General features: G+C 40.7%; 1 protein-coding gene across 2 annotated transcripts; it reads left to right on the top strand.

Annotated features, from left to right (window-relative positions):
• The first annotated feature begins 38,321 nt into the window (after positions 1-38,321).
• On the top strand, positions 38,322-60,206 carry REST (RE1 silencing transcription factor). Of its 2 annotated transcripts, XR_010024448.1 has the most exons (6): positions 38,456-38,537; positions 40,903-41,806; positions 48,050-48,133; positions 54,434-56,611; positions 57,056-57,119; positions 58,350-60,206. XR_010024448.1 is itself a non-coding variant. In XM_063108111.1 (5 exons), exons 2-4 carry the CDS (start codon positions 40,912-40,914, stop codon positions 56,593-56,595), a joined length of 3,141 nt encoding a protein of 1,046 aa, XP_062964181.1. In that variant the 5' UTR covers positions 38,322-38,537; positions 40,903-40,911; the 3' UTR covers positions 56,596-56,611; positions 57,056-57,209. The 2 variants fall into 2 exon arrangements, 1 of the variants encoding a protein (XP_062964181.1); XM_063108111.1 differs by lacking the exon at positions 58,350-60,206 and having other exon boundaries at positions 38,322-38,537; positions 57,056-57,209.
• Positions 60,207-61,010: the final 804 nt, after the last annotated feature.

A 61,010-nucleotide genomic window follows, 5' to 3' on the forward strand; every position in this document is an offset into this window, starting at 1 on the left:
AAGCAGTAGGACCTAGTGAATATATAATGAAGCATATAACTGTGATATTTTAAATTTTTGTCTGTCCATACTTTACTTATTTCTTCTGAATATTTTTATGTATTCTATATTACTTGAATTTTAGTCATGAGAAGATTTACCATGACTTCTTGAAAAGAGCATATTAGATATCAGGATGTTCTGGTTAACTTTTTAAAAACAGCTCATTTAAAAAACAACAGGAAAAGGGCTGGCCTGTCACTCACTTGGGAGAGCGTGGTGCTGACAACACCAAGTCAAGGGTAAAGATCCCCTTACCCGTCATCTTTATAAAAAAAAAAAAAAACCCAAAAGACACAAAAAAACAAAAAATAAAAAAATAAAAACAGCTTATTTAAAATAAAAATTTTGACTACCTGTGCCCAAAGTCCTCGGAAAGCATTTTATTGTCCCACATTCACTTCAATTTGTCTAAAACAGTTTTAAATAATATTTAAATATCTGGATTGCTTTTATTTTTATTTTATGTTAATTTTTTTTTTAAAGATGACCGGTAAGGGGATCTTAACCCTTGACTTGGTGTTGTCAGCACCACGCTCTCCCAAGTGAGCTAACCAGCCATCCCTATACAGGGATTAGAACCCGTGGCCTTGGTGTTATCAGCACCACACTCTCCCAAGTGAGCCACCAGCCAGCCCTAAAAAATCAAATTTTCTACTTTTCCAAATTTATAGTTGGAGGTAGTTTAGGTCTTTCTTTAAGCTATGCCCCCAAAATGTTAAAGGAATTTCCCCCCCAATTTTTATATTAGTACTTAAAGTTTTATATGTTTTTAAGAATGTATCTTCTATAGTTAATTTAATTTAATTATATATATATATCTTTTGGTGACTGGCAGGTATAGGTATACTTAATTTAATATGTAGTAAACCAAAAATTCAGAAGGGTCAAATAGTAAAAATTTAATAAAATAATAGCTGTATCTTAACATTTAAAATAAAATATTTTTTTAGGCCGGCCCGTGGCTCACTTGGTAGAGTGCGGTGCTGATAACACCAAGGCCACGGGTTCGGATCCCATATAGGGATGGCCGATTTGCTCACTGGCTGAGCGTGGTGCTGACAACACCAAGCCAAGGGTTGAGATCCCCTTACCGGTCATCTTTTAAAAAAAAAAATAAATAAATAAATAAAATATTTTTGTTACTTGATCATTCAATCATTCACTTAACAAATATCTATGAAGTTTTTACTATGTATCAGGCAGTATTCCAGACTTGGGGAACATGCTAAACAAGGTCTTTGCATTCCGGAGCTTGCATTATGCTGGGAAAACATGAGAATAAACAGAAGAGAGAGAGAATGGATAACTAATGTAATATAATGTTTAATTTCAACTAGTGATATGATAGAAAGAAAAAATACAAATTTGGAAATGTATTGATACAAAAAAGTCTTTAGAGTATGTTGTTAAGTGAAAATAGGACTTGCAGAAGAATATAAAGAATAGTGATCTTTTAGGGATATGTACGTGTATTATCAAAAAAAAAAAGCTAGAAAGTACATACTTATATTTATAAGGATATAAAATACCAAAAAAAGTTAAAAATGAGACCATTTGAATTTGTGATCTATATCCAAATATTAAGGAGGAGAAAAATAGGGAAAACTTAATTTTCTGGGACCATCAAAACATCAGATCTATCAGATTTTATGGCTAGCTGGAGAAGAATTTTTCCTGATGGCCTGGAGCCAATACTGACAAAAATAATTGGCTGAGTGATAATTAATGCAAGATCTCTGGTTTGCATTAATATGCTCTCCTGCCAGCCTCTGTGGTCAAATTTTCATATTACCTGAAGCAATGCTGGGCATATAGTAGGTGCTGCATAACTATTTGCTGTAAGCTGGCAGGAAGGAATGTGTGAAGTTACTGTGGAATGGAAAACAGATGTGACCACTTCGGAAATGTAATCAAACAGTGTTTGAGGTACTGGGGAGGAGTGTGTTTGCAAACCAGGAAATACCCAACCCCAGGAAGCAGATGCTGGTATGCTTTTGGTGAAAACATCTTTTTCATAGAAAGTCCTGGGGTTTCATTTTTACCTTGGTGACTATCAAAATTTTTAATCTGTCTAAGGAATGTATCTCCAAAATGACATTCTGAGTGACTGCTTCCATTCCAGCAAGCTGGGTTTTGCAATAATCGCCTTTGATGTCTGTTCTGTGGCCTTTCTCCCTCTCCTAACCCCTGTCGCTGTCAATTACCCTGGGAGGCTGTCCACAACAATGGAGACTATTGCCTCAGTAACAGCCATCCCAGCTTCGCAGTATCAGTGGCGCAAAAGGCTACGGACAGTGCTGAAGGCTATACTGGGAGCTAAGGGAACTTCCTAGGGTTGTTCATACTGAAATATGTTTTTCCTTTCTACTATGTATGCCCACTGTCACACTGTTTTAAGCGGCATTTTCATCTCAGATCTTAGCCAGATCCCCAAGCTACCTCTGCTGTGGGCAAAGTAATTCTTAATATTGCAAAGCTGCTGTGGAGGAATTCAGAGGACAGAGTAATGAAAAAAGGAAATCCTGTCTAAAATGATGGCACTGCCCTAGAGGCTGTCCTCCATAAACCATTTTCACCTAACACACCCAGCAACATTTCTGAAGGATTAAGATATTTCAGGCATGGGGTTCGCTGGTTAACTCAGTTGGTTAGAGTGCAGCCTTGTAACACCTTGTAAGAACCTTGCATCCCCATACTGACCAGCTCCAAAAAAAAAAAAAAAAAAAAAAGGATATGTCAGGCAGTTCAGTCCCAGAAAAAGAAACTAACATTTATTGAATAATGATTTTGGGTGAAGGGATATACAGATTCTTCTTAATCTTACAACATTCAAGAGGTACTATCAGTCCCACTACATAGATAAGAGGGCTTTTCTGGGGTCTAAACTCAGATCATTTGACTCTAAAATCATGTTCTTTCTGCTACAAGAGAGAGTGGGGGAATGGAATTCAAGATCACTGGCTTGTTTTGGTCAGCTCAGAAATAATGGCACCGGGGCAGCATTTCACAGGGACAAGAATAAAATAGTCTTGACCAACATATTCGTTTAATTAATTTGAAGCAAACCACTCACTTTTAATGCATCCTAATTTGAGGAAAATAACTGGATTTTTAAGACTGTTGAGGGACCCTCATTATGAACTTTGTTAACAGTTTGATAGATGTCCTGATTCCCAGCTCATCACAGCCAATTAGCCAAGGAAAGCATCCAGAAGGATGAGAGGCTCTTTTTCCGATGCTTGCAATCCAGATTTCCACTACTGGCCATCTCTCTGCAACGAAAACTAAAGATGCCAGCTACATTGGATATGTAGCTCTTTGTGTTCCCACTGTCTTCCCTAATTAATCAGACTTCAAACATGCCAGCATAGTTTAAGTTATGTTTATCATTACGAACTTCTTAATGTCTTTCTGAGCCAAGTTTAAAATAGGTAAATCGCTTCCTCTAAATGATATTAAAAAGGTTTGCAAACCTGACAAATAGAGTTACAGACAGAAGTGGTTACAAAAAATTCCATGAAGCCAAGAAGTTTACAGAAAGGAAAAGAGAGTCTCTCATAAAAAACAGACAAACAAACAAAAAACTTACAGGCAGTTGGTTAGAGCGCGGTGTTATAACACCAAAGTCAAAGGTTCAGATCCCCTTACCAACCAGTTCCCCCCCCCAAAAAAAAACTTACCAAATTCTTGTTTGTGTGATACGGTACAAGAACAAATTGTCAGAGAATGCTAGGTTTTCTACAAGTAACGTAATATGAGTTCTTTAGAAATAAAAGAAGATTTTAAAAAGTGACTATAGTTGATTCTTGAAGGGAAAAAAAGGATGTGGCAAGTTTAGCTCTTCTATTTTTTTTCCGGCTGCTGGCTGGTATGGGGATATGAATCCCTAGACTTTGGTGACACCAGCACCATGCTCTAACCAACTGAGCTAACCAGCCAGCCTCACCTCTTCTACTCAACCCATGTTCTTGAAGATGACTTTGTCCCAGAGCCGAGTCTTCAAATAAAAAGTGTGTCTTTCCCATTGTACACAGCAATATGAAATTCCAGTTCTCTCAAAAAAGTTGAAAACTTAAAAGGGAGCTTGAGCTTTGTAGCAACTTACTTGAATGAGTATATTAAACGTCACAAATTTTCTTTTGAACTTATGGCAGTTATAACCTTAAATCTGATTTTGGAATAATTTCCATGGTAGACTTAGTTTTAATTTGTTCTACTTCTGTGCAAAAATCTCTTGGATCCCTGAAGTTGTCCTAAGTTCCTTTTGCCTCTTTTATAACAGTGCTTTTTAAACCTTAATGTACAAGAACAGCTGGTCAAAGTGCAATTTCTAACTCAGGAGGTGTGGGTTGGGCCTCAGTTTTAACAAGCTCTCGGGAGATGAGAGTGTTGCTGGTCCTTGGAATATACTCTGTGTAGCAAGACTTTAGACCACAACATTCTTAAAGCTCAGTGGGACTAGGTCTCAGAAGCAGGGACTAAATGGGTTAATAGAGGATGACTTTTCATAAGGAGACATTTAAGAATGAGAAGAAAATGAATAAAAACTATCTTAAACCAGAACTTGTTCAGGGCTTTACAATGAAGAAATTTTGATGGATTTTATTTATTCTATTTTATCTTATTTTATTTTTAAACTTTTGATGGGTTTTAAACAAAGAGACTCAGTTGGTTAGAGCACAGTATTGGTAACCCCAAGGTCAAGGATTTGGATCCCTATACTGGGCAGCTGATCAATCATCAATCAATCAATCAATCAATAAAATAATTAAAAAACAACAACAGCAAAGATTGGTTTACTATCACTGCTGTTTTTTTGCTAAACACTAAATTTTAGTCCCAGAATCTATATTAACAGCACACAGTGCTGATCACTGGGGAAGTATCCAGGTAACATAGCAACAAAGCCCTAGCCAGTCTCTGTCTCCCTGTCTCCCTCCCTGTCTCATGGACATTAAGTGCAAGTTGAGAAATTCCAACAAGCATAGGACAGAAGATACAGTCTTTGCTTAATATAGCTATAAACTCCTAGGCCTTCACAGTTATGCACAATACAAGAAAAATTCTTTAAGGAAGTTTTCTGGATTCCATAACAAATTTGCCACATAATCTTCTCTGATTCTTTCTAAGCTCCAATTTCTTTGTAAGATGCAGTATATCCTCACAGAATCATCATGAGGAAAATCCAGATGGGCATCTTTCCTGGGCCCAACAACTCCTCTGGGCTCCCATAGCCCCAATATGCATGCTTCAATCATGACACTTGCTACCTTGTATTATAAGTCTCTTTAACTATTTTCTTTTTTTTTTTTTGTCTTTTTTTTTCGTGACTGGTACTCAGCCAGGGAGTGCACCGGCCATTCCTATATAGGATCCGAACCCGCGGCGGGAGCGTCGCTGCGCTCCCAGCGCCGCACTCTCCCGAGTGTGCCACGGGCTCGGCCCTCTTTAACTATTTTCTTACTTAAACTAGCTTCTTGGAAATGATAATAATAAAGCTAACCTTTATTGAACACTTACTACATGCCAGGCATATTCTAAGCACTTTTTATCTTCATAACAACCTTACGAGGTAGGTGCTACTATTTATCTTCATTTTACAGGTAAAGAAACTAAGACTTACAGTTGTTAAAAGAAAAACTTGAGGAGGCCAGCCCGTGGCTCACTTGGGAGAGTGTGGTGCTGATAACACCAAGGCCATGGGTTCGAATCCCTATATAGGGATGGCCGGTTTGCTCACTTGGGAGAGCGTGGTGCTGGCAACACTAAGTCAAGGGTTGAGATCCCTTTACTGGTCATCTTTAAAAAAGAAAAGAAAAGAAAAGAAAACTTGAGACAAATTAAACTTAACACAGTTCAATTGAGCAAAGAATGATTCACAAGCAGAGCAGCTGTTGGAACCAGAACAGGTTCAGAGCGACTCTAGGGTTACTGCGTAACCGGCTAAGATTCATAGACAGAAAAAGAAAAGTGATGTACAGAAAACGGAAGTGAGGTACAGAAACAGCTGGATTGTTATAGCTGGTATTTGCCTTATTCGAACACTGAACTGCCTGTGATTGGCTGAGACTCAGCTATTTGTTACAAGAGTAGGTTACAATCTGTTTACACCTCAAGTTAGGTTATAGTTCACTGTGTCTGAAGAAACTTTTAGGCCAAAGTTAAATTAAAATAGTGATTATTCCTCAAGGTCATAGAGCTCATTAGTGTAAGAGCTGGGATTTGAGCCCATGCAGTTTGGCTCTAGAATTTACACCACATTCCACTTGAGCAGAAGCTTCCTGAAGCATTCTTCCAAATAATTCTACGGTGTTGCACAGTATGGTGGCTAGTGGGTATCCGGTCTTGACAAGCTCCAAGACCTTGAAGAATAATTACTATAACTCCAAAGCTCAGTTTCTTCATCAGTAAAATGAGGATAAATAGTAGCACCTGTCTCCTAAGGCTGTTAGAAAGATTAGAAGTGTTTAGAATATGTCTTGACATTCATTGTTCCCAGACAAATGCGTGTGTATGTGTGTGTGTGTGTGTGTGTGTGTGTGTGAGTGTGTGTGTGTGAAAAATTAGTTTAACTTATCAGTGGGGCAACCAGCAAATGATAAAGATGGTTCGAAGAGCATTTGAGGAATAGAGATCTATAAAGGCTGCCAGGAAGGACATACTTAAATAAATTCGCTAGGTTAGAGACAAAACAAGTTAGTGTCCTACAAGGTAATATGATTGTGGCCATTTGGGGTATTTTTTTTTTTTTTTTTTTTAAAAAGATGACCGGTAAGGGGATCTTAACCCTTGACTTGGTGTTGTCAGCACCACACTCTACCGAGTGAGCCACGGGCCGGCCCAGGGGGTATTTTTCTATTGAAGAGATGTCATGTGCATCTCTACCAGACAAAAATCTACAAGTTAACATGGAACTTGACAGAGACTGGGTGGGCCTAGTTAATAGTAAATAGGGTGGCAAAAATGGTCATTTCCCCAGAGAATTAAATCATCCTTGGGTGGGCCTGTCATACAGAACTCAAATATGACATTGAAAAAACATGCAGCTCTTTTTTTTTTTTTTTTGCCTTATTTCCATGTTTTGGATAATTTCTAACAAGAGTCAGAATCTTTACACACTTTTTCCCTGACCACAGTTTATAATGAGCAAAGCTGGGATTTTGACTCCAAAGCTCATACCCCTTCCACCATACCCAACTGACACATAGTATCTTTTTTTTTTTTTTTTTTTTGTCGTTTTTTCGTGACCGGCACTCAGCCAGTGAGTGCACCGGTCAGTCCTATATAGGATCCGAACCCGCGGCGGGAGGATCGCCGCGCTCCCAGCGCAGCACCCTACCAAGTGCGCCACGGGCTCGGCCCACACATAGTATCTTTTATCTGAGAGGGGTGCTACAGAGATTTTCAGGTTCTAGGACTGACAACTGAATATCTCTTACCAGGACCAAGTTCTCTTAGAACTTGTAAGTTTGAACCTTGTTTCTAGATTTCCTCAAAGCTTATCCATTTAGTCCCATTGATTTTCCTACTATCAGTGCGTTTTCTGCTCCCAGAGACCTAACAAATGCCTTGCCTTCATATTGTTCACTTGCCAATGTCTAAGGACAAAATTACAACAAACTTAGTTTAAAGATCTCAGTTGGCTTTATTGCCAGATTCTAGTATCTGGTGACACTTCATTCCCTAAAATAGAATGTGTTCCAACGAGCCCAGCAAAAGAGATAAGTTACAGACAGAAAAAGTGCTGAAGAAAGGATACACAAAGAACAAAAAATGATTGGTCATTTCAAAGTTACTTTCCTTGTATGGTGGAGACAGGGAGACAGGTCAATAGAAAAATAACTGACTATTCAACATTAGGTTACATCACGCTGTCCCTTTTGTGTAAGAATTAAAGCAGAAGGAACTATATCATCATGCCGATTGAAGATTTAACTGGCCTATTTGGGAAATTGGTTGTTACCTCTCTTCTGACTTCTGGAAAGGTCAGACAACAATTTAGTTTGGGTTTGGGAATATGGAGCTTTAGTATGGGTGACTGCATTCTGAATTTTAGTCTGGTTTTTTGGGGCCTAGTGCAGGAACTTAATCCAAAACAATGGCCTCCTACAATTTTTATTTAATACCCTATGTTTTCTTCATGTTATTTATCTTTATACATATCTCCTGAAATACAATCTCCTGAAACAGACTTAAGGCTCTCAAAAGGAGGATTCCTTTTTTTTTTTTTTTTTTTTTAAAGATGACTGGTAAGGGGATCTTAACCCTTGACTTGGTGTTGTCAGCACCACACTCTCCAAAGTGAGCTAACTTGCCATCCCTATATGGGATCTGAACCCGTGGCCTCGGTGTTATCAGCACCACATTCTCCTGAGTGAGCCACGGGCCGGCCCAAAGGAGGTTTCCTTTGTTATTACATTGCTATAGTTACAGGCCTTGGATATGATCTACAATGCTCAGTAATGGGTACTGAGTAATAATGCCATATGTAGGTGTCAAACTGAAAGCTATAGTGAGCTGGCCAGTTAGCTCACTTGGTGAGAGTGTGGTATTGGTAACACCAAGGTCAAGGGTTTGTATTGTAAAGTGAAATAAGAAATAACTTAATGGGCAGAAGGAATGTGAAATTCAACTAGAAGAAGGAATAGGATTTGTACTGAAATACTGAGGCCATACTTAAGGAAATTCTTAACTTAAGAATTTCCAAGAGTGGGAAGTTCCAGTGCTGCCTGTTAAGAGAAGTGAGTTGTTTCATGAGTGAATCACTCATTTATTTATTCATTCGATAATTTATATTGAGTTCCTGCTATGTGTTAATCACTGGGGTATAGCTATGAGTAAGTCAAACATAGCACTAAGCTTTATGGAGCTTGTAGTGTACTGGAGTAATAGTAATTGCACAAAAAGAATTAAATTACTATTATAAAAGTATGTTTAAATAAAAGATTTACTTAAAAAAAAATCTTACAATATAACTAACCAGTACTACTCAAAACTGTTGAGGTCATCAAGAAAAATGAAAGTCTGAAAAATTGTCGCAGCTAAGGAGACATGATGGCTAAATGCAATGTGGTATGTAGGATGGATCCTGGAACAGAAAAAAAAGACATTAGATAAAAATTAAGAAAAATCTAATAATAATGTATTGTATTAGTCCTTTTTGTGTTGCTGTAACAAAATACTTGGAAGTGGGTAATTTATAAGAAAACAAAATTTATTGCTTACAGTTTCTGAGGCTGGGAAATCCAAAGTCCATCTGGTGGTGGTGACAGTGACCCAGGGGTCTCACATTGCAAGATGGTGGAAGCAGAGAGAGCAGAGAGACACACTGTCCTCTTTTTTTAAAGCCCTCAGAACCACGCCCTTGACCACCATTTTTAATCCATTCACTACTGTACAGTCCTACAATTCATCACCTCTTCAAGGCTCCACTTTTCAATTACCATAATGGGATTTCCCACCCTCTTAACAGTCATAGTGGGGGCTAAGTTTCTAATACATAAAACTCGCGGACACAATTCAAGCTTCAGGGAGTTTTGGGGGGACACAATTTAATCCACTCCCTGTATCAATATTGGTTCATGAATTTTAGTAAATGTACCACTGATGTTAATAATAGGGGAAACTATGGGGCCGCCCTCGTGGCTCACTTGGGAGAGTGCAGCGCTGGTAGCGCCGAGGCTGCAGGTTCAGATCCTGTGTAGGGATGGCCGGTGCGCTCACTGGCTGAGCGTGGTGCAGACCACACTGTGCCGAGGGTTGCGATCCCCTTACTGGTCAGAAAAAATAAACAAATAAATAAATAAATAAAATAATAATAATAGGGGAAAGTATGTGTGTGTTGCAGGGGGAGATATTTGGGAACACTCTGTGTTAGCTGCTCAATATTTCTATAAATCTAAAATTGTTCGGCTGGGGCCGGCCCGTGGCTCACTCGGGAGAGTGCGGTGCTGATAACACCAAGGCCCCGGGTTCGGATCCCATATACGGATGGCCGGTTCGCTCACTGGCTGAGTGTGGTGCTGCCAACACCAAGTCAAGGGTTAAGATCCCCTTACCGGTCATCTTTAAAAAAATAAATAAATAAAATAAAATTGTTCGGCTGGCCAGTTAGCTCAGTTGGTTAGAGTGCAGTGTTACCAGACTGTTCTGAAACTGTTCTAGGGCCAGCCGTGGCTCACTCGGGAGAGCGTGGTGCTGACAACACCAAGTCAAGGGTTAAGATCCCCTTACTGGTCATCTTTTAAAATAAATAAATAAAAACAAAACTGTTTTAAAAAATAAACTCTAGAAATATTTTAAAAAATGCTTTCACTGTAAATAAAAACAAAAATTAGGGCTGGCTAGTTAGCTCACTTGGGAGAGCATGGTGCTGGTAACACCAGGGTCATGGGTTCAAATCCCCATCCTGGCCAGTAACAACAACAACAAAAAATGTAATAAATACTAAAAAGGCAAAAATCTGAGTGTTTGTTGTTAAGAGTATATGAAGGTGGCAAGAAAAGGCTTTCCTGAAGAAATCATGTTAAAGCTGACAAATGAAGTTTGAAAAGGACTTGGCCAAGAAAAGAGGAAGTCAAGATCCTTTTAGGCTGAGATCACAGGGAATTCTAAGACCTGAGAAAATTAAAAGCAAGTTCAATGTGGCTACAGCAAAAGCCATCAAGAAAAAGGTGTGACTGCCCCTGGGAGATCTTAGACCGCAAGTTAAGAACTTTTGAATTTATTCTAAAGCCAAAGGAAAACCATTCACTCAATAACCAATATTTTCTGCACTATTATGTGAAGATTTGCTAAGCACTGGCCCTATAGCAATGAAAAAACAATAAAACCTCTGCTCTTATGAGGGGAGCAGAACAAGAAGGGCTGTTGGTTTTACTCTGAGAAGAAGGATTTTGAGCTGAGGAAGGATGTGACCTTTGTGTATTTTAAAACCTCACTTAGGCTCCCACACTTCCCTATAAGCCATTCCCTCCATCAACCAAAATATCTTTTACAGATGTAGTCACACCTGGTCCTTCCCCTGCTTAAAACCCTCCTATTGTTTCTTCTTGGACAGAGATGAAAACTCACACTCCTAAAACAAAGAAATTAACACCCAAGTATGAAAGAAATTTCAGCAAAATATGTCAACTTGAAAAGAAAATATGTCTGATTTTTTTCTTTTTTTCTTTTTTGTTTAAAGATGACCGGTAAGGGGATCTTAACCCTTGACTTGGTGTTGTCAGCACCACGCTCTCCCAAGTGAGCTAACCGGCCATCCCTATATAGGGATCTGAACCTGTGGCCTATGGTGTTATCAGCACCACACTCTCCCAAGTGAGCCACTCGCCCCTCTCTGATTTTTTCCAAACAGGTTTTTACCTATGGTGATTAAGGGGGGTTGGGGAATCCCTTTCTAGATTAAAATCAGATTCCAGAGGAATTTTAGAAGTCACTTTAAAGGGATCTGGGTATGGAGATCAGTGTTCTTTAGTTTATCTATTCAGCCCAAACCTTATCTCCACTTAAAGACCTCCCTCTCGTAAAGGAAAAAAAGTTTTCATCTTATTCCTGAAACTGCATATCACAAATGCACCATGTAAACAGAGGTTTGTGAAACAGCCTCTTGACGTGCTCTTCTGTTCTGGCTTCTTCTTACCTCTCTGCTTCTGTACTCCCAGAAGCCTGCTTTGGGGAGATCTCCTCTGAATAATTCAATTTGGTCTCTATAGATGTATATGTATATATGTGTATGTATTTATATATATTTGTACAAATGGTCCCTGACTTACGATGGTTTGATTTATGATTTTTCAGCTTTATAATGGTATGATACACATTCAGTAGAAACTGTACTTTGGGGCCGGCCCGTGGCTCACTTGGGAGAGTGTGGTGCTGATGACACCAAGTCAAGGGTTAAGATCCCCTTACCGGTCATCTTTAAAAAAAAAAAAAAATGTTTATTTTATGTGTATATTTGTATATGATTAGAAAAAAACCTTTGGTATGTAACTATTGATACTACCATTTGGGCCGGCCTGTGGCTCACTTGGGAGAGTGCGGTGCTGATAACACCAAGGCCCCAGTTTTGGATCCCATATAGGGATGGCCGGTTCGCTCACTGGCTGAGCGTGGTGCAGACAACACCAAGTCAAGGGTTAAGATCCCCTTACCGGTCATCTTTAAAAAAATAAAAAATACTACCATTCTTTTTTTTTTTTTTTTTTTTTTGGCAGCTGGGCGATATGTGGATTGAAACCTGGAACATGGTGTTGTCAGCACCACACTCTAGCCAACTGAGCTAACTTGCTAGCCCTACTCATTATTGAGTATGAGTGGTATAAAACATTTAAGTTTTCAGATCATGCATTTTTCAAATGTTTGATATTTTCCACAACCTAACTTCTGATTAGTTGTGTCACACACACAAATTTAGTTTACTGTTTACAAAGTATATAATACTTTACTATTTAAATTTATATTTATAGAAAGGAACAAACTAAAGTGAGTTTTAAGACTATCATAAAATAATGATAGTCAATTATTGTATTAAAATTTGTTTCTCTAGGTGTGAATGACCCATTTTATTTGGAATTTTACTTCAAGAAGAACTTATACTTGCTTGCACACACATTTTCAGTGATTGTTCTCTAATTAGATGACACCTGACCACAAACCAAATAAGTCAGAGGGAATACAAGTGGGAATCTCAGCACTACTTTTTGGTTTTTTGGTGCTGGCTGGTAAGAGGATCCAAACTCTTGACTCTGGTGTTATCAACACCACGCTCTAACCAACTGAGCTTGCTGGCCAGCCCCCCATCTTAGCACTTTTAACAATTCTTAAAAGGTCACTGGGACAGTTCCCTTCTCTCACCTCACCCCTTCCTTACAAATACAACTTTGTGTCTGAGGCATGTCCAACAGATGTCCTCCAACGAAGTCTGTCTCCTCCAGTAAGCCTGTCCTGGCCTAGGCTGGGTTAGGTGCCCCTTTAACAGGTCTCCTTGGCTGCCATGCATCTGATCCCCCATCTTAGCTGGCACTTCTAGAAATGCTTTGTCATCTTTCTATTGACTTCTCAGTCTTCACTCCCCACCAAATTATGAGCTGCTTTTTATCCCTAAGGCAAAGCAGGGAACTAGTCATTTGTCCACAAATATTTATTTGAATGTCTATTCTGTGCCAGGGACTGTGCTAGATTCTGGAATTGCAAAGGTGACCAAAACAGTAAAAACTGACATCATAAACTTATTGTCTGACGGGAGATCCAGTCCTTAAATAAATACACAAGTAACTAATTAATTGAAATGATGTTTTGGGCCACTAAACCCAAGTAACAGGTGCTAACAGAGCATATACAACTTTAGTAGAACTTGATCTAGTTAAAGTGAATGCTTCCTGGAGGATGTGACATTTAAGCTGAGTCCTGAAGACTGAGAACAGTTGCCTAAGCAGATCATGTCCATATGGGCAAGGGGATAGGTGGGGTGTTGAGGCCCTGAAGAAACCTCCAGGTAGTTGGGACAGCACACAGAAGGAGCCTGAGGCTGGAAATGGCCAGTGTGGTAGAGCTGGTGAGAGAAAGAAAGGGAGCAGCTGAGGCCAAGGGCAGCTCCTCCTAGGAGGAGCTTGAACATTTCCTTAAAAGAAATGTGAAGGCACTAAGGGGATTTTAGCCGAGAAATGATGTGATCAGATAATCAGGTGTGCATTTTTTAAAGTTGACTTTTTTAGGCTGCTAGATGAAGGGTGGAATGTTGAGGAGCAGGAATGGGCAAAGGGAGATTAGTTAAGGCAAAAGATAATGGAGGCTTAACGAGTGTGTGTTGAGTGAATGACTGAACTTTAGAACCAAAGAAGTATAGGATATAATGCCTGGAAAATCCCCAGAAATCCCATTCAGGTTTTTCATCTCAGTTAACTAGGAAACTGAGTCCCAGAGTGGCAGTATGAATGACTCAATGCCTTATGGCTTATTCATAGCAGAGCTAAGATTACAGACCAGTTATGCATTTTGTCTCTTTCCAACTTTTTTCATGGACCTTCTCATGTGACTCAGCTAGTTTTTGAATTTAAAAAAAGCAGTGCTTTTATGGACTGGCCAGTTAGCTCACTTGGTTAGAGCATAGTGTTATAACACCAGGGTCAAGCATTTGGATCCCTATACTGGCCAGCCACCAAAAAAAATTAAGGAAAAAAAAGTGCAAGGCCAGCCCGTGGCTCACTCAGGAGAGTGCGGTGCTGATAACACCAAGGCCACAGGTTCAGATCCTATATAGAGATGGCCGGTTCGCTCACTGGCTGAGCGTGGTGCTGACAACATCAAGCCAAGGGTTAAGATCCCCTTACCGGTCATCTTTTTTTTTTTTTTTAAAAAGTGCTTTTCTAGCTGATGGATGTATGGAGACCATTAAACTACTCTCTCTACCTTGATATGTTTGACAATGTTGATAGTAAGCAGTTTTATAAGAAGCAATGCTTTAAAACTGTTGTTGCTTAGGTACGAATTCAAGGCAGTTTGGCAAAGGAAGCCAGTCCTTGGCTCCCTGGCGCTGCATGCTCATATGGTGCCCTCTGAGCCTGGTAGACTCAGCAAGTGGTATTTGGATTGACTGCCACAGTCCTGCACGATGCCAGAATGCTGGACTCCTTGGTGCTTGCCTGGGGCAAGACACATAAACTCCGGCCCTTCTGTAGAATGAGAGTCCTTACCTATTAGACAGGGAATGTTGCCAGACGGAAGTGAGTCATTGTATGTAGAGGTCTCTGCCTGCCCTACATTTCCTAATCAATGAATGTTATTTTTTTAAAAAACTTTTCCTTAAACTTGGGTAATCAGTGTTACCACAGCCATCTGCATAAACCACCAAGAATGACCAAGTAGTTGTCTATACAGGTTTTATATTACTTGTTAAACTTGAAGAGGGTCTAGCATTTTTGTTGTGTTTAAATCAGGGATTATTACTCATTTTATAGCCTCAGAATACAGAAAGCAAAGATAACAGCTTTTATTTACTAAAACAATTATGTGGAAGGTTGGTGAGTGGTGGGTAATCCTATTTGCTTTCAGTAGGAAATCCATGGCTCTTGGTGGCTGGTGGTTGAGAGCTAAAGGGGTTGGGTTAGGCTGTTAGCTTGCTTGGAAGAGCATGGTGCTGGTAACACCAAGGTCATGGGTTTGGATCCCCACATCAGCCAGCTGCCTGCCCCCCTGAAACAACAACAACAACAACAAAAAGAGAGTTAAAGGGATTAGCTTTAGCCCTCAGTTTCTTTTTCGTAGTGGCTGGTATGGTGGGCCTATCTCAGAAGATATGCTCAAGGAACTCTTCAAATAGCACCCTCAATTTTATCCTCTTCTCAATCTTTCTACTCCACATAGATTCCCCGGTATACAGAAGACATTCTCACCTTCGCATTTACTCTCCTTTAAAAAATCTCCTTTTAGGGCCGGCCTGTGGCTCACTCGGGAGAGTGCAGTGCTGATAACACCAAGGCTACGGGTGGGTTCGGTTCCCATATAGGGATGGCCGGTTGCTCACTGGCTGAGTATGGTGCTGACAACACCAAGCCAAGGGTTGAGATTCCCTTACCGGTCATCTTTAAAAAAAAAAAAAAAAAAAAAATCTCCTTTTGACCCCAATCTTACATCGGTGAGGGTAGATTCAAAGGGGCAGACTCAGCACATTTTAAGTACCCAATAACTGCTGAGCAAATCTGAGCCATAAAATTTAAATATAACATTATATGATGCATATTATAATGCATAGTGTAGAAAGTGAAATACCCTCAGTAGCCCCAGTTAGTACTTTGACCACCAGCTGAACATTCTCACATATATGAGTATCTCTATGTGCTGTGGGAAGTTAAGTTGGGTCAAAGGCTTTAAGTATGTATGTGTGTGTGTATGTGTATGTTTTTACTATGGCAATGACAATTTCTTTTTAAAAAGGTGTAACAACTTACACTCCCCCAAACCTATGGTGGTGAGATGGTCTATGCTGATTTCATTTCACTTTTAAAATCCTTATTTTCTAAATTATGAAAGTAATATAATACATTCTTTTGTTGAAATGAGACCAATTTGGTAGCATACAAAGTAGAAAATTAAGGTTTTTCCCACTTTCCATCTAATTTCTGGGATTATTATTATTATTATTATTAGTTTTTGGTGGCTGGCTGCTACAGGGATCCAAACCCTTAACCTTGGTGTTACAAGGCTATGTTCTAATCAACTGAGCTTAGCTGGCAATCCCCTCTGGGATTATTTTATTTTATTTTATTTTACTTTATTTCATTTTTTTATAAAGAGACCGGTAAGGGGATCTTAACCCTTGACTTGGTGTTGTTGGCACCACACTCTCCCAAGTGAGTTCACTGGCCATCCCTATATAGGGATCTGAACCTGCAGCCTTGGTTTTATCAGCACCACACCCTTCCAAGTGAGCCACAGGCCGGCCCCTCTGGGATTATTTTAGATCTAGGAGAAGATATGGTCAATGTAGTAAACTCTCCAAACCAATTTACTTCTCTTTTTTGTTTTTTCTTTTTTCTAAGAATATGTAACTAACCTATGTCACTGCTAAGAAATTCTAGGAGAAGAGCTGGCCTGTGGCTCACTTGGGAGAGTGCGGTGCTGATAACACCAAGGCCACGGGTTTGGATCCTATATAGGGATGGCCGGTTCGCTCACTGGCTGAGTGTGATGCTGACAACACCAAGCCAAGGGTTAAGATCCCCTTACCAGTCATCTTTAAAAAAAAAAAAAGAAAGAAATTCTAGGAGAGACCTGCCTAGGCCTCCTAGGCCTCAGGCACTCTTACTTTTTAAGATTCTATCTTATATCTTCCCAATCATCTTCAAATGCACCTGCATCAAATGTATGTATGTATACATACACACATATATATTTATTTATTTATTTTTTTTTTTTTCTTTTTTTTTTTTAAATTTTATTTTGTCGATATACATTGTAGCTGATTAATGCTCCCCATTATGTATTTATTTATTTGCAATAATTTAACATCCTTTTCTCGTAAAAATACTTGGCTATAGGTAACATTTAATTTATCTGCTGGCCAGTTAGCTTAGTTGGTTAGAGTATAGTGCTGATACCACTAGGGCCCAGGATTCTATTCCTGTACTAGCTAGCTACCAGAGAAGAAGAAAAAGTTAACTTATCAGCTATAATTTCTCAATAATTGTTCTGCACACTCAGGATTTCCTAGAGTGAAAAAATCTAACCTATTAAAAAATAATTTGTATAAATGCTAAATTTATATATTAGAGTACTTGGCTGTACTCTAACCAACAGAGCCAACTGTACAGCCCCAGTGCTAAATTTATGAATTAAATAAATTGACATACATATTTTGTAGACATTCAATTAAACCTTTATCCATTTCTATCTTACAATTTACTTTTCAAAGTTTGGAATTACAAACATTATTTAAGTCCCAACATTTTCATAAATTTTTGTAACCTAGCTGACCTGGCTTAGATGGAGGAATAGATAGTTCCCAGTGTCATTCTCTCCCACAAATCAACCAATTTACAACTATTAAAAAGCAACAACTGCCAAGCTGGGGCCGCTAGAGCCCAGGGGAAAAGGAGAGACCTACAGAGTTCATGAAGGTGGGAGAAGCCACGATGAGAAAGAAAGAATGGCTCTGACCGTTTCGAGCCCTGGACACTTCAAGGCTGGCCCTGGTGAGCACATGGAGCAAGAGCTGGCAGAAACTGCAGCTGTGCCCTTTGTATGAAGTTGCTTAGAGGCAGCAGGAGAGAAAATGGTCTTGGTGGCCCCCAGGCCAGCAAGACCACTAACAGGTTTCCCATGGACCCACATAGGAACGAGGGGCACCACAGACAACTGAAAAAAGGAGCCACTCAGAGGCCGATGAGGGACCTGTGCGTGGTCCGTCCCATGGGAAGTGTTTGGAGCGCAGGCAGTGGTGGAGATGGGCCCACAGGGGGAACTTTGAGGCACAGCATGGACAGCTCATCTGCCCCGCAATCAGCGCAGGACCACTCAGTAAAGACTGGTCAGGAATATAGAATGGCAGGGGGTGCAGTTTGCTGAAAAGTCTCAGGCCTAGACCAGAGTTTCCACACAACCCAGGTGTACCAGACCTCACAGGAACCAGAAGTGCTGGAAAGGTCAACAATTAAAACCTGAACTGCACAAAAAACCCCTCCCCAGGGAATCAGCAGCAAAGCAGCAATTTAGCTCAATCACAAGGCTCAAGTGCTGGTTCCTGCAGTAAGTTCCCATTTTAGAAATAAGCAAAAGACAACAAATTAGTTTCAGTGCAGAGTTTAAGTGGTGGGAATAGCGGATAATCCAACACAGAACTGAAAGAAAAAACAAAAATCCCACAGACCAGAGACAAAGTTCTGATATTAATCAATAAAGGTCTAACATCACTGGCATCTAGTGGGTGCTACTGGCATCTAGTGGGTAGAGGCAAGGATGCTGTTAACATCTTATAGTGCAAGGACAGTCCCCCTACAGTGATTAATTATCAAGCCCAAAATGTTAGTGCTGAGTCTGAGAAACTCTGAGCTAGGCTAAGTGATATTTAAGACATTGCTGGGTTGAATGTGTGTGATTCAGATTGAAAAATATAATTTCATTATAACAAAAAATTCAAACAGTAAGAAAAATATTTTAAAACAGAAGTCTTCTGTCATCCTATTTCCCAAATTCTCATAAGCAACTTGAAATGTTATTCCGGATACTTCTTATGCTAATATCTATCTTTTTAAAAAAAATAATAACTGGCTCATGCTGTATGTTCTATTCTGAAACCTGCTTTTTCAAAAATGGCATGATGTGCCTTAGGTATCTTTTTATACTAATACACACTTCTATTTTGTCCCTTTCAGAAAACATGTCATTGAATGACTATGCCGCAAACTAATTCCCTACTGGCACACATTTGGGCTATTTCCTGTTTTCTGCAATTGCATAGAATATTGCAGTCACCATCCTATACATATATCTTTGTTAATTTTTGTGTGTATTTTTGTACAGTAAATTCTTAGAAGTGAAATTTCTGGGACGAAGTGTATGTAAAATGAAATCTTGAAATCTTTTTTTATTTATTTATTTATTTATTTTTTATTTTATTTATTTTTTTTTTGTCATTTTTTCTTGACCGGCACTCAGCCAGTGAGTGCACTGGTCATTCTTATATAGGATCCGAACCCGCGGCGGGAGCGTTGCCGCGCTCCCAGCGCAGCACTCTACCAAGTGCGCCACGGGCTCGGCCCATCTTTTTTTTTTTTTAAAAGATGACCAGTAAGGGGATCTTAACCCTTGGCTTGGTGTTGTCAGCACCACACTCTCTCAAGTGAGCCACAGGCCGGCCCCAACAAATATTTTTCAAAATAAACAAAAAGCTCTCATTATGGTCTCAGATCTAGACCCTTCCCTTCTCCTGCACACCTCTGCATCTCAGGGAGCTAGGTTTTGCCACCCTTATTCCCCAGGCTTCCTGTAAGTTTCACCTGGCTGGGTTTGGCCCATGGGAAGTGCTGGTGAGAGATTGGAATAGTGAGGAAGGAAGAAGTCAGGTATTTTCCCTCTCCCTCTGTCCTGGGCAGTGTCTTAACTAACAAGGGCAGTTATCTCCTCCTTTGTTCCAGCTTTTTCTTTCTTCCAGCTCCTCTTTTGCTCCATCCAGCTTTTCCTTTGTTCCAACTTCTCCTCGGCTCTAGCCCCTCCATGCTCCATGGATCCAGCTCCTGCCTAAACAGGCCCAGAGTGGTTCCAGCTCCTGTTGAGTGCCCCTAACTTCTTGGCTGCTGCCCTGTTGGGCTTCTCAGCTCATCTGTCATCTCTGTGAACAATTCCTTGCCTCAAATTCCCTCTGTTTTAAATACTTAGAATGGGGTTAGCTGGTTAGCTCAGTTGGTTAGAGCGTTAACTGTTATAAAACCCAGATAAAGGGTTTGGATCCCCATACTGGCCAGCCGCCAAAAAAATAAATAAATACATAAAATAGATTCTGTTTTCTGACAGGGCCTTGACTGATACACTAATCACCTCACCATCCTAGCATTATTTTCTTGGCATGTTTTCTTTTTCTTTCTTTCTTTTTTTCTTTTGGTGGCTGGCTGATTCAGGGATCCAAACCCATAGACCTTGGTGTATAAGGCTGCACCCTAACTAACTGAGCTAACCGGCCAACAGTCTTTTTATTTAATATGTGTTGAATGAATGAAATCTTAGCATATTTTCTTCCACATACTCACATATTTTTACATCCTCTAGACCATGTAAGTTAATATTTTGTCTTCTGTTTTCTTCATTTAGCATTATATCATAAACATATAATAAAAACATTTTTTTGAGTATTTTTTTTCTTTCTTTTTTGGCAGCTGGCATGTATGAGCATCCAAATCTTTGACCTTTTAAGTACTTTTAATAATTATCATATTTAATGGCTGATAGTATTTTTTTCTTGTTGATGTACTATGAATTGTTAATCTAATCATTTAATCTATAGTTTTAAATTGTTTTCTGTGAGAAATGAAGCTAACCTACTTTCTTGTTCCTGTGCTAAACAATTCCGGGATCAGGCAAAAATAGCTTAGTTATTTGCTCTATCTGCAAAATCCTTGCTTCTGGAAGATACCGCTATGAATCAACTAAAATTGTTTGCTTATCAAAATTACAACTTGCTCATTAAAACTTGTTCCAAGGCCCTTCCCTTGCTATGCTCACCAATCCTAAAGTACTATGTTATAAGCTCTGCCCATTCCTGAACTGTTTCTTGCCTTGTTACACCTGCCTTATAAGTCATTCAAACTGGGCCTAAACCACTATGAATACCCTCCCCTGACTACTAAAATTCCGTCAAGGTGCCCTTCTCCCTGGTCGTACAGTATTCTAAAAAACGTAGCTTTGCTTAATCAACTAGTTTTTCTGGTGGTCTTTTGGGAGGTTCATGGTTGACACCAATAATCTACATCACTGGATAGTCATGAGCAGTGAATGAAATCAAGCACCAGTAAATAGCATCGTACTTTCCAATGCATGGCAGCAGCCCCTGAGATGGTCCCTGATCATCACTTTCCTCCTTTTCCCCTTTGTCTAACCATCAAGGCCTAATGTGACTTGAGAAACTTAGAAGTGAAAAGTAAGGAACTGACATTTACTGAGTGAGCACTTACTATGTGCCAGGCACTCTGCTAGGTGTTCTCCATCTAAGGTCTTATTTGGTCCTCACTTCAGCCTTGTCAAGTTGGGGTTACTATGCTGATTCTCTAGACTAAGAAACTGAGACTGAGAGAAGTCAAGGGATTTGCCTAAGGTCTGACTCTTAAGTGGCAAAGACAGGATTCCACCCAGATCAGTCTGACTCAGCTTGTACTTTCTCGCCTGTATTACTTTACTTCTCAGACTTATATTGTTTTTACGGCAGTTATAGGAAGTGAGGATGATATTTCAGGGCAGGATATTGCTCAGCTCCTTATGTAGAACCCTACAGGGGAAAATAACATTCTAGAGCAGCACTGACCAAATAGGAATAAGAGTATAATGCAAGCTATGTTTGTAATTTTAAATTTTCTAGTACTCACAACTGAAAATTGTAAAAAAAAAAAAAAAAAAAAAGTGAAATTAATTCTCTTAAATTTTATTTTAAAATGATTATAGATTCATAGGAAATTGCAAAAATAGTACAGAGAGGTCCTGTGTCCTCCTGCACCCACTCTCCCCTAATGATAACATCAATACAATTACAGTACAATATCAAAACAAAGAAATTGACCTTGGTACAATCCCACAGACTTTATTTGGGTTTCAGCAGATTTACATGCATATAGAACTGTTCCATCACTGCAAAGATTTTACACTTCTTTACCTGCCTCCCACCCCTATACCATCCTTGTGCCTTAAAAAGAGAAGGTGCTTAATAAATGCCTGCTGAGTAAAACTACTTTGCCTTTTTCTCTGTGTGTCTCTTATAAGGACACTTGTCATTGGATTTAAGATATACTCAGATAATCCGGGATGATCTCCTCATCTCAAGGTCCTTAATTTAATTGCATCTGCAAAGGCCCTGAGACAGGATTATGCCTGTCATGTGTAGCTGGAGCCCAGTGAGCAATAGTGAGAAAAGGAGATGTAGTAGGAGATATCAGGGAAGAATAGTAGGAGGAGATGCATAATTTAGAATAACAATTGAGAAATACCAATTGACTTAGAGTTGCAGCTTGAAATCAAAGTACTTGAGGGGGGTATATTAACTATTAAGTTTCTTAATGAGCATGGATTTAATGTCAGGAGAGATAAATAGTCTGGACATTTATTCTAAGCCATAGAAGATCCAAGTGAAATAACTTTGTCCTAAATCTAGATTTCTGTCTGCCAGTTTCATCATCTCAATCCTCTTTGGACAGTGTTAGGTGAATAGTGCCATTTTTTTCCTTTTCCTCCTTTCTAGATTACATACAGACTAGCTTCTATGGAAATACATTCTTCTGAGCACAATACAGGTATCTCCATCCAAATCCACTCGCTTGATTAGGTTAAGGTTTGACTGTGACAACCACAATTATGCATTATGAGTGGATTGCATTGCTATGGCTGTGTTTTTCTTTTTCTTTTTTTTTTTTTTTAGTGGCTGTATGATACAGGGATTGAACCCTGGACCATGGTGTTATCAGCGCCCCACTCTAACTAGCTAAGCTAACCAGCCAGCCCCTGGCTGTGCTTTCCTTTTTTTTTTTTTTTTTAAAGATGACCGGTAAGGGGATCTTAACCCTTGTCTTGGTGTTGTCAGCACCACGTTCTCCCAAGTGAGCGAACCCGCCTTCCCTATGTGGGATCCGAACCCGTGGCCTTGGTGTTATCAGCACCACACTCCCGAGTGAGCCACAGGCCGGCCCACCATTTTTTTTTTTTTTTAAAGATAACTAGTAAGGGGATCTTAACCCTTGGCCTGGTGTTGTCAGCACCACACTCTCCCCAGTGAGCCACCGGCCGGCCATCTGTTTGTACTTTTCTGAGACTTCATCACTGCTGATTTTATACTTCGCTGGAGCAAGCCACGCCTATACATAAAAGGGTGACTGTCCCACCCTGACTCCATGCACTGTATCTTCAGTCTTATTTTGCTCAAACTCCAGTTGGTTTGCCAGCTGGTTTGCCATTGGTTTAGCCGACTTTTCTACATCCCTTCACAGGTTACACCATGTAACCTGTGTCTGTGGCTGCTTAGTTTCCTGCAAGACAAACTTCACCTCCTTGAAATGGTTGAAAGCAATTTCTCCTTCAAGCTCTAAAAGCTTTTATCATCTGTGCTTTTACTAAAGCAGGTTATTTCCCCAACTAGATTCTAGGCTGGTGAAGGTCAAAACCCATCTTATACTTTACCTGCTTCCTACCCACCAGACCATGCTTGTGCCTTAAATTTTTTTTTTTGGGGGGGGGGCGGCTGGTTGAGGTGGGGATCTGAGCCTGTGGCCTTCGTGTTATAATGCTGTGCTCTAACCAACCAGTCCTACACTTGTACCTTAATGGAGAAGGTGCTTAATAAATACCTGATGGATAAAACAGCTTTAAGGATAGGAAGTCACTTTTAGTATAAATTAGTAGAGACTGTATCGGGAGATACATATGTCTCAGATATGACATTTGGTAAAAGGATTTTGAACACTCTATAAAAATAATGCAAATAACCAACACCCATGCAAAGAAAAACTAATCTATTGTTTACCATTATATTTTTCGAAAGTCAGGCTTATTGAGGTATAATTTGCATTTAGTAAAATTAACCTTTTTAAGTTCAGTTTTATGAATCTTGAGAAGTTTATGCAGTTGTGTAGCCATCCCCATAGTCAAAATGTAGATAATTTACATCACCCCCAAATTTCCCTTGTGCCCTATTATAGCCAGTCCCCTTCCAGGGCCACCATCCCCTGGCAACCACTGATCTGATTAGTGTGTCTATAGCTCCCCTTTCCTAGAGTGTATATAAATGGAATCATGAGGTAAGTGGTCTTTTGTATTTGATTTCTTTCACTGAGTATGTAAGAACCCAAATGCCCCAAGGGATCACACCCTGATCATGTAAGTCCTTCTCGGCCACACCCCATCATGGCGCTGATTGCCCTCTAAGTAGGGATTGTATTTTAAGCCAATCAGCCTTCCCTAGAAGCCCTATATATATATGTGTGTGTGCCGCCTAATAAACGAGCTCTCTCCGGTGGATTGTCAACTGGTGTCGACTCGTCCTTTCATTTGGTGCCGAAACCCGGGACGGAGCTTCTCTCGAGCAGTGACACTTTTCAGATGCAGCGGCAACACTTTCCGAGCCACCCCTCAGGGCTCCCTCGAGCTATAACACTTTTCAAATCGCAGTGGCAGCACTTTTCGAGTTACCCCTCGGGAACTCCGTCCCATTCACCACTGACGGTCCACCCTCGTCCATTCTTTTCAGCGCTGGCTCCTTCCACTCACCACTGGCTCATCATTAGGTAAGCCCCCTTTCCTAAAGGGCACCAGCCGTTTTACAGGCTACCACAGGGAGTCTAGCCATGATCGTCCGGTAGCCTCTAATGCCCATACCCCACCCCACCACGGTCTTCACGACCACCATAAATTCCCAAACTATAACAGGTTCCAAAGCCCCGGTAAACTTTTACTTTCACTTTTGGAGGTTAAAAGCCCCATTCTGTTCTCTCCTGTCCACCACTCTCTTCTCTCCACTTCCCGGGTCCGGACCCGACAAGAAAATCCTGGTGCTAGGTTCCTTCAGGCACCGGGCTTTTGCCCTAGAGAAGTGGAGGTCTGAGTGACGACCCACACCTCCCTTCTCTCCTCCTGGTTCATACCTGAACCTGCCGGGACTGACGTGACCTACTGGGGACGCCCTCTAGGATCCCGCCTTTCCCAACCTGCCGAAGGATCTGTCCTATCACTAAATCTCTGTTCGATTTCTGTCTAAATTCCCATTAAGAGACCAGAATGGGCTCTTCCTCCTCCTCCCTAGGGGACTCTCCACTTCAATGCCTTCTGAAAAACCTCACCAACCTTTCCCTCAGGCCGGATATTGAGCCCAAACTCCTCACCAAATTCTGTACATAAGATTGGCCTTATTATCCTTTATATAATCAAAACACATGGCCCCCTGAGGGCACACTAGATCCTAACATTCTACAGACCTCTTTAACTATTGCCAGCGCCTAAAAAAATGGAAGGAGATCCCCTACATCGAGGCTTTTCGCCTCTTGGCTCAGAACCCCGCCCTCTGCTCCTCCTGTGTTCCCTCTCAAGTCCTTTTAGCCTGTAAACCCTCTTCACAGTCACCCCTCGATTCTTCCACTTTCGATCGTGCTGATGAACCCCCACCCTACCGACCTCCTCCTCCCCTGGTGCCTCCGGCATCCGCTCCTCCTCCCCCGTCATCCGCGTCACCTTCTGCACCTCCTGTGCCATCCACTCCCCCGTCTTTACCCTCACCTACTCCTGACCCACTAAGCCCCCCTTTCACCCGTTCCCGAGGTCCTCCCCCTGCCCCTTTAACAATCGCCCCACTACATGAGGTAGCTGGGGCTGAAGGAGTAGTTAGGGTCCATGATCCCTTTTCCCTAGCTGACCTTACAGAATTAGAAAAATGACTAGGCTCTTTCTCTACCGATCCTACCACCTACATTAAGGAATTCCAATGGATCCTGCAGGCCTACAGCCTCACACATCATGACATCTTCATGCTCCTAGCCAATACCCTCCTCCCCGAGGAACGCTGCAGGGTCTGGGATACAGCCCAAACCCATGCCACTGACACCCATCCTACCAATCCGAATCACCCGCCAGGCCCCCAAGCAGTCCCAGAACAGGAACCTAATTGGGATTATAACACAGCCCAGGGAATCCAGGCTCGAGACTTAATAATTGGCCTCAAAAAATCGGCTCACAAGGTCGTCAATTTCCAAAAAATTCAAGAAATTTTCCAAAAAAAGGAAGAAACTCCCTCCGAGTTCCTCAATAGATTAACTCAGGCCTTTCAACAATATACTAACTTAGACCCCAACTCAGAAGACGGCCAGCATGTCCTTATGACCTATTTCCTGGCCCAATCCTACCCCGACATTAAAACTAAACTTAAAAAATTAGAGCAGGGTCCTGCAACCCCTCAGACTGAAATCCTGTCAGTGGCCTTCAAGGTTTTTCATAATCGGCAGGAGGTTGAAAACAAAAGGCCGACCACACCAACTTCCAGATGTTGGCCCAGCTTATCAAACCCCCTGGGCACCCTCCCACAGCCTCCACCTCTAAGCCTCCACCTGGAGCCTGCTTTAAATGTGGAAAGGAAGGGCATTGGGCAAAGGCTTGCCCCACCCCCAGGCCACCCACCACTCCTTGTCCAAAATGCAAAAAGAAGGGACATTGGGGATCTGATTGCCCCCTCGCCCGAAGGGGTGAGGGACCAACTGCCCCACAGTCCCCCGAACCGTGGACACCACCTATGGTGGGCCTCACTGAGGAGGACTGACGGAGCCTTGGGCCCTTCCCGACCATCTCTATAACAAAGCAGGAGCCCAGGGTATCCATGGTTGTGGACAGCCACCCAATGTCTTTCCTCCTGGACACTGGAGCCACCTTTTCAGTCTTAAGGGAATATAAAGGCCCCACCACCTCCAGCAGCTCTCCTATAGTCGGGGTAGGAGGTAAACAAATCTTTCCCCAAAAGACCCCTCTTTTAACCTGCTGCCTTCAAGGCACTCAATCCGTTTTCTCCCATTCCTTTCTAGTCATTCCACAATGCCCCGTCCCCTTGTTGGGTCAGGACATTCTATCACGGCTTCAAGTCTCCATTACTTTGCCCGTGTCCTCTTCCTCTTCCCCCGTTTCCTTCCTCCTAGCGCTAGTTCAAGCCCAAGATCCTACTAATTCCACCCCTCCAAAGAAGTCCTTACCCATCCTAACGCACCCTGTTAACCCACAGTTTGGGACACTGCCAGCCCTGCTCTGGCCCAGTGTTCCCCTGTACACATAAAACTAAAAGACCCCTCCAAATATATTTGTCAGGCTCAGTATCCATTAACCACAACAGCCCTCCTTGGGTTAAGCCCCATCTTTCAGGACCTATTAAAAAAAGGGTATCTCTGTCCCACTGGCTCCCCTTTCAGTACTCCCATACTTGCTGTAAAAAAACCTAATGGCCCCTTTTGTCTCGTCCAAGATCTCCGCCTTGTTAACGCCGCTGTCATTACCATTCACCCCCTTGTATCAAATCCATACACTCTTCTCTCCAAGGTCCCAGCGACCTCTACTCATTTCTCGGCTCTGGACTTAAAAGATGCCTTCTTTTCCATACCCCTGGAAACCGATACTCAAGACATTTTTGCCTTCACATGGACTGACCCCCACTCCCGTCACTCCGAACAACTCACTTGGACGGTCCTGCCACAGGGATTTTGGGATAGCCCTCATATTTTCGGGCAGACCCTAGCACAGGACCTCAAATCTTTTCACTTAAACCATCCAGAGTCTGCCTTATTACAATATGTGGACGATCTCCTTCTATGCAGTCCTTCATGGGAACAATACCAAGCTGACACTGCCCATTTGCTTAACTTCCTAGCGGGTAAGGGATATCGAGTGTCCCCCACTAAAGCCCAAATCTCCTTACCGTCTGTAACCTACCTTGGTTTTCTCCTCTCCCCGGGAAAGAAGGAAATCACCCTGGACAGGAAACAGCTTCTTACTGACCTGCCCAGCCCCAAAATCAAAACAGAAATCCTATCTTTCCTGGGTCTAGCCGGATATTTCAGAGCATGGATCCCCAATTTCTCTTTACTAGCCCGACCTCTCTATAATATGAGTAAGGGTCCTTCTGAAGAACCTTTACTCTCCTCACCTCAGCGCCCTTTTCTCAAGCTTCGATAGGCCCTTCTAACAGCCCCTGCACTTCATCTCCCTGATCTAACTAAACCCTTTTTCCTCTATGTTCATGAAAATACGGGACAAGCTCTGGGTGTTCTAGGACAGAATTATGGCCCCTCCTTTGCCCCTGTAGCATACCTATCAAAAACAATTAGACCCCACTGTACAAGGCTGGGCACCCTGTCTAAGAGCCCTAGCAGCGGGGCAGTTGCTGCATAAGGAGGCATTCAAATTAACATTTGGGGCACCTCTCACCATTCTCTCACCACATCACCTTAAAGACCTCCTTACCTATAAGGCTCTCCAAGCCCTCCCACCTTCCAGAATCCTAATCCTCCTATCCTCGTTTCTGGAAAATCCTGCCCTATCCTTCAATACCTGCCCACCCCTAAACCCAGCTACCATACTGCCTATACCAGATTCCCCCAACACCCCTTTGCACAGCTGCATAGAAAGCCTTCAGAATTTCATACCTTACCGCTCTTCCATCACTGAGGGGCCCCTGTCTCACGCTGATCTCGCATGGTTCACGGATGGGTCCTCATTCAAGGAAGGAAACACTCATTACTCAGGTTATGCCATAGTCTCCCTTGATTCGGTTATAGAAGCCCAAACTTTACCCAAGGGTACTACCAACCAGCAGGCTGAACTTATCGCTGCCACGCGAGCCTGCATTCTAGCTGAAGGAAAAACTCTTATACACTGACTCCAAATATGTCTTTCATATACTTCTCTCTCATGCCACCATATGGAAAGAACACGGTCTGCTTAACACCAGGTAACACGATCACCAACTCAGCTTTAATCTCCACATTAATTGAGGCATCCCATTTACCTTGTGAATTAGGAGTCATTCATTGCAGAGCCCACCAGAGGGACAATTCCCCAATCACTCGTGGGAATTGTAAGGCTGACCTCGCCGCACGCACTGCGGCAATGCACCCACAGACACAAAACCAACTTCCCATTCTTCCATATGGATCCCAAGGTTCACAGACACCCTCTCAGCCTCAACCGCCTAATGCCATGACCTGTTTCACGTTAGCCCCCAAGCTTTATCCCAGTTTTTACAAGCCTTCTTCTCAATCACCCCATCTGACAAAGCCCTCTTGCAAAAAATCTCCTCCTCATGCACAATCTGCCAGCGTACCAATCCTAACACCCCTCTCAAACCTGGGCCATACCCCTCCCACCAGGCCAGAGGTCTCACACCCGCGGCTGACTGGCAAGTCGATTTTACGCACATGCCTTCTGTCCGGCGCCTCAAATACCTCTTGGTGTTTGTTGATACCTTTTCAGGATGGGTAGAGGCATTCCCATCATCCAATAAAAAGGCCTCCACCGTAGCCCAGACTCTCCTTTCCCAAATCATCCCACGATTTGGGATGCCCACTTCCATTCAATCTGACAATGGACCTGAATTTACCACCCAGGTAATACAGAAACTCTCCCAGTCACTCTCTCTCCCCTGGCACTTACATTGCCCTTACCGACCTCAGGCATCCGGAAAGGTAGAGAGAACCAACAGAACCTTAAAGGACATACTAACTAGGGCTGAGCCCGTGGCGCACTTGGTAGAGTGCGGCGCTGGGAGCGCTGCAACGCTCCCGCTGCGGGTTCGGATCCTATATAGGACTGGCCGGTGCATTCACTGGCTGAGTGCCGGTCACGAAAAGGACAAAAAAAAAAAAAAAAAAAAAAGGACATACTAACTAAATTGTCTCTGGAATTCCACCTTGATTGGGTCCGTCTTCTACCTCTTGCTCTACTCAAGACGAGGGCTCTCCCAAAAAGGCCCTCCAATCTTTCCCCTTTTGAAGTCATGTATGGTAGGCCCCTCCTACCCCCGGGGATCACAGCAACTGAAGGACCCATACCACCCACCATGGCCTTACCCTTGCTCTCCCACCTTTGCACCGAATTATGGAAGTACCAGGAGTGGCTACTTCCAGATCCGTCACTTCCCAAAAATAACCTTTCACTCAGCCCAGGCCAATTAGTATTCTACACTTCCCCGGAACCCAACCCCCCCCAACCCCTAAGTGGGAAGGCCCATGTCCTGTCATCCTTTGCACTCCAACTGCTGCTAAACTTGCCCTGCCAGGTAATCATGTTACTCCATGGATTCATATTTCCAGGCTGAAGCCTTACACTCAGGATCCGCCCTCGGCCACCGAGAACTCCAATAATAAGCTGCAAAAGAACTTAACACACCATTCTTTTAAGTGTATCTCTCATCCTACCGACCCTTTCAAACTCCGCCTATCCCAGACCTCAGCCTTACCCCCAATTCCAGAGACATGAACCTTCTCCTTGGCTTTTCATTTCACCCAGGGAGCTTTCAGGCCCCTCTGCTAGCTCCCCAGGGTCACCCATTTATACCTGGCAACAGATCATTTCTGAAACACTCATCTTTCTCTCTCTCTCCCGGAAATTGTTTTCTCTCATGCGACCTCTCCTGGCGGCCGTCCCCTTAAATGCTTCCCTTCCTCAACATCACCAGGCTCTTTCTTCTGGTGCAATGGAACCCTCTCTACCTCCATCCTGCCTAATCTTACTGCCCCATGCCTTCTTGTCACCATCGTCCCTCAACTCACTCTGTACACCAGTTCAGAACTGTTCCATCTTCTTCATCCCCCCTCAAGGCAAAAAAGGGCCGCCTTCCTCCCAATCATGGTTGGTATTTCCCTAACAACATCAGCGGTCGGAGCCGGCCTGTCGGGAGGAGACTTAGGACACAGTTTATGGGTGGTCGAAGACATAAATGCTAGACTTGAAGGGGCTCTGACCTCCACTGCCGAATCTCTTTCCTCTCTATAGAGACAAATTACCTCTTTAGCTCAGGTCACCCTCCAAAACCGTAGAGCTCTAGACCTCCTCACTGCAGAAAAAGGAGGTACTTGCATCTTCCTTGGGGAAGAATGCTGTTATATCAATGAATCCTGTCTAGTAGAAACAAACATCATCAAACTCACCGACTTAGCTTCCAGCCTACGAACCACATCCAGTTCTAACCCCTTTTCTTCTTTTATCTTAAACCCTATCCTAACTTGGATTTGGCCCATTTTGGGACCTCTAATCATTATCCTCATAACCTGCCTTTTCTTGCCCTGCATCATTAGGTTTCTTCAAACCCAAGTGGGAAAAATCTCTAATCAGGCCTTTAACCAGCTTTTGCTTAGAAACTACCAGATTCTAGGTACCGATGAACCCCCCGCCTCATCTCGTGAGCGCCTCAGCCGATGCTGAAGAGACACCACCTTACAGAGGAAACGCATTCCTACACGCCCTCGCCACCGACGCCTGGCTGCTCCCTCCAGTCTCCGACTACGAACAATGGAACCGGTGTATATTCGACTTGTGGCTTCAAGGAACGTTTATGGACTTTTCCCCTTTTGAAATTACGTGTTTCTCCACCCTCCTTTGGGGTTTCATAATGGGTATTTATGTACCTTCCTCCCGTTGCCCCCCCCCACAATGCCCCAGTTCAGCAGGAAGTAGCTCGATGACTTCAACGTCCCCTTTCCTAAAACAAGAAAAAGGGAGGAATGTAGGAACCCAAATGCCCCAAGGGATCACACTCTGATCACATAAGTCCTTTTCGGCCACACCCCATGGCGCTGGTTGCCCTCTAAGTAGGGATTGTATTTTAAGCCAATCAGCCTTCCCTAGAAGCCCTATATATGTGTGTGTGTGCCGCCTAATAAACGAGCTCTCTCCGGTGGATCGTCAACTGGTGTCGACTCGTCCTTTCAGAGTATACTGTTTTGAGATTCATCTCTGTAGTTGCATGTATGGTTGGTTAGTTCTTTTTTATTGTTATTGAAGGAGTCTAGAATATACCACTGTGGCATTAAATCATTATTATGATGATGATGATTTTTTGTCTGCTGACCAGTACAGGGATCCAAATCCTTGACCTTATAAAAATTATTTTGAGAATAAGACATTTGAGTTCTTGAAATCTTGAAATCTCTTATCTCCCTAAAAGCACAGCCTCCAAAAAGAACTCAGATGTCATAAATCCCTTCCAAGGTATCAACCAGGGAAAAATGACTCTTATCACCAGAGATGAGAAGTTTCCACACCACACCTAAGAGACATTGTAACAAAACTATCATCTCCCATCTATTCTCCTAAGGGTTCATTTGTCTTTCAAAAAAGTCATTCCTCTGAAGCTTACTTTAAATGGGGAAAAGAGAAAAAAAAATGTCATTTGTTTTCCCATAAGTGCCCTTTCTTCCCCTCCCCTTCCCTGATTAAGAATCATTTGTTTTCCCTTTAAGTGTCCTCTCCGCTTTCCCTTCCCCTATTAATACAGTATTTAAAAAAAAAAAGATGCATGGTGCTGATAACACAAAGGTCCAGAATTCAACCCCTGAACCCCAACAACTGAAAAAAAAAAAATATATATATATATATAAGCCCTAGATTCTAACCTCCCATTAGTCACATTTTTCTGTGAACTCTTATGTACACATTAATAAAAATATGTAATTAAATTTTGTTTTTTCTCTTGCCAGTGTGTCTTTTGTCAGTTTAATTTGTAGCCTCCCCCAGTTATTGAACCTAAGAGGGTGGAAGAAAAGTTTTCCCCCCCAACACCATTATTCCATAGTATGGATATATTAACATTTGTTTTTCCATTCACTAGTTGAACTTTTGGATTGTTCCTAGTGTGTAGACACTTCCCTTCAGTTTCTTCATGTGGCATATGTTTTCAATTCTCTCTGATAAATATCTAGGAATGGGATGTCTAGATTACAGGCTAAGTGCCTCTGTAAGAAACTCTATAAGAAACTCCAGGTTTCTAAAAGTGCTGGGTTTCCAAAATGCTTGCACCAGTTTGCATTTCCATCAGCAGTATGAGAGCTCTTATTGCTCAGTATCCTCTCCAGCACTTTATATTGTCAGCTTTAAGTTTTAGCCATTATACTAGGCTTAGTGACACTTTAAAGACAAATAAGGAAAATGTACAGGTTCACTCATCTAAGAAATATTAGTTGATAAAATCAGTGCCTGGTTTTAGTTTTGTTTGGGTTGATAAGCTTCGTCAGATGTTTGATTTCGTTTACTGTGTCAGGAATATCAACATGTTGAACCAAGGTCCAGGGTTTGATTCCTCACACCTGCCAACCTGCCAGACACCAAAAAAAAAAAAAAGACAGGAATATCAACATGTTGAGAACATACAACATGGTGCCTTATCTCCAGGCCCTCTCAGTCAGGTGAAAAAGGCATGGGTAAGAAAATAGACGTGAATATACTTCCCGTGGCACTTTGTGAGCACACTTGGAAACTTTTTACCTCTCCCTGGGAGGAAGGGAAAGTCTGCCAGAAGTTGTCTTCTGAGTCAAGCCCCCTTTCCCTTAAACTGATGATTAGCTTTGTAGATTAAAATGTCAGTGGTGGGTCTCGAATATTTTAAATGCCAGGGAAGACAGTAAAGGATTCCCTACCCAGGAGGTAATTAATCTTAACATGAAAATAGGCCTCTTTTGCCTTGTCGCCCTGCTGAAAGCAAGATGAGTCACCAGCAGCTCCACTGGGGCCACCTGCTAAAATTTGGCCAGGTTCTCGCTCTTGCCCCCTCTGTTAAAACCCGCACGGTCTGATCCAGAAGCACAGCCTTAAGGTGTGCTGCCAGTGTTTCCATCAGTATGGAAGGTTATAGGCTTCATGATGGACTAAGTGATCTTCCTTGAATGGATGATCCAAGGCATCTACCCAACGAAAAAAACCATGCTATCTCTTTATACATAAAATAAGATTAAAAAAAAAAAAAAAAAAGAAAACAGGCCTTGTGGATTGGTCTTGGCATAAAAAAAGAAAAGAAAAGAAAATAGGCCTAAGAGTTAAGCAAATGTGAATCTGAAGATTCACCTTACCTCAAATGTACACTGTTGCTAGAGCCATTGAACAAAGTGGCCCATCAGGCTCAGGGGAGTAAAAGGTCTTTTGGGGCCTGGCAGTTTAGCTCATTTGGTTAGAGAACAGCCTTACAACACCAAGGTCATCGGTTCAGATCCCTGTACAAGCCAGCTGCCAAAGAAAAAAAAATGTTTGGGGGCAGAGTGACTGCCAGGGCCAGGAAAGACTGGAGAAAGAGTTTGAGAGACATGGAAAGAACACTGGACTGATTGGAAATCTGAGCCCTGGATCCAAGTTCCAACTGTGTCCTAAACAGTTGTGCAAACCTAGACAAGGCAAATCCTGGCAGGCCTTTCATTTATAAAATGAACCTGTACCTCTAACATCTCTTTTTTTTTTTTTTGGTAGCTGGCCGGTATGGGTAATATCTCTTTCACTTGTGACCTTTTGTGGTCTATATACCATATAGAGGCAGAATTTGGGGGATGACTGGCAAAAGCCAGAGAAAAGAGAGGAAGGGCAATGCAGATGATGGTCTGTGGCTCGTGGTTTTTCTTTGCAGCTGGCTTGTTTGAAGATCCAAACCCTTGACCTTGCTGTTATCAACACCGTGTTCTAATCAACTGAGCTAACTGACCAGCCCTGTGTGGCTTGTGTTTAAATACCATCAAATGGAGAGGCACCTAAGGTCCAAACAGACTGTTAATGACTACCAAGGAAAATCCAGCCAGAGACTGATGCATGAAATTAGGGGTGTGCTAGGAAAACAATATGCAGAAGATCAGGCCAGAAGATTTTCAACAGGAGGGTAGAGCACAGGGAGGAGGGATCCAGGAACATTCATTTATTCATTTAACAAGTGGTTATTCGGGAGATGCAAAGAAGCAGACTAACATTTAGCATGAGGGAAGACTGATGGGTACTGATACTGGGTGTACCAATATGGGCAAGAAGGGTCTCCATCTTGAGAGACTGATAAAAACTATGATCCTGTAACCATTCATTTAAGAAATACTTGTAGAACAACTACCAAGTTATAAGTGCTGGTGATAATGACAAATATTCCTGTGCTTCTGGAGCTTAAGTTCTAGTGAGGGAAGATAGTAAATAGGGTAAATAAAAATACCTAGCATGTTAGGGAGTGATGAATGCTATCTTGAAGCCAGTGTGGCTCAGGGCCTTCTGCTGGGTCTCCACAGAAGGTAGAGGAGGAGAGCTATAGAGAGGAAACTAGGGAGGCCAGGTACACTGAACTTAAAAAACATATAGTTGTACTAGGAAATACATGTACATCGTGATTAAAAATTTAAACAGAATAAAAAGCACCTTAGATATTTAATCTGCTGAGAATTTTGGGCATCACTAGTCTTCATTTTGCAGACAAAACTCAAAAGATGTGATTTCTCAAAGCAAAAGAGGGAAGGAGAAACCAGTCTATCACCTCCCTGGTCACTGCACTGTTGTATCACAACTTTTTACCCCCACCAAAAGTTTTAGAATAAGGTTATACGGAAAGCAAACAGTGTTTCAAAATGTGTTTTAAGTTAGCTTTTAACCAAATAAGAAATAGAAATTGTATTGATTTAGAGAGCAAAAATTTTAGAACCAGAGTCGGATTCCTGTAGGATCAGTTACCTCGGGAGGAGATTGCTGCGGGGTACATAGCAGTGATTGATGCTACTCGGAATGAAGGGAGAAAGGCTCCAAACTTTAGTCCTTCACAGACCAATGTTTTTGCTTCTTCAGGTGACAGCAGAAAGCAAAATGGAAATCTTTCGACATCAGGATGGAGATGTTGTATCCCAATTTTTAACCAACCCAATCCTTGAGTCAGACATAACGTTTAAAGCAGATTATTGAACTTCAATGTAACAATATTAATGTGGGTTCAGTCAAATTAAGCTGTTTTCTAGAGAGTAAAGAGCACATGGAAAGTCAAAAACAATATTTTACCAAACTTTAGAAATAAATCCCTAGAAAAAAATATTATTCAGAACATATGATAATTAAATTTTAAAAATGATAAATATGTAAGAAAAAACTCATAAAAGAAAAGCAGAACTCATTCACATTTCAAAGTCGTTATCTTGCAGAATATTTTAAATTTTGTATGCAGCAAAGTAAAATATAGCCTTTTGAAAAACAATTAAGAATTCAAGTTCATAGCACCAGCTACCCCCAAGGAGATTTTCTATTGATTTGTAATTTGGCCTTGAATTTGACCTGTGGCCTTCATGTCATGATAATTTGGGTCACTTTGAATATGCCATCCCTTGAACAAGGGCCTCTGCTAATTTTAAATGAATGCAACTGCCCATTTGCCATTCTTCTATTTGCATCACAATGTGTGGGAATAAATTCGCAATTAATAAAACATTTCCAGGAAACAGTCAGACTGAGGAAATGAAGGACATTTATTTAATAAATTTGAAAAGAGATATTTCATTTTTGCCTTTTTAGAAATAAAAGAGGGAATGAAAACAGTTCATGTTTTTGACAACCTTGACAGGCCAGAATTGTACCCTGGGATACATCATCTAAAAAAACCATGTAACCTTAAATTAGATTTTAGTGAAAAGAAAAAAAAAAAAAAAAAAAAAGGAAAAGTTTGTACCAGGCCTAAAAAAGTCAGTCTGTCTCCCTTCCTTCTTTCTTTTCTTTCCCTTTGGTTCAATGAAAATAAGTACTTTTCAAGTTTGATTCATGGGAGAGCTTGCATTTGAAATTAAGTCACTGAAACCTTTGGTGGTTAAGCACCTTAGGGCCTTTATTCCATCTTGCACCTCATGCTATGTTAATTAGTAATATATTGTCCAGGTACAGGGAAACACAAATCCTCTAGAGGTGTAACTGTAAAGTGAGGAGTATGGGAGAACTGTCCTAAGAGAAACTAGAGAAGGAACTTGAAAGTACTGGGGGAGTCTGAGGGGAAGTTAGGAAGTCTTACTAGCTGCTTTGGAGTTTTCAGCTTGCTCTTTTCACTGTGTAGGATGTTCTCTTCTGCACTTACCACCTGTTGAAATTCTCCTCATTCTCCAAGGCCAGACCGAGTAATGACCCATTGTGAGAAGTTTCTAGACCCTCTTAGTTGGGATCCATCTCCCTATCCCGAATCCCCATAGCACTTGCTGCCTTCTCTATTATAATTTCTGTTTGCATTTTTTTTTTTCTTTTTTCTTTTTTTTGTGTTAAGATGACGGGTAAGGGGATCTTAACCCTTGACTTGGTATTGTCAGCACCACGGTCACCCATTTAGCTAAACGGCCATCCCTATATGGGATCTGAATCCGTGGCCTTGGTGTTATGTGCACCACACTCTCCCCAGTGAGCCACGGGCCTGCCCCCTGTTTGTGTTTTTGGAGGCTGGCCATGCGAGGATCCAAACCCTCGACCTTGGTGGTACAACACCGCACTCCAACCAACTGAACTAACCTGCCGGTTGTTAACAATACTATTATAATATGATACTCGGGATAGTCGGATTTATCTAGGTCAGGTTAGGCAGGGCCTTGAATGCCACACTAAGGTTTAAGCTTTAAATTGTAATCCATGGGGAGCCATTAAGTTTCTGAGGACAGGCTGGCAAAAGACCCATGTTAGGGAGACAGGAAAGGCAGACTAAAAAGGCATGTCAGGTGAGAACGGAAGGGAAGGGGTGCATGAAATTACCCTTTCTCTCTGTTTTTTATGGCGTATTACTATGTGTCAGGCATTACACCCCGCTTTATAGACGTGGAAGCCAGGTTACCCTCTGACACGTCGTGGTCCCAAGCAGCCTCCACGTCAACACCCTCTTTACCCTCTGCAATCTGATAGTCATTCCCCCACTGAAATCGTGCTTTCCAGGCTCAGCAATGATCTGCTACCTGCCACATCTATGGACTTGTCCCCCAGTGCTCATTCTCACTAACTTTTCTGAGCCCTTAACCGCCTTCCCGCAACATTTTCTGTTCACAACTCACATTTCCTCCGCTTGTAGTTTAAAATTTGGAAGGCATTTTTATTGTAGAAGCTTAGTTAGTTAAGGGTAGCAATGGGTGGAGACTTGATGAGACGCTGAGGGGAGTTTCTGAGCGCTTTAGACTTGAGAGCCCAGTGACAATAGTTCTAAAGAGAACGGTCAAAGCCTTCAGATTTTTCTTTTAACAGCTCTATTCTCATGCATGCACGCCTGGGCTGGGGGTAACTTTTGTTGTTTGTTTATAAAAGAAATGGAGAAAAGGGAGCCGGGCCCGCCTCTTTTCTGACCTAAGGGCAAGAGTGAGGGGCCGGGCGGATTAAGCGAGGCCCCCCCAGGTGCGCCCTCAGCCCCGCCGGAGCCCAGAGCACCCCCTTGGCCGAGGGGCGGGGCGCGCCTAGCGGCCACGCGCGCGGGCGGCGGAGGGGGCGTGTCCCGCGGGCGGCGGCGGCGGCGGCGCGGGCCGGGTGCGCGGCGCAACGTCCTGTGCTGGAATGTGCGGCTCCCGCGAGCTGGCGGCGCAGCAGCAGAGCAGGCGCCGCCGAGGCCCCGGGCCCCAGACCCCGGCGGCGGCGGCGGCGGCGGGGACGGCAGGGCGAGGGCCGACGGACTGAGCACCCTCTGCAGCCCCACTCTTGGGCCTTGGCGGGCCTCGACGGCCTCAGTGCCCAACTTTTCCACCTTCCTCTTCCCCTCCCCCGAAACTCCAGCAACAAAGAAAAGTAGTCAGAGAAGGAGCGGCGACGTTGGGTCGCCCGCCCCTGCTCGCCGAGGAAGGCCGGTAAGCGCGGCGCGGGGCTGAGGGCTCGGTCGGGGTGGGGGAGGGTGGCTCGGCGACGGCGGCGGCGGTGGCTGCGGCGGAGGGAGGGGGAGGGCGCGGAAGGACGCGGAGCGAGGCGCTGTCCAGGGCTGATTTGCAGATACTGTGGCTCCGGCGGCGGCGGGCGGCTGAGCAGGATCGGGTTACATCGCCGCGGCCCGGAGGCTGGGCCGGGGGCGTTCTTGGGGAGTGGCGCGTCGCCGGGACCCCCTCCCCAGTTGAGTCCGGGCCGCTGCCTCTGCGCGGGCCCGGGCGCCCCTGCAAGTTCTGTCCTCTGAGGCCAAGGAGCGGAGCTGCTCGGGGCCCTAGTCCTGAAACTTCCTGCTCGTCCTCCTGCCCCCAGGTCCCGCCGCAGCCCCACGCCGGCCGCGGCCCTCCTGGCCCCCTCCCTCCGGCCTCTCCCTTTTGCCGGAAGGCGCCGTTGAGCGCGGCCGGGCGGGTTGAGTCAACCCCGGGGTCCGGGCGGTTCCGCCAGCGGGGCTGGACAGCGATTTCTGGGCTCCGGCCGCCCGGGCGCCGCTACCCCGCGCGTCCGGCCGCCTCGCCGCCTTCGCTAGTGGGGCCGGGGCAGGCGTCCCGCCGGGCGCCGTGGGGGAGTGAAGTTCGCAAACTTCCGGGGCGCGGGGGCGGCGGCCGGCCCGCGTGGGGGCCCCTCCGACGCTCGGGGCCCGGCGCCTCGGGAGGGCGCCCGCGGAGCCTCCCCGGCCCTCCGCGAGGGCGAGCTCGGGGGTGGTCGGAGGATCCCGGACTCCGGCTGCGCGGTAACTTTCCGTCCTCTTCCCAGACTTCGGCCCGGCGGACCGGGCAGGGGCTGCCCAGACTCGGGAAAGACTCGGTCGGGCTAAACGGCGCCCCGAGTTTGCCCGTCTCCTCTGTTTTCGTGTTAGGGAGCACAGGGAAAGCTGCAGGGCGAGTGTTGGGGCAACTCTCTCGAGTTGGTGTGTAGTGTGTGCAGTGAGCGGGCCGAGAGGAAGCGAGAGCGCCCGAGTTTGCAAAGAGCTGCTTTGTGTTTGGTATTTTGAGAAAATGGCCGAATGCCTATTTCAGTTAGGAATGCCGCCGCCGAGGCAGGCGCTGGTGGCAGCAGCACATAGGAATTCGTGCAACACGTTGGGCTTTCGAGCTGTGCTTGGACGGTCTTCCTGACAAATGTTAAAATCCCTTTAGGGGGTGATAGTTAGGGTTTGGGGGGGATTAGAAAAGTCGATGTTGGGGTGAATTACCGAGGAGTTTAGGTTGTTAAGCCCTAGCACAGCTTTCGCCCTCTCTCTTCTGTGATGGCATTTGATTCCAACTTTTGTTGGTACATACAACTAAACCGGTTTGTTTATACACTTGGGTGAAACGGATTACTTTTTCTATTTTCGGGTTAACAATGTTTGTAGTACTTGTCACGTATTTTGCTTTTTCTAATTTGCAAGAGAACACTAGTTTGAGAATAGCACCTTTTAGACTGCAAAGTTACATGGTTAAGACCGTTTAAAAAGCCCAACTTGTTTTCCAGAAGGTGATCTTGTAATGGCTTCCACTAGGCAAGTAGGCCAAGTCAAGCACAATACAAGAAAATTGCTGATTGTGGAGTTGAACTGTACGATTATTTTATTAGAGGATTTGGAAACATTTTCATTTGTGAAGTTTCGAATGAACCAAACTTCCTTTTTCACAGGAAAAGGGTCCATAATTTTCTTTCCTTTTAAACCTTCGCAGTCATGGAAAAATTAGGGGATACTAAGTGGTACTTTTTCACAGTAGTTTATTCTTTTGGAGTTAATTGAGTTCATATGAAATTCAACTAAGTTGACCAGTTATTACAGGCTTCTAGTTTCCAGACGTGTTTGTGTACTTAATAGATGCACAGAATGGCTTGTGAGTTTCTTGGCTTTTCCGATTCTCAGACCGTTGAACTGTTGAAGGAGAGGATTCGGGAGGACAAAAATTTTACTACTCATGTATTGGATTCTTAAAATAATTTTAATTAACATTCAAAATGAAGGTTGCTTTTTTTTTTTTCACTGTAAAAATTGAAAGTGCTTGAGGGATGGCATGCCATTAGTAGACCTAGTTGATGAATGAGTTATGTCAAACAGTTGGTAGGATTTTTTTCTAGGGGTTGTAGAAGTTTTTTTGGTGACTGCTGTAGAGAATTGGGAATTAACAAAAATATTTTAAAGGTTTGCTTTTAGTAAATGAAGCTCATTTAGTGTTAAAGCTTATATTGGACATTGAAAAAAAATTTTGAAGAATTACAGTAATGCTTTTGTTTTAGGCAAGTGAAAGTTGTGTTTAAAATCGTGTTCTCCTGTTCTTTTTTTTCTTTTTAATTCAGAATACAGTTATGGCCACCCAGGTAATGGGACAGTCTTCTGGAGGAGGAGGGCTGTTCACTGGCAGTAGCAACATTGGCATGGCCTTGCCCAACGACATGTATGACTTGCATGACCTCTCCAAAGCTGAACTGGCTGCACCTCAGCTTATCATGCTGGCAAACGTGGCCTTAACTGGAGAAGTAAATGGCAGCTGCTGTGATTACCTCGTTGGTGAAGAAAGACAGATGGCAGAATTGATGCCTGTTGGAGATAACAATTTTTCAGATAGTGATGGAGAAGGACTTGAGGAGTCTCCTGAAATAAAAGGTGAACCTACTGGCCTGGAAAACGTGGAACTGAGAAGTTTGGAACTTAGTGTTGTAGAACCACAGCCTGTATTTGAGGCATCAGCTACCCCAGAAATTTACAGCTTAAATAAAGATCTTCCTCCCGAAACACCTGGAGCAGAGGACAAAGGCAAGACCTTAAAGACAAAACCCTTTCGCTGTAAGCCGTGCCAATACGAAGCTGAATCTGAAGAACAGTTTGTGCATCACATCAGAGTTCACAGTGCCAAGAAATTTTTTGTGGAAGAAAGTGCAGAGAAGCAAGCAAAGGCCAGGGAATCTGGCTCTTCCACTGCAGAAGAGGGAGATTTCTCCAAGGGCCCCATTCGTTGTGATCGCTGTGGCTACAATACCAATCGATATGATCACTATACTGCACACCTGAAACACCACACCAGAGCTGGGGATAATGAGCGAGTCTACAAGTGCATCATTTGCACATATACAACAGTAAGCGAGTATCACTGGAGGAAACACTTGAGAAACCATTTTCCAAGGAAAGTATACACATGTGGAAAATGCAACTATTTTTCAGACAGAAAAAACAATTATGTTCAGCATGTTCGAACTCATACAGGTAAGAGAAGCTGTCTAGTCCCTAAGTTCAACTCTCACTTCTGATTGAGGGGTTAGTTATGTGCTTGAGAAAAGATACTTAGGGTTCAAATCCAGGTTCTGTTATTTGCAATCTTTGTGACTTTGGACAAGTTATTTAACCTCTTCGTGCTCTGTTTTCTTCCGGGGTAACAATGTATAGGATTGGAGGATTAAGTGAAGTGTGTGTAACATATGTAAAGCGCTGAGTGTTATTTGGAAGAATAGCCAAGAGAAATCTTACCAATGCTCTTCCTAAAGTGGATATTTTAAAAACTTGGTTTGGACCATTTTGTTAAATTAGACTGTTTTTAAGTTTGTAGATGTATTTAGGTGCAGTGAACACCTCTAAGATACGGTATAGTTTTTGAAAGGAATTGAGGGCTTAGACAAAAAGGAAAACCTAGTGATTAACCTTGCATAACTCCATTTAACAAAAACCTCAAACTTTAAAACATTTGGTTAGTGGCATTGAGTTCCTAAATGGAACAACTTGTCTTTGTCCTCAAAACATAGAAATGTGAGAAGTGAGTTTTTAAAAGATTGGTGGAATTACCACCAATTGAAACCATTTTCCTAAGAAAGCAAACACATGTGGAAAATGGAATTGTTTTTCAGACAGTTATGTTAGCATGTTTGATTGCATATAGGTAAGAAAGAAATTGTCTAGTCCACAGTGCAACTCTTATCAAAAAGTAGAAACTTTCAAACATCTCAGGAGTAAAGAAGATAACATCCCGTACACACTCAACAGTTATAAATATTTTGTCACATTTGGCGTGTTTTAATTAACTTTTTATTTTTTATTTTTTTTAAAAAGAGACTACCAGTAAGGGGATCTTAACCCTTGACTTGGTATTGTTAGCACCGGCCATCCCTATATAGGGATCCGAACCTGTGGCCTTGGTGTTATCAGCACCACATTCTCCCAAGTGAGCCACTGGCTGCCCCTCAGTTAACTTTTTAAAAATAACAGCTTAGGGCCGGCTCTTGGGGGAGAGTCTGGTTCTGATAACGCCAAGGCCACGGGTTTGGATCCCATATAGGGATGGCTGGTTAGCACACTTGGGAGAACATGATGCTGACAACACCAGGTTAAGGGTTAAGATCCCCTTACCGGTCATCTTAAAACAAACAAACAAACAAAAAACAGCTTAATATATTCTTCACTGTCATACAATTTATGCACTTAAACTGTACAATTCATTGTATTCACAGAATTGCACAACAGTAATCATAATCAATTTTAGGACATTGTTGTCACTCCAAAATGAAACATAGCAGTTGCTTCCCATTTCACCCCAACACCCCTTTATACTCACTTTTAAATTGGCTTTCAAATATTTGTCTCATCTTTCAAAGAAATGTTTGTAACTATTGGTAGTTAATTTTACACATTTTCTTGGAAAGAATTGGTACATTTGATGCCTGATGACTGGTCTGAACAAAATGAATAGGCAGTAATCTAGAACTGTACTCATCAGTCACTGTACTGATCACAAGTGAAAAGGGGCTAGGGGATGCTGTTTGCATCAGATTGCATTTGACACTGCAGGACTTAAAACCACAGGTAAAGTGGATGCTGTGGGAAGGGGAACTGATATTGCTTTGCTTACGTGGTAGACTTGAATAAAACTTGCAGACTTCCATTTCAAGAAAGACCTCAGCCGCATGATTTCTAAGCCCCAACAGATGGCTCCTGTGTTGGAAGCTTTAAAATCTAGTTGAGTAAAAGAAATTGTGGTTCCTTTGGAATTTGTTTAACTTGTGATTGTCTCCATGCTTTGAAACCATTTGATTTCAAAAGTACTAACATTACAAAAATACTAGCATAGGAAACAAAAATTACCTGGGAATCCTACCCCATTGATCACACTACAGTGTAGGCATGTTGAACATGCAAACTAGACCAACCTCACTTATATTCAAAGAAATCCCAGATACCATGTACACATGCTCCTCAACTTAGTATGATTATGTCCTGATAACCCTGATAAATCCAGTGTAAGTCAAAAATGCTTTTAATATACTTAACCTACTGACCGTAACAGCTTAGTCTAGCCTGCCTTAAACATATTCAGAACACTTACATTAGCTTACAGTTGGGCAAAATCATCTAACACAAGCCTATTTTATAATAAGGTGTTGAATATCTCATAATTTATTTGAACACTATACTGAAAGTGAAAAACAGAATGGTCAGATACGGTACTTGAAGTAGGATTTCTACTGAATGTGTATTGCTTTTGCACCATCGTAAAGTCGAAAAATTTTAAGTCCAGCCATCATTAGTTTGGGACTGTCTGTATATTTCAACCGTAAGTACTGCATATTCATTTAACAGTTTTTCTAAAACTTTAGGACCTAATTTAGAATTGCCAGTAATATAGCGCATTCAGGTAGTCGCTGTGACACATGGTAAAGTGCATAACTTTTCTGTGTATACCTTGATGAATTTTTAATACTGGTCAACATAAAGAATATTAGCAGCACCTCAGTGTCTTTATCTTATTAAATTTTGGGTTTTTTGGTCAATTGTATTTTGATAACCTTAGAACTACTGAGTTACTGAACGGTTTAACAATTTTCCCAAAAAGCTAAAAATGTTTTCAACAATAAATGTAAATTTGTTGATTTAAGAACATTTGTAGAAGGAAAAAAATTGAAAATAGAATAGGGGAGACTTCACTGTTAGTGTGTATTTCTATTTTTTTTTTTAAGGAACTCTACTTTCTTGCCATTTTTATTTATTGATTTTTGGCTGGCTGGTGGGGTAGAACCCTGGACTTTGATGTTATCAGCCATCACACTCTAAACAACAGAGTTAACTGGTCAGCCATTTTTTTTTTTTAAAGATGACCAGTAAGGGGATCTTAACTTGACTTGGTGTTATCAGCAACACACTCTTCCAAGTGAGCCAACGGCCGCCCCCCCCCCTTTTTAAGCCCTTTTTTATTTTTTAGAATAGTTTCTTATTTAATTATTCTAGATGTCCAATTTTTTTTTTTAACCTACAGTGAGATGCTGGATAATTTTTAATAAGGTTATGATTACATAGCTAGCATTAGTTGTAAATATCTTATTTCACATTTTAGTGTTAAATTTATTTTGCCTTAATGCTTTTATTTATTTATTTATTTATTATTTTTTTAAAGATGACCGGTAAGGGGATCTTAACCCTTGACTTGGTGTTATCAGCACCACACTCTCCTGAGTGAGCCAAGGGCCGGCCCTGTCTTAATGCTTTTTAAAGATTTTTTTCCCCCTGGTATTACGTTCATTGTGATTTTTAAAAAAATGATGATGTATAAATTGAAGGATAAAATTTTTTTATGTAAATTCTGAGAGTATCTCTGGTGTTAAATGCACAGATCAGAACTTTATATTTATGGAAGATAGATTCATCTAGTGCCTAAGAGTAGAGATTAGAAATGACAGCAGGCATCACTTACTTGTACCATTAGATAGCCTAGTTTTCAGATTCACTTAATGGGTTTATTCTGTTCCTTATTGAATGCCCAGTGTCAGGTGCTGTTTTCTATACTGTGCTGATCTACAGAATAATCCATTGAGGAAGACAGCTTTTGTGATAATAGTCCATGTTTACAGAAAGGAAAACTTAAGATTTGAAGCAATGTACCGACTGCCACATAATCATCATGGTGGTGGTAGGAGAGGGGAACCAGGGATTACATTGGTTCCAATTGGCCTCTTTAATCAGAAGACTTTTAATTTTGTGGTTTTGATATTTAACCAGCTCACAAATTCTACTTTGAAAGATAACCTTTTTGCCTATGTTTGTAATTGAAAAGTGAGTGCCTAACTAACCTTTCTAAAAGAGTAGTTATGCCTGTTTTTTGGAATCATACAGATAAATCAATCTATTCTGCTGTAAGGAATTTAAGAGTAAATTATCCTTAATTGAACCTTCATGTTAGTCTATAATGGTATTTAATTTTTCTTCCATTAACATTTTTTATAACTTGATATACAGTTTATATTCCTACAATTTATTGTGGATTGGCCTGTTCTGGAAATTTCATATAAATTGAATTATATAATATGTGGTCCTCTATGCCTGCTTACTTTCACTTAGGATAATCTTTTCAAAGTTCATCCATGTTGTCATGTACAGTACTTGTTTTCCTTTTATTGCCAAATAATGTTCTCTTGTGTGGATACATAACATTTTCTTTATCCATGCACCAGTTGATGGATGTTCGGGCCATTTCCACCTTTGTGCTATTGCGAATAAAGCTGCTATAAACATCCTTTTTTATTTTAAAGGTGACCCGTATGGGGATCTTAACCCTTGACTTGGTGTTGTCAGCACCACACTCTCCCAAGTGAGCCACAGGCCTTATAAACATTCATGTATAAGTTTTTGTGTGGACATGTATTTGTTTCTCTTGGATATATACTTAGGAGTGGAATTGTATGGTAACTATTTATTTTTATTGATGTTTTTAACTTTTTGGATAACTGCCAAACTGTTTTCCAAATTGGCTGTGCCATTTTACAGTCCCACCAGCAGTATGAGAGTTCCATTTTCTCCACATCCTCTCCCTCACCAATTCTGTTACATCTGTCTTTCTTTTTTTTCTTTAAAAGATGACTGGTAAGGGATTGTAACCCTTGACTTGGTGTTGTCAGCACCACGCTCTCTCCCAAGTGAGCTAACAGGCCATCCCTATATAGGGATCCGAACCGAACCGAACCGCGGCCTTGGTGTTACCAGCACCACCCTGAGTGAGCCACAGGCCCAGCCCTCATCTATCTTTCTGATTACAGCTCTCCCAGTGGGTATGAAGTCTTCATCCCATTGTGATTTTGATTTACATTTCCCTCATGGCTAATGGTGAGCATCTTTTCATGTGCTTGTTGGCATTTGTATAACTTCTTTACAGAAGTACACCGACATTTTTTAACTATCTTAATTTTTCCGGGTCACAAAATAGGCATTCTGTTGCTACCAGCTTTTTACAGCTAATCTGTAGCTATCAGCTAATTACAGTGGAGTATTTACTAGGAACACCTTTCCCACTCATTACTACTCTTTTTTTTTACCACTTTCTTCTTTTCTTCTTTTTTTTTTTTTAAGAATCCGGACCCATGGCCTTGGTGTCATCAGCACTGCACTCTTCCTGAGTGAGCCATGGGCCTGCCTTCTTTTATTATTTTTGACTTTCTTCTTTTCATGTCATCTTTTCCTTGCCCCATGTTATTAGACACTTTTGTTGTTGTGTCTTGTTAGAGACAAAATTAATAGCTTACATTTATTGAAGGGTTGCTGTATGCCAGTCACAGTGTTAAATGCTCTGCATGTATTATCTTATTTAAATTCTCACAATTATAGGAAATAAAGGTACTGTTACTTTAATGAGAAAACTGGGTACTTAAGTAATATTATTTATTATCTCGTGGCCAAAGAGTATATGAAAACAAATTTTCCAGCTTTTCTTTTTAACCTGTTTTGTGGTTGACAGCCCATATCCAAAGAGAATATGCACGTCCATCCTTTTAAACTCCTCATTATTATTTTTATTATTACTTTTTTTTTTGCAGCTAGCCAGTAAGGGGATCCAAATTAAATTCTTCAGTGCTGAATCACTGGCCTCTCATGTTCAGTTGCTTCCAGTCCGTATGGCTTTATAATTTAACACTGATGAACTGTTTTATAAATTTTATATCTACCACTTGAATTTTTAGCTTAATGCAACAACAGCCCCACTCAAATGTTGTTTAAGCTAACAACTTCAAATAGTAGGATTAAAAAAAATTTACAAGGATCAGAAAAAATTAACCCAAGCAGTAGCATCAGAAAATTGTGGTAGATTTTTTAAAGTGTAATTAAGAAAACAAAACAAAACAAAACAAAACCTTGAAACCTTATTAAGATATAGTTTCTCATTTCTTTTTTCACAGGACATTGAGCAGAGTTTCTCATTTTTAATACTTAGTGTAATAACATGTGGCATCACTGAAAGTTAAAAAGGTCAGTGAGGAATCAGAAAGCCATTATTTTTTTTTGTCACCATCAAAGTTATGTAAATTCAGAAGTAAATAATTTACATTTCTAATACATGATAAGTTGACTTTTGCCAGGAATAGGAAGAAAAAAATCCTTGTTAAAAAGTGCTTGATACTGAATATTGTTAAATTGTTACTGAGAATTGTATTTGGCTTATTTTGTTACATTTAAATATTATTTATTACAATTTTGCAGGAGAACGCCCATATAAATGTGAACTTTGTCCTTACTCAAGTTCTCAGAAGACTCATCTAACTAGACATATGCGTACTCACTCAGGTTGGTAAGAAATGGGGACTTTACTACCATTTTCAGTAAACAACCATTACAAGAAAGTTCTTTTACACCTGGAACTGAGTATTTATGATTTATTTTTAATATAATTTGGAAATGAGAATTTAAAAATCAGGATTCCATTAATGTGAAGCTGTATTTAAATGAGGATACTTGACATGGAATCCATAGGTTGAACTCCTGAAGCTGAAAGTAAATTTGTATGTGTTCTTTTTCTGGGAGGAGTGTTGTTACTTTTCATCAAATCTTGAAAGAGTTACATGACTCCAATAAAAGTTAGACCAAGCCTGGTTCATCCTTTCTGAACAACCCCTGCCATCTCACATTCCCCCCAACAGTATGACACTTAGTTTCATAGTTGTGTGGCTGCTTCATTTCAGGGATTCCTTCTTAGCTTCTCAAGTCCTGAAATTTTGGTTTTTTCTTATTTGAGAATTGATAGGACTTTTTGAGGACTGATTTGCAAAAGCTAAACTTAAAAAAGAGAATGGTGGATAATCCAGAATTTTATTTATTTATTTTTTCCAGTTTTAATATTTAATTTTTTTAAATTTATTTTTTGAATTGGAAATTAATTGATTATACAGATTTATGGGGTGCAAAGTTGACTATCAGTATTTGTGTACAGTATGTGATGATCAAATCAATATTATTAGCATGTTCATCATTACAAATCATAATTATTCTTTGTGTCCCTTACCCAATTACTCCCTAACTCCCCTCGCCCTTTGCCAGCTCTAGGAACTATACGTCTGTTCTCTAATTTCTGAAAGTTCATTGTTTTGTTGTGGTCTTTCTTTCCTTGCTCCCACTTATGAGTGAGAACATGCGGTATTTCTCTTTCCGTGCTTGGCTTATTTCACTTACCATAGTTTTCTCCAAGCTCATTCATGTTGCTGCAAATGGCAGAATTTCATTCTTTTTTATGGCCGAGTAGTATTCCATTGTGTATATTATATACAGGATACCAATTTATTAACCTATAATAAAGTGTAGGACTATAACAAGTGGGAGAGATTCATCTGTTCCAGTGCCTGAACCAAAGTGGCTATGTTAAAAAGGAAATGTTAGCACTGGTGGTTTTAATGGGTAATTATTTCTTTTTGGCTGTGACTGACCCTAGGTGAGCTATCCCTTCTGATCAGTATACTGTCCTTCCAGATTTAGAATGTATATCCCTGTAGGGAAAGTATGCTAAAATCTTGATGTTTATAAAAGTCTATGCAAAAATCAACAAAAAACCCCCCAAAATGGCCCCAAAACCAAAAGTCTATGTAGACACATTTTCCTTAAGTTAATTATTACCTCAGATCTGTGCAGTCTATTTGGGTAGCCATTAGCCACATGTAGCTATTGAGTTTTTGAAACGTGGGTAGTTTGAATTGAGATTTTTTTTTCCTATAGTTAACAATGTTGTTTGACTTGAAATTTATAAAATGCATACTATATTTAAACAGTATGAAGGAAAGAATATAAAGCATCTTTTTTATATTGATTACGGGTTGAAATTATTAGATATATTGGGTTAAACAAGTAAAAATTAATTTTAACTTTTTTTAACCTTTGTAGTGTGACTATTAGAAAATTTAAAATTACATATGTGATTGTGATTTGCATTATATTTCTATTGGACATTGCTGCCTTAAGTTGGTAATAAGAGTGAGGCTTGATTATATTTTAGACTTAATTTATTTGGGCAGCTGTGAAGGTGTATGATAGTATGCTTGCTAGCCTTTCTTGATCCTACATGTTTGTCAAGTTAATGTACTTTGAGTGCTCCTTCTAAATCTCCTAAGTTACTGAGTTGTAGCTTAACCAGAAAGCTGGTTTTATTACTTTTGGATGCTTCCTGGTTTCATTCTCTAGGGGTAACTTGGATATAATCTCAGTCTTTTTCAAGTGTAGTAATCATGTTCTGTTGATAGCTGTACTCTAGCACTTTAATAAAACATTTAAAGAGCTTGACATGAGCTAACTCATTTTAGTCTTAATAACTGTCCTGTGTTGTATAAGATGGAGAAGCCAAGGCATTGAAGAAATATGGCCATTTTTCCTATAGAATGTCCCCCCTTCTGGATGTGTCTACTTTTTGTTCTTGTGGTGTCATTTATGTCATTTAGCTTTTCTTCTGTCCCTTGTATTAGTTATAAACTGGAAATTAAATCTAAATGCTTGATATCTACCTCGTGCTTTTTCTCATTTGAAGTCACATCTGGTTGACCCATTATTAATGATGATGGGTCAGTGAATTAGAGTGATGACACACTTGTATCCTTTTATTGAATTGGTAATACTTTGTTTTGTCACAGTGTAAATGTGTATCTATGGTGTTTTACACCAGTTGATAATCTTTGCCTTGAATAATTTTATTTGGGTTCACTAAATGTTGTCTTGAATTTTGCTCACTATATTTTAAAGATGTTTTTTGGTAGTTGCTGTTACGTTATATCAAGTATTTTAAAAGTATCTGAATAAGTAGTAGTAGCTACTATTTATTGTATGCATGCTGGGTACTGAAAAATTGGAATTTGTTACTATCTCTGATCTTAGTACTGCGAAGATACTGAATCCCAGTTTATAGTTTAGGACAGGCTCAGGCGGCATAAGTACTTAAAGGTTAATAGTCATTTCTCAAAATTAGGAGAGCTAGGATTTGACTTCAGACTCTTCCACCTCCCACTTATAGCAACAATGTTATTATATCAGATAACATTATGGTTCAGAAAGTGGCTCAAATACAGAAGCTATAGCACAATGAAATTGTAACTACACTGTTTGGAGAGTAGAGCCATTGTTTTTTATTGGATGCTAACAGTTTGTGAGTCACAAACAGGAGATGAAAATGGTTAGTGTGTTTTGTATATGAGTACTGAATTATTTTCAGCATATCTTATGTATTAGTACTTTTAATAGAAGTTGCTGATAACACTTGCAATAAAGTGAGGCTAAGTTAGGTCAAATTGGGTAGTCTTTCAGACTGGGTTGCATGGAGTGACTGACTACCTTGGGTGTTTTTATGGTCTGCATCTGAACTTTACAGGTCACCTTGGGCATTTTGATTCCTTATTCTTTTTTTTTTTTTTTTTTGCGGCTGGCCCGTGTGAGGATCCGGACCCATGACTTTGGTGTTAATAAGGCTACACTGTAACCAGCTGAGCTAACCGGCCAGCCGGCCCTGTTGTTCATGTTGAATGTATTTTAGGGAAGAGAAGTGTGTGCTCAGTCTGTCTTCTTTCTGGAAGAGACCAGGCTATGTTGAGTTAATACATTTTAGACAAAGTGACAGACTGGGCAAAACTACATCAGTCATTTATTTGGAGCACTTCTCTCCGCAGGGTGGGTCTTCTCAGGCAAAATTAGGGAGGAATCAGATTATTGGCTTGGTAAAATAGAAAATTGTGTACTCGTAAAAATACAGACACATTAACCTAACCTGGTGGTCTTCTCCATTTTATTGGTATTTCTACCTAATGGTATTAGGGTGTTCTCTCTTGGGTAGTCCTAGAGAGGCTGGCATTATCCTTAGTTCTCCCTTTATGATCTTCATTGGAGATGCTATCATCCAGTTTTTTATTGGCCAATGTGGTATTTTTTTGTATACATCACACTGGCTATTACTCTCCATCCTGATAATGTGGGAATTCATTGTGCATGTTTTTACATTGTATCGGCCATGAATGTTTCTGTTAAAGGGAACTGACAACTTGCCAAGTTCCACCTCCGTGTATTATACTTTTTGGGGGGGGCAAGCAGTGATTTTATTGAGGGGTTTTTTTGGGGGAGAGGGCGGGGGCAGTGGTCCAAGAAGCGCTGAGGAGGACAGTGAGATCCAGTGCACTTGCGTGGGCTGGGATCTCCCCAGCCTCACAGTGGCCAAAAAGCTATACGTTTTTAAGATGGAAAAATATTTTATTTAACAATAAGTTTTTCTTTCATCAACGATTTGCTATTATTGAGGGACTATTTTAATAGCTGGGAGAGTCTTTTATGAATTCTAGATTAAGTTTTTTTTTCTTAGAATAAGTTTTTAAACAGTATTTCTATTGAGGTAGAATTTACAAACATGAAAATGCACATGTCTTAAGTATACAGCTCAATTACTTAGTTTTTTTGGGGGGAGGGCAGCTGGCTGGTATGGGGAGCCAAGTTTTAAACAGAAAATTCTTAATATCCTCCCCTTCCCTGTCCATTTCTTAAAGGTACCTTGGATATGTACCTTGGATGCTTGTACCTTGATTGATGCTTGCTGTGTGGATTCCCTCATTTATTAGGAGTTATAAAATGGTGATATTTTAACGATTATTATTTTGGGGGGGGCGCTGGCTGGTACAGGGATTGAATCCTGGCCCTTGGTGTTATCAGCATCATACTCTAACCAACTGAGCTAACCAGCCAGCTCTTAATTATAATACTTTTATTTGCATAAATATTTTCATAAAGAGATAAATTCATCAGAGGTAGAATTTATATAGGAAGGACAGGATAAATACTTAAATCTTTTATTTATCCATAATAAAAGTGAGCAATTACAGGTAATGCATATTGAGTGTGTTCTCTCAGATACCTGCAAAGTACTTTACAAGGATTAGATTATTTATAGATCACACCACCTGGAGTATTTCATAGATGAGGAAATTGAGCCCTAGGAAGGTTTTTTTAAAAAAAAATTTTAGCTGGCCGATACGGGGGTCTGAGCCCCTGACTTCAGTTATAAGGCTGTGCTCTAACCAGCTGAGCTAAACAGCCAGTGAGAGGTTTTAATACCTTGCTTGAGGTCTCAGAGTGAGCAAGTTGCAGAGCCCGTATTTTATCTCCCTCATAAAGTTGTTAGCCAATGCTCCATTCCATGTCTGTATGTGTCTGTATTTGTTAAAACAAATGTCTCCATTTAAATTATTCATTGGAGAGGACAGTATAGGGCCAAATATAGAATAATGTAGCATGTTACAGAAACCTCCCTATTTAAGGGCCGGCCCGTGGCTCACTCAAGAGAGTGTGTTGCTGATAACACCAAGGCCACAGGTTTGGATCCTATATAAGGGTGGCTGGTTTGCTCACTGGCTGAGTGTGGTGCTGACAACAAGTTAAGGGTTAAGATCCCCTTACCAGTCATCTTTTGAAAAAAAAAAAGAAAAGAAAAGAAACCTCTCTATTTATGAATATATTGTTGGACAAACATGGAAAAGAGTGGTCCAATTAGCTACATACCCAATCTGATATACCGGGATAAGTTTTTGTTTTGGGGATTGGATATTTTATCACCAGACATTTTCTAATCATGTAAAGCTTAACATCTACATGGTTTTGTTTAGTGTCTGAGTTTTGCTCTGTGAAAAATTTTAATAAGATTTGATATGAATTTAAGTATACTTGAGAGATTAATTTTCATAAATGTCAATTTCCATTTTTCTACTATGCATTCCATTGGACCAGTGGGGTATGGATACCATTTGGTAATATTTACTAGAGTGTGATCTAGATGGGTATGTATTCAGGTAGAATGTGTTAACTTTTATGCTTTTAATTTGGGGGTGGGGATGGTTCTGGTTTTGTATGTATCTGTGATTATCACTTTGCTTATTTTATATACCATATCTATTTGTATGCCACTTCTCATTTACCTAGTTTTTTTTTGCCCATTTTATGGAAAAGGTAGGGAAAAAAACCGACCAACTTTGCTGAGTAAAACTTTACTCAGCTTTTGCCATGATGGACGAAAGTGTTACATTTAAAGAGAAGAAAGTCTTTTGCTCCCTCTGCTCCCTCATGCTAAATAAAGCAGAGTTTTAATAATTTTGTATCTAGAGTCTGGGAGGGTAGCCCAGGATGGAAGGCATTTCTCTCAAGATTTCTCTTACAAATGTTAGGATTTTATATTCTACTCCATTATACATTTGACTTAGCTAAACATAAACAAATTTTAGAATTGATAATTTTGAGTGGCTTTTCCCCAAAATTAACATCCAGAGTCCAACCGAACTTTGCCAATAATTGTGTACTTCTTGATGAATATCTGTTCTTTGACAGTGCTTAAGAGCCCTAACTTGAACATTTTTGAAGATGATGGTTGACTGAGAAAATTATTCCTCCTTGTGGTTTGAGAGTCAATGTCAAGGGATAGAGAAAAGTTATACAAATAAATATGGTAAATGTAAGGTGCATGATACAGTCTTTTCAATAGTCTGTGGTTATTTTACATATATAATTCATTATATGTATATTTTAATAAATCTTAAATTTATGTCTATATCTGTGTCTTTTCTAACACTTGTTGTTTACCTTTAGGTGAGAAGCCATTTAAATGTGATCAGTGCAGTTATGTGGCCTCTAATCAACATGAAGTAACTCGCCATGCAAGACAGGTTCACAATGGGCCTAAACCTCTTAATTGCCCACACTGTGACTACAAAACAGCAGATAGAAGTAATTTCAAAAAACATGTAGAGCTACATGTTAACCCACGGCAGTTTAATTGCCCTGTATGCGACTATGCAGCTTCCAAGAAGTGTAATCTACAGTATCATTTCAAATCCAAGCATCCTACTTGTCCTAATAAAACAATGGATGTCTCAAAAGTAAAACTAAAGAAAACCAAAAAGCGAGAGGCTGACTTGCCTGATCACAATATTACCAATGAAAAAACAGAAACAGAGCAGACAAAAATAAAGGAGGATGTGGCTGGAAAGAAAAATGAGAAGTCTGTAAAAGCAGAGAAAAGAGAAAATGTTTCAAAAGAGAAAAAGCCTTGTAGTAATGTCTCAGCGATCCAAGTGACTACCAGAACTCGCAAATTAGCAACAGAGACTAAAGAGATGGATGTATATACGGGAAATAGTTCAGAAAAATCCTGTAAAACCAAGAAAAGCAAAAGGAAGATGGAAGCTGAAGCCCATTCCTTACATGATCCTGTGAATGTTGAGGAACCTGTGACAAAAAAGAAAAAGAAGGTAGAAAACAAATCCAAAAAGAGTCAGGAATTGCCAAAGGGTGACAGCAAAGTGGAAGAGAATAAAAAGCAAAATACCTGCATGAAAAAAAGTACAAAGAAGAAGACTCTGAAAAATAAATCAAGTAAAAAAAGCAGCAAGCCTGCTCAGAAGGGGCCAGCTCAGAAGGAGCCTGCTCAGAAGGGGCCTGCTCAGAAGGGACCTGCTCAGAAGGAGCCTGTTCAGGTGGAGCCTCCTCCCGTGGAGCCTGTCCCCATGGAGGCTGATCAGAAAGGGCCTGCTCAAATGGAGCTGCCTCTTCCCATGGAACTTGCTCCCATGGAGGTTGTTCAGAAGGGGGCTGCCCAGATGGAGCTTCCTCTTTCCATGGAGCCTGCTCCCATTGAGGTTGTTCAGAAGGAGTCTGCTCAGACGGAGCTTCCTCTTCCCATGGAGCCTGCTCCCATTGAGGTTGTTCAGAAGGAGCCTGCTCAGATGGAACTGCTGCCTCCCATGGAGGTTGCTCAGATGGCGCCTACTCAGATGGAGCCTGCTCAGATGGAAGTTGTTCAGAAAGAGCCTGTTCAGACGGAGGTTGTTCAGATGGAGGATGCTCACAAGGAGCCACCTCCTCCCATACAGCCTTCTCTTCACATGGAGCCAATTCCCAGAAAGTCTCCTTCCCGAAAAGATAATAAAAAGGAAAAATCCAACATGCAGAGTGAAATGGCACAGAAAGAGCAGGTCCTTATCGAAGTTGGTTTAGTGCCTGTTAAAGATAGCCAGCTTCTAAAGGAAATTGCAAACTCACAGGATCTCTTACCACCATCACCACTGCTACCAAAGGAAGACTTAAAAGAAGAGGTGCCAAAAGACCAAGAGAGTGAAGGAAGTAAAGAAGCCCTTTTTCAGAAAGTAGAAGCAGAAGAGGCAGGTAAGAGACTAGCTGGTCTTACTGCTGGTATCAAGGAATCTACCCGTGTTTCATCCTTTGGAGAAAACTTGAATATGGCAGAGAGTGAAACTTTAGATGGTAAACATCAGACTGACGCTGTGCTTTGTGAAATGGAAGTGGACACTGATCAGAACACAACAGAGAATCTCCCTAGTAAAAACTCAACAGTTAAAGAACGAGTTTCACCATTGCTTCTTCCCCCACCAATAGAAGAAGAGGAAGGAGGGTCCAAAACTGTTCTTGTGTCACCTCCTGTTAGCATAGCAGAAAATGAGTCTCAGGAAATTGATGAAGATGAAGGCATCCACAGTCATGATGGAAGTGACCTTAGTGACAACATGTCAGAGGGTAGTGATGATTCTGGATTGCATGGGGCTCGGCCAGTTCCACAAGAAACTAATAGAAAAAATGCAAAGGAAGCCTTAGCAGTCAAAGTGGTGGACGGAGATTTTGTTTGTATCTTTTGTGATCGTTCTTTTAGAAAGGAAAAAGATTACAGCAAACACCTCAACCGCCATTTGGTTAATGTGTACTTCCTTGAAAAAGCAGCTAAAGGGCAGGAGTAATTAAACTTCGGACAAGGTTTCAGTTCTTAGTTTGTAAGATCTATTACATTTTATATTCATTTATATAGTAGTAGACAACTGTTTAAGATTGCTTTAATGAGTGTCCAATATTGATTTTTTAAGTAGCATTCTTTTCCTTAGGATTTTATGTATACCTATTGTTGTATAGATTTTAGCAAATCCAAGGGAGTTAGTGTACTAAACCAAGCAGATACTTAAATCTGTTAGCTTATGTGTTTCATTGAAATGAGAAGGCCAAGATGGTATAATAGCATTCTCTTGCATTGTCCAGCTACAACTTGTCAGTTTTTTCTGCATGTCTATCTTCCTGTTTTGCTTTAGATTATTCTTAGTTCCTTGTTTAGCTCTATAAAATTTGGCTTACTTAATAGCAAATTACTTGAAGAATTTGCCTGCTTTATATAAAGTTAGCACTTTAAGGTTTTTTTTTTTTTTTTAGAGATGAGAAAAGACATTTAAATTGAAGAAAAATTCTTTCAACAGTGGACATTGTATCAGTCCAGGTATTTACTTCCTGAGTTTTGATCAATATTTCTTATGTGTATGTTAATTGTCATAAAAACAGTGATTTTTGGTGTGTGTGTTTTTTTATTTTGGTGCTTTAATGGCTTAAGATGTTGCACTTTTTTTTTTTTTTTTTAACCTATGCAGTTAAATTTTTTTCTAGAAATAGCATTTGTGTTGAACAGTAACACTTTATACATATATGCATGTTTATTTTGCCTCTTTGGAGGGATGCTTTTAGGCTAGTTTGCAAAAGGGGCAGTTTTCTTTTTCTTTGCTGCAATTGTCTTTTTTGCAGAATAGAGTAATAGTGTATGCAAGTTTGTGAGCAAATGAAACATGCAGGTTCAATCCACTGATTTTGATTTTCACATCTTATATGTATGCCAGAATCTGTATTTCATATGTTATTTATTTTGAATGGATATAGTAAATTCACAGCTCTCAGTTTTGATTTTGCAATGAGCAAACAATTAAGTTCAATACTGAACAAATTATTATCTCAAATACCAATTGTCAGTTATTTTTTCTGTGTGTTTTGGTACAGCTGTTTCTTAATTGTAGAGTGTTAAATCATCATATCTCTGAGGAAAACCTTTTCTAATAGATGGTTGGTGTCCATATGGCTATTCAACTGAGTAAAGAACTGTAAGTGATATTTGGAAACTGTAAACCTGGAATTAAGAGACAAAATTATTCAAGTTTCACAGAATATCACTTGGGAGATTCTGAAGCCATAGCCTGTTGTACGGCAAACCTAGGATAAGATAGGTAGCATGAGTGCTGACAGATTAGCAGCAACTTCTTTGGAATACAATGAAAAAGGCTGGTGAAACCAAGTACAGTCCAGATTTTTAAAAATCGTACTTTCTCAGGGATCTCCACAAACACGTGGGTGTCCTGGCTGTCCCTGTGACAGCCTCTTTCTACAGGTGAGGCCTCAAATGAATTGCAGCTGTCCTGGTGTTCCTATGGGGGCATTTTATATGAAAAAGGGCGTATACTCCAAAACTTTTTTGTAGATTCTTTGGCCATTTGCCAAAGAGTATGAAAGAATCCAACTCAGGATTTTTCTTACTAGTAGCAGTTATTCATTGCAGAAAAATAAAGTATGATCCCCATAGGAAATCTTAAATTCTGCCCTCCTATGCTCTATTTTGAAATAACCACTTTGTATTTCATTTTTTTTTTTTTTTTTTTTTTTTTTAAATCTGGTCTCTTTGAGGCAGGTTTCAGATTTTGGCAGTGCAACATGAAAGATTAGGGAAAGCATTGATGTGGGTGAAAAAACTTGTTAAAAATCTGAGAGTGAAGTTTGAGTTAAAAGTTGTTTGAACTTGGAATTGACTGGGAGGCCAAAGATTTAAAGAAGCAGAAGATGCTCGCAAGACATGAAGAGTAAGTTGTGTGATAATGGTGTGTGTTTTGTGTGCATGAATGCGAATTTGTAAATGTTGAATTCTAGGCTCCGACAATCATTGTCAACAGAAAATCAAGCTGCAAATATTTATGTTTTAAAATTTAAATTATAAAGCTAGTTAAATGCTTCTAACAACTAGTATTAATGTTCATGGGTACATTTTATCTAAGTTTTTTACGTTATAGAAAAAGATCCATCTTAAGCACAGATTGGAGATTGGGAATAAATTTGGGGAAGAGGTTTTTGTGGATTCTTTCATACTGCAAAAGAAAAAATTGCCTTCTAGGGAATTTAACTAGTCTTTAAGACTAGAATGCTGAAAACAAAAATACAAAGGAAATTAAAACCCCTTATTAAATTGATCTGTAAGAACATTGTTACTGGAGATTGATTGGGAATTGAGGCCTTTTTTCCAGAAAACAAGGACTTGATTGTCAGGCCTATATTAGGTTCTGAACCTTAATGCCATGTATTTGTTGTACTTATTAAAAGTTTCAATGAAAAGTATATTAGTAATATGAACTTCTGGTCCAGTTGGGAGTTCTTCCATTTGAAAAATGTGATATTTGCATGGAACTGTTTGAATCTTTTTATTTTCTAGTCCCCTCTTCCCCCCATTGGATAGAATTGAAACTAGAATTTTCTCTTGATAAAGGAAAAAAAGAGAACATGTTATTTGTAAATTGATGTTTAGTGGCTAGTGATACACTTGAAATACTAGAGTAATTATAAGCCTAATCCTAGATAGTCTTATGAAAACGAATCTCTTTTAACTATTGTTTGAACTTGTATTCCCATGGGTTTTAAGTTATATGTTTTCTCTTTTTTTCAGAGCTGCTTATTATGGGGGCTACTTTTTTTCTACTTTTTTTTTTTTTAGGTGTAGTTCACAAGGGGTTGCATTTTTTTAATAAGGCCTCTTACATCGATGGTTGGATGTTTTGCTCTAGTCTTCCAAGAAGGACCATGTTATTTTTTAGAGTCACTTCTAGAGTCATGTGGTCATTAACTTTGGGGACTATTTTGCATCTGAGCTCCGATTAAAACCCAAGTAGACCTCATTGCATATCACCCCATGAATGTTGACAATGGAAGGAATACCTTGTCTGTAGTATACTTCTGGACTGAAAAGCTGGGGAAGAAATATAATTTTTTTTGGCATAAATCAGAAAAATTTACAGCTAGTGTGTTGTTTCCTTGTTGACCTCAGCAGATAAAGTGAGCTGATAGTGTTAATTCAGATTTAAGAAATTATCTGAATCTTGGTTTGTGTAGATTTACAATCTACATGCAATATTAATAAATCAGATAGCTTTTACAGTTTCACATGTGTATATAGGCTCTCTCCCACCCCCTTCAACATTCATTAGTTATTGAACTTTGTAAACTGGCATTGAAACATTACAACAATGTTTTGTTGCACCAATTTTATAAGCTTTTATAGTGCAATACATGTTATTTTTCTGAGGCAAACCAAAGGTAAATTTCTCAAGGTTCTTGCTGCCTTCTTTAGCAGCATTTGATGGAGGATCTTTTATACATTTGTAATAGATAAAAATAAACAAGATTGCAAAACCTTTTTTAAAAAAATCTTCAACTGTGTACCAAGTTTTTGGTCCAAATTGTGTAGGATAAGTTAAACTTAAATTGCATCTATTAACCAATATGAGTGTATTTCTGTAAGCATAGTTATGTTGAAATAAAGTTTTAAAAAGCATAATGCCTTTGTTTATTATTGGTATGTCAACTATCAAGGAAGTAATCTGTTTTGCTGTAGCTGGAAGTAATAATTTTCGAGGTTATTTCCTTCAGGTGACCCTGCTTAGGTAGAAAGGTCATGACAGTCTTTGGGGTAACAATCCAGTGGGTCCAAAGCATACTCTGCTTTCTGGGAGATGGAGGTGGGGGGGAGAAATTGGGTACAGTTTATAGAAAGTTTTATGTGGTAATTACTTCCCAACCACAGGTTTCCTTAAAAGTTTTAATTTACTTATTGTATCCCTTTTCAGCGGGCCTGGGATTAGTAGATTTTGATTCGTAATTAGAAGAAGATGTTTCAAAGAGAAAATAGAGTTACATTATAGAGTTTTAGAGTTATATTGTTCACTGAGTGCCAGGGCACTATTTTAAGGATTTTATTGTATTTAATGGAGCTCTTTCTGGATGCCATAACAAGGCAATGAGAGTCATCCCAATAGCAGGAAATAGCAAGTCTTGAGAGAGATTTTATTAAGAAACTTTATTTTGAGAACCTTGAGAAAGGTTTAAACTTACAAAGTTGCAAGAGTGGTATACTGAACTCTTGTGTACCCCTCAGTTGGATTCACCACTGAAATTTGCTTTCTATATATTGTAAATGTATTATTTGCTGAACCACTAGAAATTAAATTGCAAACACACCCCTTCTAAGTATTTCAGTTTGTATCTCCTAAGGATAGGGCATTCTCTTGTACAACCACAGTATATTTCT

This window comes from Cynocephalus volans, chromosome 9 (genome assembly GCF_027409185.1).
Source record: "Cynocephalus volans isolate mCynVol1 chromosome 9, mCynVol1.pri, whole genome shotgun sequence".
Classification (NCBI taxonomy): domain Eukaryota; kingdom Metazoa; phylum Chordata; class Mammalia; order Dermoptera; family Cynocephalidae; genus Cynocephalus; species Cynocephalus volans.

Excerpts from the sequence above, each read along its gene's own strand:
- REST (XM_063108111.1), top strand. The coding sequence starts at position 40,912 with ATGGCCACCCAGGTAATGGGACAGTCTTCTGGAGGAGGAGGGCTGTTC. Across the intron at positions 41,807-48,049 it reads GCATGTTCGAACTCATACAG|GAGAACGCCCATATAAATGT; the intron begins GTAAGAGAAGCT and ends ACAATTTTGCAG. Across the intron at positions 48,134-54,433 it reads ACATATGCGTACTCACTCAG|GTGAGAAGCCATTTAAATGT; the intron begins GTTGGTAAGAAA and ends GTTTACCTTTAG.